General features: G+C 37.4%; 7 protein-coding genes across 7 annotated transcripts; 5 read left to right on the top strand and 2 right to left on the bottom strand.

Annotated features, from left to right (window-relative positions):
* Positions 1-3,629: 3,629 nt before the first annotated feature.
* Positions 3,630-9,236, top strand: LOC145738223 (uncharacterized). Its single transcript, XM_081993069.1, is given in 10 exon segments — positions 3,630-4,262; positions 4,374-4,580; positions 6,191-6,488; positions 6,650-6,765; positions 6,767-6,842; positions 7,291-7,431; positions 7,490-7,676; positions 8,076-8,241; positions 8,313-8,825; positions 8,886-9,236. Coding segments are annotated over 9 exon segments (1,752 nt in total). The 5' UTR covers positions 3,630-4,194; the 3' UTR covers positions 8,806-8,825; positions 8,886-9,236.
* An 8,058-nt stretch (positions 9,237-17,294) lies between these two features.
* Positions 17,295-29,575, top strand: LOC145738405 (uncharacterized). The gene is made up of 2 exons (XM_081993222.1): positions 17,295-18,456; positions 28,306-29,575. The coding sequence occupies exon 2, from the start codon at positions 28,619-28,621 to the stop codon at positions 29,573-29,575; it is 957 nt and encodes a 318-aa protein (XP_081849348.1). The 5' UTR covers positions 17,295-18,456; positions 28,306-28,618.
* An 8,165-nt stretch (positions 29,576-37,740) lies between these two features.
* LOC145738183 (uncharacterized) lies at positions 37,741-45,367 on the bottom strand. Its single transcript, XM_081993042.1, has 3 exons — positions 44,931-45,367; positions 38,447-39,700; positions 37,741-38,005 (listed from the first exon to the last, which is right to left on the bottom strand). The coding sequence occupies exons 1-3, from the start codon at positions 44,942-44,944 to the stop codon at positions 37,828-37,830; spliced, it is 1,446 nt and encodes a 481-aa protein (XP_081849168.1). The 5' UTR covers positions 44,945-45,367; the 3' UTR covers positions 37,741-37,827.
* A 77-nt stretch (positions 45,368-45,444) lies between these two features.
* Positions 45,445-46,858, bottom strand: LOC145738186 (uncharacterized). The gene is made up of 3 exons (XM_081993046.1): positions 46,142-46,858; positions 45,885-46,082; positions 45,445-45,783 (listed from the first exon to the last, which is right to left on the bottom strand). The coding sequence occupies exons 2-3, from the start codon at positions 46,080-46,082 to the stop codon at positions 45,577-45,579; spliced, it is 405 nt and encodes a 134-aa protein (XP_081849172.1). The 5' UTR covers positions 46,142-46,858; the 3' UTR covers positions 45,445-45,576.
* A 67-nt stretch (positions 46,859-46,925) lies between these two features.
* On the top strand, positions 46,926-50,110 carry LOC145738184 (uncharacterized). Its single transcript, XM_081993044.1, has one exon. It carries the CDS (start codon positions 48,942-48,944, stop codon positions 49,755-49,757), a length of 816 nt encoding a protein of 271 aa, XP_081849170.1. The 5' UTR covers positions 46,926-48,941; the 3' UTR covers positions 49,758-50,110.
* A 1,239-nt stretch (positions 50,111-51,349) lies between these two features.
* Positions 51,350-52,676, top strand: LOC145738185 (uncharacterized). The gene is made up of 2 exons (XM_081993045.1): positions 51,350-52,095; positions 52,189-52,676. Exons 1-2 carry the CDS (start codon positions 51,718-51,720, stop codon positions 52,567-52,569), a joined length of 759 nt encoding a protein of 252 aa, XP_081849171.1. The 5' UTR covers positions 51,350-51,717; the 3' UTR covers positions 52,570-52,676.
* Positions 52,677-59,523: 6,847 nt separating this feature from the next.
* Positions 59,524-60,396, top strand: LOC145738406 (uncharacterized). The gene has a single exon (XM_081993224.1). It carries the CDS (start codon positions 59,524-59,526, stop codon positions 60,394-60,396), a length of 873 nt encoding a protein of 290 aa, XP_081849350.1.
* The last annotated feature ends 10,914 nt before the right edge of the window (positions 60,397-71,310 follow it).

Below are 71,310 nucleotides of genomic sequence, written 5' to 3' on the forward strand. Positions count from 1 at the left end.
CCTAGGGAACGCTAGGTATTTCACAACACTAGACATGTTTTCGGGGTATTGGCAGATCCCAATAGAAGAGTCATCAAAGCATTACACGGCTTTCACCGCACAAGGCCATGGCTCATACGAATTCAATGTGCTGAGCTTCGGACTCTGCAATGCCCCGGCCACCTTCCAGCAGCTGGCAGACAAAGTCTTTAGAGATCTGAAATGGAGGGACATATTGATATATCTAGACGACATAATAATATTCTCCGAAAACCTGGAAGATCATGTCAGAAAATTAGAAAAAGTATTCGCGAGAATGAGGGAAGCAAATCTATCACTTAAACCTAGCAAATGCGAGTACCTACAGGAAAAAGTGCGAATACTCGGCTACACAGTAAGTAAAGACGGAATATGCCCAGAGGATGGCAACCTGGTCGGTATTGAGCAATTCCCGACGCCAAGAAAAACAAAAGAACTGCAAAGCTTCCTGGGCTTATGTAATTTCTACAGGAAATTTATTCAAAATTACTCGATAGTAGCCCGGCCATTACATGAGGCCACAAAGAAGAATAAATTTCAGTGGGGTAAAGAACAAGAGGACGCCTTCCAGGCGCTTAAAGACAGACTAACGTCGGCCCCCGTGTTAAGACACTATAATCCCAACATAGGGTGCATACTACACAGAGGGCATCGGGGCGATACTGCTTCAAGTGGGGGTAAAAGTAGTAACGGACCATCATGCGCTATGCTGGATCCACAATATAAAAGACCATTCAAGACGACTTGCACGTTGGGCACTAAAACTAGCGGAGTTCGATTACACAGTGGAGTACAAAAAGGGCAGTAAACACCAGGACGCCGACTGCCTGTCACGAAACCCAGCAGTGACTGCAAATGAGGAAGAAATAGAAGAACTGGACGATATACCCACCTTCGCCATATCGGCGGTAGAGATAGGCAAACTGCAGGACGAGGACATCGACCTGGTAAAGTTAAAAAAGACAGTACAAGACCCAAATACAAAGGAATGCGACGCCATAACCCGGCGAAAAGCAAAGAACTTCAGACTCAAGGATGAGGTATTATACAAAGCCACGGCAACGAAAGACGGCTTAGAGTACGCTCTAGTGATTCCACGAGCGCTAAGGGAGGAGATACTGTGGGAAGCCCACAATGCACCGACCAGCGGGCACATGGGGATGACAAAAACCCTGAGCAGGCTAAGTCACAAATATTACTGGGATACTATGACGAAAGACGTACATAGGTACATCCGGGGATGCAGGGACTGCCAAGCCAGAAAAGGGCCGTCAAATAGAAAGCCGTTGGGGCTGCTACAACCAATCCCAGTAGGAAGAGTGTTCGACAAGTTGGGAATAGATTTGCTAGGTCCATTTCGCAGGAGCAACCAAGGAAAAACAAACATCATAGTAGTGACAGTCTACGCTACAAGATATGCCATTACAGCGCCTCTACCCAGTGGTAAGGCAGGACCAGTAGCAAAATTTCTGTTGGAAAAGGTGCTGCTAATACATGGGATGCCCCGCACAATTTTGAGCGACAGAGGAAAGGTGTTCCAATCGGAAATTGTGCAGAAACTTCAACAAATCATGGGGGTGAGGAGTACCTTCACGACGGCGTATCATCCATCATGTAACGGCCTGACAGAAAGGTTAAACAAAACCCGGGCAGACATGTTATCTCTCTACTGCAATACCGAACAAACGGATTGGTGCTCATATCTACCGTTCGTCACTTTTGCCTATAACACGGCAAAACAGGAGACGACGCAATTTAGCCCATTCGAGTTAACATTCGCAAGAAGCCCCACGCTACCACTGGACGCCACCCTTCTGGTGAATGAATCAAATCCAAACTCTAAAGAACTAAAGGAAAAGGCACTGCTTATAAGGGCACAAGCAGTAGAAAACATTCAGAACAACCAAAGGAAAGATAAAGAAATCTACGACAACAAACACAGAGAAGGGGAATATGAAGTTGGGGACAGGGTGAAAATTTTCATTCCAGTGAGAAAAGTGGGAAAAAGCGAAAAACTAATGTTAAGGTGGTTCGGACCATATAGAATAACTAAAAAACTCAGCGAACTGAACTACGAGGTGAAACAAGAGGGGGGAAGGAAAACAGACGTGGTGCATATAGGCAGAATACTGCCATTCCACGACGAATGGACGTTGGGGGAAATAGCAGAAGAAACAGAAGAGGAGGAAAAAGGGAACCCGGCCACTCACCAGTAAATGCCATCCTAGCACACTGTTTTGGGGCTTCGGAGACCAAATTGGTTAACAGTATAGGTAGTAATAAGAATAAGTGACAAAGCATCGTGAGTAAAAAATTAGTAGGGTACTAGATTAAGTTTATTTTATTATTGTTTATCCTTTTTTTATATTTTTTTTACATGTCGCCCGGGTCAAGCCGGTCAGAGCAATCCACAAGTACCCCCATCTATCGCTGAACACATCAAGCAGGAGCAGCGAACCCACAACCACGTGTGGCGGACTTTACCCGTGAACTGAGTAACGGGGGAGGGCGCGCAGAAGTTACAACACCGTAGGGTTAAGAACGAATAAAATATGATGTTCCACTAAAGAAATTAAAGGACTCGTTCCACCAGATGGTAGTTAAGGGTTGAATTGTGAACGTTAGGGATATGTCACGCTTTTAGTGTTCGGGTCGAACACTTTTGGGGGAGGGGCATGTAACATAGTAATTACACTATGTTCCGTACCTACATTTGCTTCGGTCTCCCCCAATACCAGACTTATGTAAACAAGATCGGCGAATTGGGGTCATGATGTAGGTATAAATACAGCTTCAAAGCACGTACTAATTACTGATCTCTGGGTTAGTCTGGGTTCACCTTCTGTGTAGCTTTTAGTGGAGCAGGTGGTGACCAAGTGCAAGCACCCGGGAATCAGCCTGTTAAAGGAAATAGCACGGGCGAGCAGCATTAGTTGCCGTACCGGCTTATCTCCCTTTAACAGTACCATATCGTCTTATGCGGCGTGGTGAATGCCCTGGGACACTAGTCTAGGGTTCTATTCACCCCCGGTAAGCGTGCGCCCTCCGCGAACCTCTACAAACATTCCCACAGACACACCCACCGCACATCATGATCCTGGCCATCTTGGTAATCTGGGAGTAAGACCATTGTATCAATCATCATGAATAAAAGTGGATTACCGATACACCTGTGGTTTCCTTCCTCTGAGCTACCCCTTAACGGGACAATATCATAATTTCTAACGAGTTAGCAAATTAGGAACTCTCTTAAATACAGTTTAATCCTTTTGGATTATAATTTTTAATTTAAAGCTACACAAAGTGTAAATGCTTTGGCAAATAACAAAATGATACTCTGTTGAATTTCAGGTCGTAATACGACTTGCCTTGTCAAATAACAATTATACTTACTTACCTAACTCTAAACTAGGCATGCATTAAGTTATTGTTAAATAATTTAAATAATGGCAGGTATGGGCAAATAGTAAATACCTATAGATAAATAGCAATAATTAATCTTGAATTGTTTTGCTATTTGCCATGGCACTTAGTAAAAATGATCAAAAACTTCTATGATCAATGTTTTTTGTTTATACCTTGAGTATTTTGGTATTTGCAAGTTTATGGAGCTACTGCAAATCATGTAAAGGACATTTTTGTCAATAATTGTAAGTGTCGTAATTTAAAAACTAAAATTTTCTAATTTCTTCTATTTCATTTTGAAGCTCCCGCTTTCTATATTCCTATGAAATTTAATTTGTCAACTGTCAATCAACACATCCACCGGTAAATACAAATCTACCATTCGCCACCCCCAAAACCTTTGTTTTTTTTTTGTGCAGTGTTCTGTTCATCCTTTTCTTATCTTAACATTGTTATGGAAAAAATATGCACTCTTCTATAAGAGAACATTACAAAATGAAACCATTTCTTAGAAAACCGTTAAAAATTTTCATATAAATTGGGCGTTTTTGATACATTCTTTCTTTCTGGTCTTGAGCGTTTAACGATTGAGCCAGAATTTTTACATGCGACTTTTCATTTTGTGATTGCAATTTGATCCTACATTGACCATTCGAGCGATATTCCTAAATAGATTTCCAAAGCGATATTACTGTTTACTAATCCTGTTGTTGTTTTAGTGTTTTGATTTTTTTAAATAGGTATATAGCAGCGAACATCAGGACGCTCATCATGGATGAGGGAGTAGTATTCCACGACGGATTTTCCTACAAAACTCGTCGCAGAACAGTTACCACCAGGTAAAAATGTATTTATTTGCATAAAACAACTCGCCATATCATAACACTTAGCTCCTGGACGGCTGACCATATCACTATATCTTATTGAGTCTTATTATTGTCTATTTATAGGTATCTTGTTTGCACGAAGGACAGAAGGTTGGGGTGCAGGGCTTCTGGAAAAGTGTCAAATGGTGAGGTGACGGTTATGAATGCACACCACAATCATCCGAGGGAGGCAAGGTACCAAGAAGCTGAAGCATTCAGGGCACAGCTAAGGGAAGCTTCTGTCACCCAGCGAGGCACTCTCAAATTTATTTACGACCGTGTAGCCACAAGGTAAGATAATATCTTATTCTATATCTATAAAGAAAATAGCAAAGCCTGTATACAGGGTGTTTCACGTTTTAATATGCAAGCTTAAATCGCGTATTCTACGTCTAAAAATAACTATAGTTTGCTATATAAACCAAATTTCAAAAATGCTTTATTAAAGAAATACAGGGTGCTCTTTAAAGTTTTGTTTTTTTAAGTTTTACTTCTTCAAACTTTTTTCTGTATTGCGTCAGTAATCTTTTTTTTATAAATTTAAAATCTTTATTGAATGCTTTATTTTTGGAATATACTTTAGGTACATAGCAAACTAAAGTTATTTTTTAGACATAGTATTTAAGTTTGCCTACTATTCCTTTTTTGGGCTTCACTATTTGTAATTGAAAATACTTAAGTAGCCATTTGAGGTAATTTAAAAAGTTGAATCCAAAAATTATTACCAAAATATTCCTAACCTCAAAATAAAAGGGCTACAGCTAATAATTTCTTTTTTCTAATGGATCACTGGGTATATTGAAACATTTTCGGAATGTTCTCAAAATTCTGCTAATATTTTCTAGAAAAAAATTTGGTTTTTAAATAGTTTTTCGAAATATTGGTTATTAGAAAATTTTTATTTTGTCTTTTGACAAACTTTGTTTACCTATATACAGTGCCATCATTTCAAAACTTCCCACCCTCACTACTTTTTTCAGCAAACAAAATTAGTTGTGACCAAAAAATATGTCAACTTAGATATCGAGGGGGAAGTTTAAAACTATAGTGGGCTTTGTATTTTAGATTTCGCCCCCGTGCCCTTAGGTGCCCTCACTTAAAATTTTTAAATGGCATCCCTAGCTTGTAGCACATTATTTTAAAGGTCTTAAAAACCCGACACAATTTTTACTAAAACACAAAATCAACAAAGTTTTGTTAGTTTTTTTAATTTTGATTTTCAAATTTGTTTAACAGTCATGAATCGGGATTATGAAGACCTTTAAAATAATGTGCTACAAGCTATAGGTGCCATTTAAAAATTTCAAGTGGGGGCACCTGGGGGCAAGGGGACAAATCCTAAAAATACAATGCACACTGACTTTAACTATCCCCCTCGATATCTAAATTGAGGTCTTTTTGGTAAAAACTAATTTTCTTTGCTGAAAAACTTGGTGGGGGTGGGAAGTTTTAAAATGATGGCACTGTATGTAGTTAGAATGCAGGTAACAGTTAAAATCTACAGATAAGCTAATTGAGCTATAGTTGATGTTACTTGAGTGTCATTTAAAAAATGTTTTCTAAATGTCATTTTATTAAGGCCATGATTAGGAAACTGTCCTCCCATTTAACCAAATCTGTATCTCTAACCTTTTTCAAGATCTCCATAGGAGCCCTCCTTATCCTAGACACACTGCTAAAGTAAACTCCTGCTCACAAAAGGATAATTTTTCCTTGAGGTTTGGAAGCAAAAAATGCATAAATTATTTGATGTTTATAGATGATATGATTTTCTATTCTGTTTTTTTTCAAATGGATCAACATTTGAGCTCAATAATAGCAACAATATTATTGTTTATGTCCCAACTCAATTATTTCATACACCCAGAAGGTGCTTTACATTTACCTTACAATTCTGTAAGGTCATCCATGTGGCGGTGGAAGCGGGCAACAACTCCAAATGTGCCCACAACATTAGCAGAGCTGGCTGAAATACTGCAGACAGGTGAGTGGCCTAGATATAACAGCTGTACTAATGGCCCTTTCTTTTCAGGGACAACTGCGGCTGGTGCTCATAGGGCTGTCGTTTTTGCAAATGAAGATTTCATTCGCAACTTCTGCGACTCTATGTACACCTTCATGGAAGGGACGTTTAAAGCAGTACCACGACAACCTGCTTTTGCTCAAATATTCACCATTTTTGCAACATGTATGGACCACGTAAGTGTTTCCAAAAATGTATTTCCTAATTTTTTAACTCCCCCAATAATCATTTTATGCAGCTGTCACCCTTTATACTTTTGCTAATATGAAGTGCTTTTTAAAAGTGTGGAATCTCAGATGCTATACAAAATAATATACTATTATTTTTTTTAAAATAGGCATTTCCTGTCATACACATTTTCATGGAAAGGAGGACCAAAGCATTATACGACGTAGTTTTTTTGTGTATTCGCCAGGCATTTCCCTCTCTCCTCAACAGAACAATCATAACAGAGAGCTGCGCTTGTAGAATCCCTGCGAGAAAACTATCCACAAGCATCATTAAGAGGGTGCTTCTTCCATTATTGTCACGTTAGTTGGTGTAAAAAAATGATATTTTGCTTTGGATTATAAAGGGTTTTGCATTTTTTTCTTTTTAAAATATGATTTGGCTTATTTTGTCCTTAAAACAATAATCATCCATATTTAATTTTTAATTCTATTCATAGAACACATTAATGTAATATTTCCTACATGTGTAATATACAGGGTGATTCACGCTGATGGTAGATATATTAGAAGTATCTAGAGAACGACTAAATACCTATATTTTCCTTGAAATTTGAAGTCTAGCCTAGGTTGGGTCCAAACTCTCTATCTAAAATATTTTGGACTTTGCGGTGTTGCCGCAAAAATATTGAGCTGTTGTTCTCTAGACACTTCTAATATGCCATCACCGTGAATCACCCTGTATAAGTAGATAATCTAAATATGCAATCATTTGACTATCAAAAATCAGATGAGGTTATTTCTTAAACAGGCTGTGATGCGGAAAGCGAGGACCTTAGGAGTAATGAGAGCCGTCGAAGAAAATCCCCACGGAAAGGCTTTACTTCGAAAATACTACGCCTTAGCGCTTGTTTCTGCGGACAGGATGGAAGAAGCTTTTGAATTTTTACAGGTATGCATAAAAAATTGTACTTTTTTATTCAAGAAGACTCTATTTCTATTATTTTTAGGATGAACAACTGCGTGAGGCTTTTCAAGATCTACGAACTTATATAAGACGGCAATGGATGGACCGAGTTACACCACACCATTTCAGCGTGTTTCGGGAGCGCCACAGAACCAATAATGTCATGGAAGCCTACCACAGAAGACTGAATGGAAGACTAGTTAGACATCCGGGTATTTGGGATTTGATGGGTAAGACCATTTTGGTTTTAATTATTTTTTTAAGCAGGGTTCCAAAAAGTATGCTATATTTATTGGTTTGGTTTTAAGTTGAAACTGAACGAAAGGTATGTACTTAAAATTTTCTTGAAGCTAATATTAATTATCATGGTAGAATTTTTGCTGTTTTTTACCGTATCTCTGGAATAGAGATGCCCTGATTGTAGAACCGCGGAGATAAATATTGATGTGGGTTTGTGTTTCCTCTGGTTAAGCCATCGGTATGTCAAATTGCTAAGTAAAAATTTAAATTTACCCACTTACCTAACAAATTTGACCGTCTGTGCTTACTTACTACAATTATTCTGTAAATTTATCATTAGTCTTTAGAACCTCTGCTAGCACTTTTTTCAAATCTTAATTTTATTTTAGAAACGCTTATCAACATTCAAAATATTGCGATACTGGAACTGCAACAACTGGAACAGCAGGGAAGAGTCTTTCGGGTAGCTAAGCGAAACGAGGTATTTGACAGGCGATTGACACAGTCATGGGACAAGTTGGCCGCTGGTAGATTTAATTTACAAGACTTCTTCAGGTTTGTTGTGTGTGTTTATGTGTGCTGATCTTCCTGTGAACGATAACTTTAATCCCTTTTTGTTCTTGTAGGCAAGCTGTTCATTTCATGGAGAACTTCGATGTCCAACTACAAGAATGGAACCAAGACGTACCACCTGAAGAAGAAGAAGAATTTCCCATAAACTTCCCAAATCTTTTTGATCCTCCTGTTCCCCAACAACACATCCCAAACCCTCCTTTACCACCACTTCCATCTGGTTCACCCTCTCCTCTTCCTGACTTTAATATTTCCAATCCAGTTCGTCCAACCCTCCCTCTTAATCTCCCCAGTCCACCGCGTTCACCCTCTCCTCTTCCTGACTTTAACATTTCCAATCCAAGCCGTCCAACCCTCCCTCTTAATCTTCCCAATCCACCTCATTCACATTCTCCTTTCTTTCCACCCCGTTTGCCGTCACCCGAATTTAACTTTCCTATTTGGAACCTCCCAAGTCCTCCTCTCCCTCCCCGTACTCCACCATCTCCAGAGGTACCAGGACAAGGCCAAGGTTTGGACGAAGACGGGAGCGAAAATGAACCTTGAATAAAATATTGAAGAAAACCGTAAGTATAACTTGAAATTTATATATTATAATTGTAGAGTAAACAATAATATTTGTAAAGCATGGGAACCTGATCGTCCCACAACACAACACCAGGAAGAGACCAGTTCTCTCCTGTTATGCAAAGTCTGTTTGACAAACGTCGTGCAGTACGTGTTGCATTGTGGGCACGCTTCTTGTGGGAGCTGCACTTCAAGAGTTTTTAATGAAGCAGCTGCGCGATGTCCAGTGTGTCGGATAGTAATAAATAAATCACTAAGGCCACTAGCTCTTTTTTTGTAAATCACAATGTGTAACCACGAGCGCACAAGCCGCCTCTGTACCGATGCGCCTAACCTTGCGGAGCGGAGCCTGGATTTGCTGTTGCCGACTGTTGATGCAAATCACGTGGCGGGCGTGGGGGATTCAACAAAATATATAAGCGACGCTCCGCAGAGAAAACGGTGATTCGATCGCGGGCACTAGGTGGAAGTAGCACGCCGTCTTTCGTGTATTTAGTTTTTCTTATTTTATTATCTTTACGTAAACTTTGTTTGAGGGAGTTAATAAACCGATTAATTTATAAACGAGTCTTGTTAACTACGAACCCCACCAAGTTACATTTGGCGCTCAACGTGTGGCTCGATTAAGTGTAAACATTTGTAAAGCAATAGCTATCCAGTGGCGTTGTGATATTAATTTACAGTCTTAGATAAACAATAGCTACGTTTTGGCGTTGTTAGTCAAGTCTGTTTTCTATTTGTTTGTTCCGCTACGATTTTAAATAAGCAATAGCTATTTTTTGGCGTTGTTTGTTGGAATTATCAATACAGTGTGATTCATAGAAATTTTAAATAAGCAATAGCTATTTTTTTGACGTTATTTGTTGGAATTATCAATACAGTGTGAATAATACTAATTTTAGATAAGCAATAGCTACTTGTTGGCGTTGTTGGTCAAAATTATTTTCAAAATCCGTTTCATTTGATTCAATTTAAGCGGGTGATTTACGCTGTTGGTATTCGATTATCTTAGATAAACAATAGCTATTTATTGGCGTTGTTGGTCGAGATTAGTCAGAATCTTACATTTATTATAGTAAAGCTAAAATATTGTTACGGTTTTCCCGTGGGTTCACACAAAGTCAATTTAACTCAACAATTAATAAATTTATTTACACTTCAAAACACTCCGTACAATAATTAACACAGCTACTAAAAAAAACACTACTACAATTCCACAATTACTTCGCTATTTAAACTTTACCGCGTTCCCAAATACACTACTACTACGGTTGACACCGCGTCTTTTATATTCGCAAACCACGTTCTAGAATGACCGCGAAACGCTTCGCGGGTTGCCTTGACCATTCAAGAATTTTCCAGGTAACGCTTCCTAACTGTGGCCTACTTTAATACGCGCCCGGCCAGATATTGCGGCGCATCGGTTTCATCCCGAAGCGAGCGCCCGTTAAGAAGTATCGAGCATAGTAGGCCCAGACCGTAACACTGCCCCCCTCTTAAAGCTGATCGTCCCGATCCGCTTCATCTAATCCCTGGTATTTCTTGAGTCTGTCCAGATGGACAATTTTCATCTTGCCTTTGGGGCTGCGTTGGACTCTGTACACGACGTCGTTTAACCTTTTTACCACATTGTAAGGTCCCTCCCAAACAGGTGTTAATTTCGGTGATTTGCCTTTCTTCCTCTGAGGGTTAAACAACCAAACTTTATCATCCTTCTGGAACCCTCCCGAATTGGCCCTCAGATCATAACGAGCTTTCATCTTGTCGCTAGCTAGATTCAAACTTTCCCTGACCAGATCATGGATGTTCAGTAATCTGTCTTGCAACTCGTCAACGTAGTTCTCAATGTTCGTGCTTTGGCCTGTTGGAGATCCGAACACCACATCACATGGAAGTCGCAGTTCTCGACCAAACAGAACTTTAGATGGTGACTGTCCCGTTGAGTTGTGGACTGCTGCTCTATAAGCCATCAAAAAGAGCGGAATATGCTGGTCCCAATCTTTCTGATGCTGATCAACAACCTTTGAGAGATGTTGCTCTATGGTCTTATTAAATCTCTCGACCATGCCATCCGACTGAGGATGAAGCGGCGTTGTTCGGGTCTTCCTAATGCCTAGCAGGTCACAGAGCCTCTGAAAGAGCTTGGACTCAAAGTTTCGTCCCTGATCAGAGTGTAACTCCAACGGCACACCAAATCTACTGAAGACATTTTCGACGAGAATATCAGCGACTGTGCTGGCTTCTTGATTTGGAATCGCAAACACCTCAGGCCATTTGCTAAAGTAATCCATGGCAACAAGAATGTACTTGTTGCCTCTGTTGGTCTCAGGAAAAGGCCCAGCGACGTCTATGGCTAAACGTTCGAACGGCAATCCTACGTTGTACTGCTTCATAGGTCCCCGGGATCTCGTCTGTGGTCCGTGGCTAGCTGCACAAATGGAACATTGTCGACACCATGATTTCACGTCTTGGCAGTAGTTCACCCAGTAAAAGCGTTGCCGGATTTTGTCCAAAGTCTTATTTACTCCCAAATGAGCACCAGTCTTTTCATTGTGCATTTCCTCCAGTACGTGGTCGACCCTTCCTCTGGGAACTACCAGCTGCTTCCTTATCTCTTTTCCATCGGCACTCTCCCAAGCTCTTTTTAGCAAGCCGCCTTCAACCACAAGCGAGTCCCACTGAGCCCAAAGTGCTTTGAACGTCAGGCCTTTGGTCGAGATTTCTTGCCATGTTGGTCTTGGCTCGCTTTGTTCCTTTCTCAACAACAATGGGCCTATGTCACTGTCTTCTAGTTGATCCTTCCTAATCTCATCGGGACTCCATTCATCATCGGTCTTCAGCTGAACCATTCTGGTGGACACAACTCCTTCACGTTGTTCCGTTTTCTGGCAATGTTTGCAATCTTCGGCGCAAGGTCTTCTTGATAGAGCATCTGCGTTATTATGCAGCTTTCCGGGTCGATGCTTGATGTTGAAATTATACTGCTGGAGTTTTTCAAGCCATCTTGCTACTTGTCCTTCCGGTTGTTTCATTCCGAGGAGCCACTTGAGTGCCGCATGGTCAGTCCTTATCAAAAATTCCTGTCCGTACAAGTACTTGTGAAAGTGATCGACTGATTTTACTATTGCCAGTAGCTCTTTTCTCGTTACACAGTAGTTCCGTTCTGCTTTGGTAAGTTTCCTACTGAAGTATTCTATAACATGTTCTTCTCCGTTTTGGATTTGAGACAATACAGCTCCAATACCAGAATTACTGGCATCTGTGTCTAAAATAAACTTTCCTTTTGGTTGTGGATAACTGAGGATGGGACTGGAGCAAAGTGATGCCTTTAACCTTCTGAACGCCTGATCACATTGGGTATTCCAACAGTAGGGTGTTTTGTCCTCAGTAAGTTGATGTAGCGGAGCTGCGATGTTGGCAAATCCTTCCACAAACCGTCTGTAGTAGGTGGCAAGTCCTAGAAAACTTCTGAGTTCGTGTTTATCCTTTGGTACTGGCCATTCTCTAATTGCTTGGATCTTCTTGTCGTCCGTCTGGATTCCGTCGACCGTCACCACATGCCCAAGGAATTCGACTTGCTTTTGGAAGAACCAACACTTTTTGGCGTTCAATCGAAGATGGGCACCACCTATTCTAGCAAATACTTCTTGCAAGTTGTCCAGATGTTCTTCAAAAGTTTTTCCCATCACCATGATATCGTCCAGATAAACCAAGCAAGTCTTCCAGTTAAGGCCACGAAGCACAATTTCCATTAGTCTTTCAAACGTAGCAGGCGCATTACAAAGTCCGAAGGGCATCACATTGAATTGGTACAGCCCATTTCCAGCAGAAAAAGCAGTCTTCTCCTTATCTTGCTCCTCAATGCCAACTTGCCAGTACCCACTCTTCAAATCTAAAGTAGAAAACCAACAGGATCCTGCCAAAGTCGTCAGTGTGTCGTCAATACGGGGAAGTGGATAGCTGTCCTTTTTGGTCACGTCATTCAGTTTTCGGTAATCTACACAAAATCTGCTTGATCCATCTTTCTTAGTGACCAGAACAACAGGTGATGACCAAGGGCTGCAGGATTCTTCTATAACTCCGTCGTCAAGCATCCTGTCCACTAATACCTGCACTTCCTGTTGTTTGGCTATTGGTAGTCTCCTAGGTGGTTGTCGAATCGGTTGTGCATTGCCGGTGTTAATTCGGTGTTTTACAATGGTAGTTTTTCCCATATTATTCGGTGTTCCAAATATGCTACCATGGTCCAAAATCAGTTTCCGAGCCTTCTTCAGTTGTGGTGTTGACAGATGTTTCCAGGTCTTTTCAAGTTCATTTAAGAGCTTGTTTTCCCCCAACTGCTCCTCCTGTTCTGGTAACCCATCGCAATTGGTTATTTTGACTACAGGCTCGAATACCGCAATAATTTCGCCTTTGTTGATTTTTACGTCGTCTGAAAAAATGTTTGCAACTCTTATTGGGACTTCACTTCCTCCATTTACAAGTGATTTCCCAATGAGGCATCTTCCTGGTCGGTCCGGGTTTCGTACAAGTCCAACACAGCTCCCAGAATTCTGCTCCAATTGTCCAATAATTATTTGCTCGGAATTGCCGCTTATTTTTACTGTCTGAGATGCCAAAACATAAATGGGTGACTCACAGCGGTGACTGGTTGACAGGATGAACTCTTCACTTCCAAACCTTAGGATATTTTGCTCGGGATCAAAAGAAAATCCATGTTGACGAATCAGGTCCATTCCCAGAATAAATTCATCTTCAATATCCGCTACTAACACAGTGTGGTAAAACGTAATCCTTCCAAGGCAAATCTTGACTGTTATTTCTCCTAAAACTTTAGCCGATTCTCCAGTCACAGTGCGCAGGAGAATACTTCTTCGTAAAGGCTTAACTTGACTTTTATCCACAAGGTTTGACCGGATCAAAGATACTGCCGCACCGGTATCCAAAGTAAAAGTAACGTTCATCGCATCCACCTTTCCATCTACGTTCAGGCTTCCCATTGATCTACCCAGGCTTCTGATGGAGATAATTCTGGGGGCTTTGTCTTCGCTAGTCAACTAGCCCCGTAATGTTGACTAGTGGGAGTTTTCCTGGTCCCTTCTGGATGGTTGTACGTCCCTCGTTGGAGAGCGGGACGGTATCCTTACTCGACAATCTCGTTTAATGTGTCCCGTACGTCCGCATCGATAACACTCCACTCTAGTGATCGGGCGTGACCGTTCTACCTGTGTGGACTGGCCATTTGCTAATGCTGCCATTTGTTGCACTATTTGGCCGAACATTGATTTAATTTCATTCATTGGTGTAGCAGCATGATCGGCTGGCGGTTCTCTCTCCTCTTGAATAGTCACAGCCCTGATCCTTGGCTTTAAGTCATTGCACGCAGCTTCAACTTCCAGCGCTCGAACCAGTAATTCGCTGCTGTTGCTTCCTTTGAACATCTTCAGCATTTTCTTTACTTCCAGATCTCGAATCCCATCTACAAAATACTGTGCCACAAGTTCTTCTTCGATTTCATCCGGGACGGCTGGGTAAGCCAGATGCACAAGGCGACGAATTTCGGCCTCAAACTCTTGTAAATTTTCACCAGTTTTCTGCAGTCTTGCCTTTAATTGTGTTTGGTACATTCCTTTCCTATGCTGATCCCCATAACGTCGTTCTAATGCAGCTACTAATGCGTCATAGTTGCTTTGTTGGGCGATAGGCAGAGTCTGTAACAGCTCCAATGCAGGTCCTCGTAATGCCACCACCAGTGCTACAGCCTTTTCCTCGTTACTCCATCTATTTGCATTTGCAGCGGCCTCAAATTGGAGTTGGTACGTTGCCCATGAAGTTTGACCGTCGTATGTGGGAGGTTTGATCTTGTTGAGCCCGTTTCCGGTGATCACTGTAGAGTTGGGTCCTCTGCTGTCAATTTTCTGCTCTAAGTCGCGTAGCTTTATCTCAACATCGTTCTGAATTTTATTAATGTCGTCCCGAACATCATTAATGTCTTCCCGAACATCCTTTAATTTTTCCTCAACATCACTCTCCATCTTTTTAAGACTATGGGTTACATACTCTTGGATTTCTGTTTTGGTCCCCGCTAGAACGTTCAATACTTCTTCGTTACGTTTTTCTTGCCGCTCTCTATCTTCTTGACGCATTTCCATATCTTGTTGTCTCATTCTTTCTTTTTCTTCCTTCTCTTGTTGTCGAATCCTTTCTTGTTCTTCCTTCTCCTGTTGTCGAATCCTTTCTTGTTCTTCCTTCTCTTGTTGTCGAATCCTTTCTTGTTCTTCCTTCTCTTGTTGTCGAATCCTTTCTTGTTCTTCCTTCTCCTGTTGTCGAATCCTTTCTTGTTCTTCCTTCTCTTGTTGTCGAATCCTTTCTTGTTCTTCCTTCTCTTGTTGTCGAATCCTTTCTTGTTCTTCCTTGTCTTGTTGTCGAATTCTTTCTTGTTCTTCCTTGTCTTGTTGTCGATTTTGTTTAAGCATTTCCATCATAGCTGCAAGTTGGGCCTCCATGTTTGCACTTTGACGTCTTGTTATTGGCATAAAATAAATTTAACACACCACTGTTTCGAAAATCTCTAGTCCGGTTCTGAACACTGTCTTTAACCCGAAGTTTAGTTCCAATTCACGTCGCACTAAAGTCTGATCGCACTTCTGACACCAATTGTTACGGTTTTCCCGTGGGTTCACACAAAGTCAATTTAACTCAACAATTAATAAATTTATTTACACTTCAAAACACTCCGTACAATAATTAACACAGCTACTAAAAAAAACACTACTACAATTCCACAATTACTTCGCTATTTAAACTTTACCGCGTTCCCAAATACACTACTACTACGGTTGACACCGCGTCTTTTATATTCGCAAACCACGTTCTAGAATGACCGCGAAACGCTTCGCGGGTTGCCTTGACCATTCAAGAATTTTCCAGGTAACGCTTCCTAACTGTGGCCTACTTTAATACGCGCCCGGCCAGATATTGCGGCGCATCGGTTTCATCCCGAAGCGAGCGCCCGTTAAGAAGTATCGAGCATAGTAGGCCCAGACCGTAACAATATTAACACTGTTTGCTGTAATCAGATATTAAAACGGCTAATCAAACTCCATCTGAATATCGTCGTAGCAGTAGGCTCGCAAATAAGGCAGGAAAAATGACGCAAATGTCAGATGAACAGTTTCAACAACTATTACAAACTATTACGGAAGTAAGGGCCGTTCCCGAAGTTGGACAACATAAATAAAAGCGAATGTTAAGTTTAGTAAAGCAGTAGAGGCAGCGCGTATTGAAGAGGCTACTCAGATTGGAATTAAAGAAGCGGCAGCCTGTCCTGCGGGGATCAAAACAGAGCTGGAGTCAGAGGTTTTCAAGATGTCTGTAGGGCGGCGGGAATCGTCTATTCAAGGAAATAGCAGCACTAGTCGCAACATCGCACAAGGCAGAGAAACTTATCTTCAACCCCAACGGTTGAGAAATGACAGAGAGGTGTCACGTGATCATGTTTTTGGCAGCGGCAACGGGGTTCCATGGCGAGGCGCACAAGGCGGCGACGGTGGTAAGCGTTGTTTTCGTTGTGGCAAATCATCACATTTTGCAAATCTATGCCCGTATAAAAATTATATTTGTAACAATTGCGGACGTCGCGGTCATATTAGAGCTGCGTGTGCGGCTCTCAAAGATATGAATACCAGTAGAGATATGCATTTTTTTGACGTAGATGATAAGGATGTAGAAACAGATAATATGCCGGTTTTTTTAATTTGTTCTGATATGGATAAACCTATTTTTGTGGAGATTGCCCTGAATGGAACAGTGGTAAAGTTTCAGTTAGATTCGGGAGCTGGTGTGTCCATATTGCCATATAATCTGTATCAACGTTATTTTTGCGAACAGAAATTAAGCGAAACGACCATAACCTTGCTAAATTTTTCGGGTCATAAAATAAAACCATTAGGAAAATTAAATTTAAATGTTATGTATAAAGACAGAAACGCTACTTTAGATTTTTATATACTGTCGGGGGACGGTCCTGCTTTGTTAGGAAGGGATTTTATACGCAAGTACAACTTAGGATTTCAAGAGATAGAAAAAGTCAATTATCTAGAGTCAAATGAAATTTGCAGGCTGAAACATGAATTTTCGACGGTATTTTCTGGCAATCTTGGTTTATTTAGGCATTTTCAGATCAAATTGATTTTTAAGCTCAGAGAGCCAATTAAGGGTTCAAAGTGACATACCGCGGAAGTCACGGAAGTTTGGATCCATACCAATTTCAAGACAAGATTTATTGGAATTTATTGATCCTCCAACAGTTACATTGAATTTGGTCAGGACTACACCAGATATTACCGTCAGAGAAATAGATCAAGATCATTTGGATGACATTGATGAAAGAATGTAAGCTCTTGTAGTATACATAGCAGGTTATGCTGCTCACGTTGCAATAAAAAAAAAAACATGTGAGTATTGCAAAGTCTATTTAATTCAAGAAGAGGACTGTTCCATTAATTTTATGTATAGTGGGCTTTGCTACCCCAACAAAGATGTAGTACTGTATACAGATTTTACATATTGTAACATAGAAATTACACTAGGTACCGTTACCTTAAGTTGCCCCAGTCTCCCCCAGTACAATGTTTGTGTCAGCAAGTTTGGCGAATTGGGGTCATGATGTGAGTATAAATACTGTACCAAAAGCACGTACAGATCACTGATCTCTGGGTTAGTCTGGGTACGCCTATTGTGCAACTTAACGTGGAGCAGTAGGTGACCAAGTGCCACACCCTAGATCAGCCCTAGCAAAGGAAATAGTGTGGGCGCGCAGCTTAAGTTGCCGTTCCAGCTTACCTCCCTTTGTTAGGTTCTTCACGTCTTTGCCGGCTCGGTGAATGCCCTCGGACCTAAGTCTAGGGTTCATTCACCACCGCTAAAGCGCTGCCCTCCGTGTATCTTCAGCCTAGCCAGTTCACATCATGCTCCCAGCCATCTTGGCCATCCGGGGGTAAAATTACCGACTAGTCATTAAGGCACTATTACTTAATAAAGTGGGTTACCTGTGGAATCCTGCGTATTCTTCCCCCTCAACCAACCCTTAACGTGACATGGTGGAGGCGCCTCGTTTCATCCCCGTCTGCTAATCCCCACATTAGTGGACACGCCCTCGCAGACGCAGTTAACGGCGCAGGAAAAAGGGAATGAATAAAGGGTACAATTTGAGATCCGCAAAGACTGACAGCCCATTTGCACCAAGGCACAGAAGCTCAAGTGTAGGGTACATACGGAATCAGGATACAGAAGGAACACCGAGATATATTGTCACGTTTAATTTATGAGCCCTTCTGGATTCATTAATTAAACTGACTTACGACGTTAAACGTCGCGCCGGGATCTCAGTCTTAAGGATGGAATTAAACACTGAGTTTTCTATTAAACACTAAAATCTATTAAATACGGTATACACAAATGGGTCTGCACAATACGGTCATAAACACACTAAAAGTAGACAAATTAACACTTATACTTACATAGACTCATAAGCTAAGGACTTAGCATTTTCTGGCGGCTGGCTTGGTCACTTTCGCGTTGTAACAACTTTGGAGAACGGACTACTTAACTTGATCTTTTTCGAGGAGAGTCGACATTTCGACTTTTTGGGTCAGCTGGTCGCACTACCGTCGATTGGTTCACACTGATCCCATACTGCTGAAATCGGCGTATTTTATACCCGATTGGCTGACGTAGTTTGTTATTGTTCGTCGCCTATTTTTCATATTCCTGCAAAGCAGGTGGTGGCGACTCATCGCTGGTATGGTGCACCCGGTGCATGACACATTCGGTGCATCGTGATGCGACCTTGCCTCGTGCGCTTAATATTTTGCAATCCTCGAATACTCTTATGTTTTTTAAGTTAATCAGTCCAACTTTCCAATTAACGGATTTTCCATTCGTGACATATGCCTCCGCCCCAGAAAAACTGGTCCCCAGTTTTATATGAACAATAATAAAAACTTTAAACAATAGAAAAAACATATCGTTAACATAAATTTAAAAATTACATGTGTACATACCAAGGTATTATGATTAATGGTTAGTAAGTTTACATATGCGAGTATTTCATAGTACTCAGTTAAGTTTACAATCATTTCTTAATAATAAGTTAGTACTTATTCTAACAAGAAACCTAATAAAATCTTTCCTCTAGTGAAATTATACATATACAATATCATGCACTTTTAATCTATTCGGTTCCGGCAATGGCAGAACAAAAAATATTGCAACACTGAGAAAAGTTCAATTGAGGCTTAGTCCTATGAGCCAAACTTCGCATTTCACATCACTGAACACCATTGTGATCACTGTTCCATAAATGTTTGTGGTGTGGGTCGATTATTGAATCGATGATTCGGCTCGCTTGAACCTCCGTGTCAACGTACAGGCCCATCGGGAGTTCCAACAACAATAATGGCTCATCATAGTTCGCCTCTTTCTTACATAGTCCTCAGTGTTACATGAAATATAAGACAAAAGGTTAGTATGTGTTACTTAAGGCTTAATATACAATATTATGTCTTATAACAAAATTAATTTTAGCATCATTTGTAACCGTTATTCATTTGTTAGTATGTACGATCCATTTTCCATTAAAAAAATAAAAAATGGAACGTGTGAAATTCATTTTCCAAATGCTGTAAAGCAAGGAATCCCGTGTATGCATCGCGCGATAAAAATTAGTTATGTAAACAACTTGAATTTTTATGTTAGTAGTTCGTCAACAACCAACAAGATTGTCGGAGCGTCGTCTCAGCAATATTCGCCTCTTCAGCGAAACATCTTTTATCGCATTTTATTAGTTCATGGCGCTAAAAAATAATTGGATTAATTTCATGACTAGATTATACTCGTTATTTGGGAATAATATGACATCATACATTCCAAACATAAATTAAATTGTAGACCTCATAGCTGCTGATAAGTAGCATATGGCCCCATGTCGTCAAACGGTTCTAATTGCGCGATAAACGGCTGTGTTACCGCGTGTCTAAGAACTTCTTCAGTTTGTTGCTGAATAATGGGCCCCCCTTCTTGCACCTGCGCCAGGTTTTCCGGATTCGGGCATAGTGCCGGATTGCGGTCGACCTGACTTGCGTGTGATTCAGGAGGTCCAAATGCACCTCCAGAAGATGTGCCAGCAGAACTGATTTCTGATGTCTCATCCTTTTCTTGTGTTTGGGGCACTACTGGTACCCGAAACTGATATGTCATATCATTTACATAAGCATGCGGATATGGCGGATGACCTGGTTGACTCAAAAATTGAGTTCTCCCGTACACACATGTAGCACAAGGACATCCTTGCACAAATACATTTTCCCATGCTCGCCAAAAATCCTCAGGTCGATATTGAGGTTGTTGGGGTGATATGCAAATTGCACAATCACATGTCGAAAACGGAGTACCCCCTTGACGTACTTTCTCGCTAAGTAGAAGTATGGTATACTCCGTGTGAATGATTTGAGTCCACAGGCCAAGTAGAGATTTTGTAATCCCTAATAATTGTATTGGTACCACTCGATCAAACTCTCCTTGTAGTTCCCACAAGTGGTACAGTGCCAATTTGTATAAATACAGTTTGGTGTTTATTTCGGTAACACACCTAATATAAAACAAGAAATTCACTATCCATTCCATTTTTGGCACTTTCGCGAAAATTATAGGTTAACTTCACCCAAGTGTTACTTCACGACCGATTTCTAAAATGACACTGTAAATTGTTGTCCCATTCGGGTTTATTTAAACCAATCTAGTAATTAGTCATTATTCATAACTGCGCGTAGCGATGAATCAAATTTGTCTTATCGCTCGCGAATTAGTTGCTTTCTTCACCAAATGCATAAACAACTATATGGTCAAGGTGATTATTACACCGCCAACATCATTATTTATCTTTATTCGTTTGTAGGTACCTACATTACAATAACAATATTCAATGTTTTTATTTCCATTACATGTAACCATTTTTTATCTTATAGGGAAAATTAAACTGATATCTGTTCTTGAATTTTAAGAATTTGCGCAATAAAAATTCAGACGCAGATAACAGAATAAAATCCTTGGGCCCTGTAAAAATAGGTACATAGCTCAATATGTGGAGCCGTACATTATAATTGTTACTTTGTTTTAAACATTATGCTTAATTGCATTTTTGCATTTTATGCATTAATCGGTCTGCACTGAACAATGTCTGGTCTCATTAAGATATTATTCCGAACTGGCCAAATCAGCGAATTCCATGGGTTTAAGCATGGTGCACCATTTAACTGTTGGGAAAACATTTCTCTGATAACCTTAACATTTGACAAGTTCATCGTCTGGAAGTAATTTGCTAATTTCAGCATCCTGGTTTTCCGGTGGAGAGGGTTCTGAATTGCATTTATACGGTTGCTATCACCACTTTCATTCAGTTTGTCCCTTGACTTGTGATTCTGTACGACGGTGCTCCTGTGGTTTTTTACAATTTGTCACTTTTTCCTTGTGTGGTTTTTCTTTTGAAAGTAAGTATAAATGTCATTTTTTCATATTAACCTACGTTTTTTTTTTTTTTTTGTTTTTTTTTTACCTGAGAAAATTCACTTCATTTTGCCATCTACTGGTTTTCTTTTTCCAAATAAAAATTTTAATAATTTTTCCCTCTAGATGGAGTCTGGTAATCGCCCAACAGGATTAGGCCGTGGACGCGCCCTCATGGCCTTACTGGCCGCCCAGCGGGCCCGGGAGGCAGCACAAGAGGCCACCATCCATCCAGAGGCTAGCCCCTCTGAGGCCAGCAAGATGGAGGCCCCCACTGAACCTCCTAATGCCCCGCAGGAGGCCCAAGAGAAAGAGGAGCAGAACGCTCCCCCCCAAATGGATGAAACCCGTTTGGCGATCGGGTCTCTAGTAGTGATGAGCGATACCGTGATATTTAAATCACAACGTTAATTGTTACCGTTATATTTTGATATCAGTGATTTAATAGTGTGACGTGATCACGACATTCAGGCATTCACGATTTCGGCTACAAGAAATAAAGATCATCTTCCAGCCATAGCTCGATACGTGCTGTTAATAAGGCGCGATGTCGCTTGCGGCTCGTGTTAAGTCTTACGATGGTATTCGATAATCGACTTTATAGCAAAAACCGCGTTTTAGTAAGTCGCAACTTTGAGATGGGAACTTGGAAAAATCAGAAAACTGTAATCGTAATCACGTTATTCACGTCACGCTTTTGCGATACTTTTGGTAGCAGTCGTGATCAGTGATTTCTAAATATCAGTGATTAAATCACAGTTCGTTATATTTCGCTCATCACTAGTCTCTAGGCGCCCACGCCAAGACTCTAAATTTTAATTGTTTTTTTACTATAAACAATCATTAAACTAAAATGCTTGTATTACTTCAGCTCAGGGGTTCCTTCTGGTGTCCATGGGTCATGGTAATGTAAAATTCTGCTTACATGGACTACTTCAGTTTTAGATTTTGGCGAAATGCCCTTTCGTATTTCATAGTCCACATCAGACATTTTTCGATTTATGTAGTAAGGACCAAACCATCTAAGCAGTAATTTTTCACTTTTTCCTGCTTTCCTAATAGGGGTGAAAACTTTTACTTGGTCCCCCACTTCAAATTCAACATGGCGGTGTTTGCAATCATAACGTAATTTATCTATGTCTTGACGCCGTTTTATATTTTCAACTGCCAAATTTCTGACTGCCAAACCAATGTCTCTAATTTGGTCGCTATTACTACTTTCCAAGGGTGGCAATAAGTTTGCTTCCGTTGGTAAAATAGGTTCACGACCGTACACCAGCATGAATGGTGAAAATTTAGTACTATCCTGTTTCGCAGAATTATACGCAAAAGTCACATGTGGAAAATATTCATCCCAATTTGATTGATTAGTATTAGTATACATAGATAACATATTGGCTAAAGTTTTATTAAATCTTTCTGTTAAGCCATTAGTTGCGGGATGATACGCAGTAGTAAACTGACTCGTTGTCCCCATCTTTTTTAGCAACTCCGTAACCAATTCTGATTGAAAAACTTTCCCTCTATCGCTTAACAATTCCTTGGGTGCACCGTGTTTTGTAATAATTCTCTCCAGTATAAATTTCGCTACAGGTCCGGCTTTGCTGCTCGGTAATGCGTCAGTCTCCGCCCACCTTGTGGCGTAATCTGTCGCTACCACTATCATGGTTTTGCCGCTGCTACTTCTGCGAAACAGACCTAACAAATCTATTCCAACCTTTTCAAATGGGGTGCCAACTGGGATAGGATGTAACAGTCCGATAGGCTTTTGATTTTGTTGGCCTTTCCTGGCCTGACAATCCGGGCATCCTTTTACAAAACGTTCCACGTCCTTTTGCAACCCTTGCCAATAGTATCTTTGTTTTATTTTCGCTAGGGTTTTTGACAATCCCAAATGGCCACACAGCGGTTCTGAGTGGTGGGAGTACAAAATTTCCCCTATTAACTGTTGCGGTATCACTAAAAGTTTAGTCCGGCCCACTCCATGCGGGTTTATACGGTACAAAACTTCTGACTCAAGTCTAAAATTTTTCGCTTGCTTGCGTATACCAATTGTAGATTCTTCAGGATGTTTTATAGCCTGAATTATTTCCAAAATGTTTTCATCTTTTGCTTGTAATTCTACAACGTTACGTATATCTAATAAAAAGGTTGGTATTTCGTCAATTTCTTGTACTTTCGTATTCGCTGGCAAAACAGGATATCTGCTTACGCAGTCTGCATCTCTGTGAGCAATTCCTGATTTATGATGTACTGTGTAGTCAAATTCTGATAACTTTAACGCCCAACGCGCTAAACGTCCAGTAGTCTGTTTCAAGGTATTTAGCCAACATAGTGCATGATGATCTGTCACTATTTTTATAGGTTTTCCATAAATAAAATGTCTAAAATAGGATAGCGCCCATATAGCTGCTAACCCTTCAAGTTCTGTTATAGAATAATTCTTTTCAGCTTTACTAAGGCTTCTACTTGCTTATGCTATTGGATGTAACGCATTTTCATGATCTTCCTGCAATAATATTGCTCCGATTCCATCTTTACATGCATCTACCCTTAATTCACATCCTTTATTTGGTTGAAAATGTGCCAAAACTGGTTCACTAATCAATTTTCGTTTTAGTGTTTCAAACGCTTTTTCATGTATGTCCTGCCAATCAAATTTATTTTGTTTCTTTGTTAGATCATGTAAGGGACGTGCAATTTTTGCAAAATTTTCTATAAACTTCCGGTAGTAGTTACAAAGTCCCAAAAAACTTTGTACACCCTTTACATTTTTTGGCCTTGGAAAATTTTCAATTGAAACTAATTTCGACTTATCCGGAAAAATTCCATCCTTCGAAATTGTATAACCAAGAATATTAATTTTTTCTTTTAAATATTCACATTTTTTAGGTTTTAGTGTTAAGCCTGCACTTCGAAGTCTATTGAAAACTTTACGTAATTTTTTCAAATGTTCATCTATCGTTTTAGAAAAAATTATAATGTCGTCCATGTAAATTAAAACTTCTTTCCATTTTAAATCTCTAAACACTACATCTCCTAACTGTTGAAATGTTGCCGGAGCATTGCACAACCCAAAAGGCATCACATTAAATTCCCATAATCCTGGCAGGCGGTGACCTGGCGCTGTAAAGGCAGTAAGTGGCTTACTTTCTTCTTTTACTTTGACTTGCCAATAACCTGAATACATGTCTAACAATGAGAAATATTTGGCGTTTCCTAAGTACGTCAAAATATCCTCAATATTAGATCCTGACCATGAATTTTTTACCGTCACATTGTTTAACTTGCGATAATCCACGCAAAATCGTGTCTCTCCAGACTTTTTCTTTACTAATACGACGGGACTTGCCCAGGGCGAGTTACTTTGCCTTATTATGTCGTATTGTTCCATTTCTCTTATCTGCTCATCTATTATCTCTCTTTCTTTTTGTGCCACTCTGTAAGGTTTCTGTTTTATCGGTTTAGCATTCCCTACATCGATTTCATGTTCAATGACATCGGTTTTTCCCATATATTTTGGTGTTTTAGAAAAAACGTCACTATATTCTGACAGTAATGTCTGCAATTCGTTACACAATTCTGGGTTCGTTATATTGCTTAGGTTATGGTCATTCATGGTAATCATTTCTTCATCATCTTCAGTTTCATCAATACAATGAACTGGAATTTTTGCTATATCCATTTCTATATTTTTCTCTAAATAACCAATTGTGGAATTTTTCAATATGAATACTTTTTCGAACCTCATATTATTAATTTTGATGTACCATTTGCCATTTCTTACAAAAATATTTGAACAAATCAACCCTTTTGGTCGTAGGTATTTATCGTTCTCGATAAAGCAGTACTTCGTGAACTCGTGCGGAGATAAGGCACAGTTCAGTCGTACCGTTATCTCGCGACCAACCTCGACCCTGTAGTCGGTTTCAAGTGCAACCTTCAAACTTCGCGCGGTTGACTCAATCTCGACGTTCGCAAATACCTTATTAGTATCTTCCATTTGTTCTATTTCCCCTATGTTGTTGTTGACATTGTTGCCAAAATGTAAAATCAATGGGTCAAGTTCATGGTATAATGTCACAGTATTGGTATTATAGTCAATCAATGATTTTTTACTAGCCAAAAAGTTATGTCCCAAAATTAAGGCTTTTGATAAATTTTGCACCACTAGTGCCTCAACGAAAATAATTGTGCCATTAACTTTTATAATTACCTCTGAATTGCCGAGAGGTTGAACTGGATAACCTCCTGCGGTTATCAGTTGTATATTGTCTTGTAATCGTCTCATGTTACTGATATAATCTATGTCGACTACATTTTTACAAGCTCCTGTATCAAGTAAAACAGGGACGTTATCTTTATCGTTAACCGTGATATGTACTATTAATGTCTTAGTGGTACCCGTAGATGATAATTGGACAATTTCGTTCGGGCTTCTTAATTTTGAAACTGTCCTCTGTCGTTTGGGTTTCTTCGGCCTTGAGGTGCATTCCTTTGGAAAGGCCTGTTATTGAAATTACAAGACACGTGACCGGGCCTACGGCAATCAATGCAAATAACCCGGCCGTGCGTCCTCGTACGAGGCAAATAATTATTGCTATTATTATTCCTCCAGTTCTGATTTCTGTTGGCGTTAAAAGTATCCTGGTTCCGGGGTTGTTGCGAATTGTTTCTTACAAATTGTCGCCCCCTATTGTATGAGTTGTTCCTCGGACTATTTTGATTCGGTCTAAAATTATTCACCCTTGGAACATAGGTATTTCGTGCTTGATTTTGAACCGTATTCGAAAAATTCCTATTAAAAAATGTCCGTGGCCTGGTGTCATTCCAGGTCCTTTGCCGGTTTGTTGGGTTATTACCACTGTTACTGTTACTGACTGCCGCAGATACTGACAATAAAGCTGTACTCTGTGTCATTTGGTTTACCAATGTCCTTTCTTTTATATCGCTTATTTTAATGACCAATTGCTTTAAATCGTTAAAATTTCTATTGCTAGAACTAAGCAAATAATACATCTCATAGTAAGACGGATGTAAACCATTTTCAAAATGATCCCTAAATGCGTCAAAAGTCATTTCTGGGTCAATCTCGTTTGCGATTGCCAATAGATCATAATAGTACTTTTTAATATCCTCGACGTCCTGCTGTTTGCGGGTGTTTAATCTAAATTTTAACTCTCGGAGTGGCTGTTCTCCTGAACACTCTTTCAAAAAATCTGATTTAATATTTAGCCATGTTTTCATCTGATTCTCTGGCTCACTAATATAATTACTAAACCACGTATGGGCTGGACCTTCCAAAAAATTAGCCAAATAAGATATTTTATGATTTTCTGACCAGCTATTCACAATCGCTGCTTTTTCGTATTTATTTATAAAAATACTGGGAGAGTCAATAGAAGGGTTAAATGTAGATGGGCATGTAAACTTTGGGGTGGCCGGAGTTTTTGGCTCAGCCAAAGCTGCCTGTAATGTCATGTTAGCCATTACTAAAATATCGTTAGGGCGTATGGCACGGTTTCTTTCCCGAATCACAGGGGGTGGGCAAGAATTATTAGAACTTTGTAATAATTCTGAGGGGCGGGATTTTGGTGGCACTACCACTTCTAAGGGACTTTCCTGTCAAGGATCCTTTGTTTCACGTGGTTTTGGCGGAGTTCTACTTAACGAAGCTCTTGGTTTGAAATAAACTTCCGTAGATTGGGGCTTAGAAGTCGAAGCCGAGGCTTGGGAAGTTTGAGCTTGAACGCCCACGACAGTATTGTCAAGAGTATTTTCTTCGTCCTCACTGCTTGTCAAACAAACTGAACTGGGTTTGTCAAGCTTCTGTTTGTGTGAAGAAGTTGCTGTTTGTGTCGGAGCAGGAAAACTCACAGTCGAACTGTGATGCTCGGGTTTAAAATCTTTTAACTCTTTTATCACCTTCTCTGGGTTTCGACCCCTAGCGATAGCTTCACGTAACACGAATTTTTCTTTTTCCGACAAACTTTGAGCCCTACTGCGAGTTTTTACTCGATCTTTGTCACTCGACTCACTCATGGACAATTTTTAAATTCATTTATGTGCTATATTTATTTTTTTTTCAAATTATTTTTCAAAAGATTAAATTAATTTTTTTTTTTTTTTTTTTTTTTAAGCAAGTTGATTATTCCTAGCAATTTCTTTACGATTTTGCTTGTTCATCAGACTAATAATCTTTTTGACGCTAAAATACACAAGCATTAATACCCCCATGCACAGAAAAATAATAATCAAAATTTCCTTTGCTGACCATGAATTATCTTTTCCTGAACTATTTGATACACCTCCACTGTTTCCCGCTTGGGAAATAATAATTTCCTCCTCTTTTGAAGATGTACCACCCATATTAAACCAAAATTTTATCAAATGAGCGCTTAAATAGCACAGGTAATCCCCAAAAAATCACTAAATAAATCAACGTTACTATCCCTAGCCAAAAGAAAATAATACTTAAAATTTCTTTTATAGCCCACCCATCATCCTGAATCTGTATCATACCCCAAAAAATAAAAATAAAAATAAAAAACTCAACTATTGTTTTTTATCCATCCCAAAACAGACCGGCGCCTCCACCAAATGTCACGTTTAATTTATGAGCCCTTCTGGGTTCACCAATTAAACTGACTCACGACGATAAACGTCGCGCCGGGATCTCAGTTTTAGGGATGGAATCAAACACTGAGCTTTTCTTGCATAACACTTAAATCTATTAAATACGGTATACACAAATGGATGCACAATACGGTTGTAAACATACAAAAAGTTGACAATTAACAATTGTACTTACATAGTCATAGCTAAGGACTTAGCTTTTCCTGGCAATGGCTTGGTCACTTCGCGTTTGAACAACTTTGGAGAACGGACTAATTAACTTGATCTTTTTCCGAGGAGAGTCGACATTTCGACTTCTCGGGTCAGCTGGTCGCACTACCGTTGATCGGTTCACACTTCTCCTATACTGCTAAAATCGGCGTATTTTATACCCGATTGATCGGCTGACGCAGTTTGTTATTGTCGCTTGTTTTTCACATTTCTGCAAAGCAGGTGGTGGTGACTCATCACCGATATGGTGCACTCGGTGGATGACACACTCGGTGCAACGTGATGCGACCTTGCCTCGTGCGCTTAATATTTCGCAATCCTCGATGTTTTTTAAGTTAATCAGTCCATCTTTCCAATTAACGGATTTTCCATTCGTGACAATATGCTAATTAAGTTCGACGGAACAAAGTCTAAATTATTCGAATTTGTTGACAATTGTGACAAAGCCTTTTCCATTATAAAAGAAGAACAAAAAGACTTACTATTCACCTTAATCGAAACAAAACTCACAGACAACGCTAGAAGTATCGTTCGAAACAGACATTTTGACAAATGGGAAGAATTAAGACAATTTCTCTTAGATGCATATTCAGATCAAAGAACTAGCAGCCAATGGCAGTTAGAACTCAATTCATGTCGTCAAAACCTATCTGAACCTGTACTTTCTTATTCTACAAGAGTTGAAAATTGCTATCTAAAACTCATTAATACTCTAAATCCATCTCTAGACCAAAGAAGTCGTGAAGCATGCGTAGAATTACTTAAAGAACAAGCCTTAAATGTGTTTATATCAGGTCTGCAAAGAGATTTATGCATATTAGTAAAAAGTCAAAAACCTAGTTCCTTAGAAGAAGCGATAGCGATTGCTCAAAATGAAGAACAAGAAATTAAATCTAAAAATGAGATGAATAAGCTACAAAACTTAAGTTTTCTTCCTAGATTTTGTACTTACTGTAATAAGCCTGGTCATATAATTAATAATTGTAGAAATCGAAATCACCTTCAACAAAAAAATCAAAATATCCGTCATGTGACACAAAATCATAGCTATCAAAATCCTAAACCACCTAACTTCAAATTCTGCAACTATTGCAAAAAACAAGGGCATGTCATCAATGAGTGTCGAAAACGACAATATAATAATGATCGAAATTCTCAAAACCAAAGCCGCTATCAAAATAAAAATCCTCAAAATGATAATCGAGATAATCAAACTAGAAATTTTCAAATCAGACAAAATAATCAAAGCACAACCAATTCTTTAAACGATCAGGGCACTCAGCAGGCAGCGACTCCGCCGAGAAACGCCCATCTTATCAAAGTCGCATATCGACAATAAATCACGCTGTCACCACCTATGTATCCCTTAAAATACCTAAATTATACCAAAACCCATCCTCATTTCTACTTGACACTGGTGCAGATATATCCCTCATAAAACTTAGCAATCTACGTGATGACATTCTTTGTTACGAAGACAACCTCATTACTCTAAAAGGGATTGACAACACAGCTAATCTTCAAAAAACTCTTTGCTATTGCTATCTTCCTGTTGATCTAGATAACACTGTTCTGAATCACTGCTTCCATGTGGTACCAGATAATTTTCCTATACCATTCGATGGATTATTAGGGAATGATTTCGTAAAGGCTAATCAATGTGAAATTAATTATAATACTAACACTCTCTTAATCGGAGCTCATACAATTGATTTACAGCACATAGTGCAACCTATTCAAAACAGTGATGTTTTTAATAATAATCCAAAACCTAAATCAGAACTGGTGCTTAAACCTCGCTCAGAGACCATGGTGCAAATTAAAATTATAAATTCTGACTTAAACGAAGGAATCTGTGAGCACATCCAGTTGTTAGAAGACGTTTTTGTCTGTCCGAGTATTGTCAAGGTCACTAATGGCCAAATAATCACTTCGATTCTAATCTGCTCTGATAAACCTGTAGTAATATCTCAACTTGAAATACAATTAGATCCTTTGCCTAATCCAAACGATGATAATAATCACCAAGCGCAAATTAATAACAATACAATACCCATTCAACCAGACTACAAAAAATCACCGAACTATTAAGAATCGATCACCTAAATAAAGAAGAAAAGGAATCTTTGATCGAAATTTGTCATGAATACAACAACATCTTTTATCTAGAGGGAGACAAACTATCATACACTAACGCGATAATGCATGAAATTCCAATGACGTCATGTTCACCAGTTAATACAAAGACTTACCGTTATCCTGAAGTGCACAAAAAAGAGGTCAATAAGCAAATTAACAAGATGCTAGAAGACGAAATTATTCAACCATCCACGTCACCTTGGAACTCACCTGTATGGGTAGTACCTAAAAAACCAGACGCATCAGGGAAAAAGAAGTGGAGAATAGTTATTGACTATAGGAAAGTTAATGAACTCAGCATAGGGGATTCATTTCCTCTCCCCAATATTACAGACATTCTAGACCAACTAGGTCATTCAAAATATTTTACTACAATAGATCTCACCTCGGGGTTCCACCAGATTCAAATGGCTCCTCAAGACGCAGAAAAAACCGCCTTCTCTACACCAATGGGACATTATCAATTTAACAGGATGCCATTCGGACTTCGAAACGCACCTGCAACATTTCAAAGGTTGATGAACACAGTACTAACTGGAATTCAAAACATTAAGTGCTTTGTATATCTCGATGATATAGTAGTATTTTCCGACAACCTTGAAAATCACAATAAAAGGTTAATTGAAGTATTTCAGAGACTATCTGAATATAACCTTAAGATCCAACCGGACAAATGTGAGTTTTTAAGGAAGGAAGTAATGTACTTAGGGCATTTAATTACAGACGAAGGTGTCAAACCTGACGCAAACAAGGTCAAAGCTGTAAGGGAATTTCCAGTTCCAAAAAGTCCAAAAGACATCAAATCATTCCTGGGTTTAGCCGGATACTACCGAAGGTTTATCCCGAATTTCAGTAACATTACAAAACCACTAACTAAGTTACTAAAAAAGGATATTTGTTTTGCCTGGACAAGCCTTCAGCAAGACGCTTTCGAGAAACTCTAGGATGTCCTATGTTCAGAACCACTTCTTCAATATCCAGACTTCTCCAGAACGTTCTACTTAACGACTGATGCAAGTCAATATGCGATAGGGTCAGTTTTATCGCAAGGCGACCCACCAAACGATCTGCCAGTTTCATATGCAAGTCGTACTCTCAATCGTGCAGAATCCAACTATTCTGCTACAGAAAGAGAACTTTTAGCAATCGTATGGAATGTTAAACACTTTCGTCCATATCTATATGGCCGTAAGTTTACTATCTTAACTGATAACAAACCTCTAATTTGGTTATTCAACGTGAAAGATCCCAGTTCAAGACTAGTACGCTGGAGATTACTGTTAGAAGAATATGACTACGAAATCCATTATAAACCTGGAAAAAGTAATTACGTAGCTGACGCACTACACACTTTCCTAGAAAAGATCAAACATTCCTTAATAACATGCGACAATCTTAATAAAACAACTAAAGACATCACTACAACAACAAATGATATTGTAACTTTTCTCTCAACAGACTTAGAATATGGAGGGAGTAAATTTTTACAAACAATAGATTCAAAATTTAATTATGTTCAACTATTAAAAACTGAAGAAAATACATTCAACGAAATTAAATTAATCAAGGTCAATTCAAAACAGATTATATGCGTGTTTTACAAAGAACACTATTGGGAAGATTGTAGTTACGAATCTATTTTTCACCTGATCTTAAAACTACTAGAATACTTAAAGACTAAAGGAATTAATAAAATTGCCTTACCTGAAATAGGAAATAACTTTGATAAATTTAAATCTCATAAGATTAGATCAATTCTAAGATTCATATTTCGCAGTACTAAAATTGAAGTAAACATTTATAATAGATTGATATCAATACCTGATCCTGATCAAATCCCTATTATACTCACTGAAAACCATTCAAATCCGACATCGGGGCATTCAGGATTCCATAAAACTTATAACAGAGTTAAACAAAACTATAAATGGAAAAACATGAAATCAGACATACAAAATTTCATTAAAAAATGTGAATCTTGTCAAAAAAATAAATTAGTCAGGAAAAAGAATCGAGCACCTATGGAAATAACAACTACCAGCTCCAAACCTTTTGAAAAGATTTTTATTGATGTCGTCGGACCTTTACCTTTAACGGAAAATGGGAATAAATTCATATTAACACTACAGGATGATTTGAGTAAATTCTCAAGAGCTTACGCGATACCTAATCATGAAACCGAAACCATTGCCAAAAAACTTGTCGAAAACTTTATATGTACATTCGGAATTCCAATAACCATAGTATCCGACCAAGGTAGAGTCTTTACATCCAACCTTCTGAAGAATATATCTAAACTTTTAAAAATCAAACATATCAATTGTACCGCATATCATCCACAATCTAATGGGGCTTTAGAAAGAAGCCATGCAACTCTTGCCGACTACTTGAAGCATTTTATCAACGAAAATCAGACCGACTGGGACAATTGGCTTGAATTTAGCATGTTTAGTTACAACACCAGTGTTCACACTTCAACAAAATTTTCACCATATGAATTATTGTTCGGACATCAAGCTACCTTACCTTCTTCACTTACGAAACCTACGGAATTCAAATACACGTATGACGACTATTTATCTGAAATAACCTTAAAAATGCAAAAATCGCAGGAATTAGCAAGAGAAAATTTAATAAAATCAAAGGAAGTGAATAAAAGATCTTATGATAAAAAAATAAATAGTCAAGATTTTAAAGTAGGAGATGCCGTATACCTAATAAACGAACAAACCAAACTACATAGTTCAAAGAAATTAACTTCAAATTATAAGGGTCCTTACAAGATAATAGAAAAAAACTCTCCAGTAAACTATACAATTAAAGTAAAATCTAAGAAACAAAAGGTGCATGCGAATAGGCTAAAATTAGCTTTTGTTACAGAATCCTAGTATGGGAACTTCGTCCTAGCAACCAAACGCTATACGAGACGACGGAATTACCATCATCAGGAATCTATTACGATCAAATAGCAAACATAAAATTTATAGAAAACTCATGGGAAATCATAACTTATCTAGACCTAGAAGTAATTAACAATAAACTAGACTTTATCGAAAGTACATACGGTAAAACTAGATTATTATGTCAACATGAAAAATTAAATATTCTAGCAATATGCAAAACAGGACTGAAAATTCTAGAGAAAATAATACCATCTTTGTACAATCAGGAACAAACCTTAAAATCACTTACGCGTACTGATAGAACAAAAAGGGCACTAATAGATATAGCTGGTACCGTTTTCAAAACATTATTTGGAACTCTAGACGCTAAAGATGGAGAATACTATGATACAGCTATTAATAAGGTAAATTCTAATGAAAAAGAGTTACTTAACCTCTTAAAATAACAATCGCATGTAGTACAAACAACTATTGCCAATTTTAACGCTACTGTATCAAGTCTAAATGATGATAGAACTATCCTTAATAAAAATCTAAAGAAAATAGAAATCGCTCTCGAAAAATCTAGCCATGGGGTTTCAACTTAGAACTAAAACAGTCAATAGAAGAGCAGCTTTCACTAATTGAAATAATGGTAAATCAGCTAGAAACCGAATTTTCTGCTATCATTAATGCAATCCTATTTGCTAAATCTAATATATTGCACCCTTTTGTCATGACACCTATACAATTGATTAAAGAATTAAGAACTACGATACCTCATCTCCGAGGAACATCTTTTGTACTACCTTTAGAGGATGACTTTGCGTATCAATTACTGGAACACATTTCAATTCATACCTACTACAAATCAAAACGTATCATATTTGTAATTTCCAACCCATTGGTTAATCTAAACGTTTTTCCTCTTTATCATTTGATTCCCCTACCTATACTAAAGGGTCATGGTAATATGATCTTCATACTACCTACAGTCGAATATCTAGCTATATCCGAGGATAAAAGCTCCTACGTTATCCTAAAATCAACAGATTTATGTAAACCTGCAAACAAATTTCTTATCTGTCCAAACCCAGATCCTTACTTTAGTTCTCACATAAGACCTATTTGCGAAACCAAAATTCTATTTCACCCAACATCAATTCCGTTAGAATGCGATACTCGAATCACTTCAACACCAGCCGAGATATGGCAAAAACTAAAATCTTCCATTAGTTGGATCTATGTTTTACCATCCCAAACCGATGTTACAGTCACTTGTAGCGGATCGCAATCTGCAAACTTTTTGCTTAATGGGACTGGATTAATCTCAACAAAGAATAACTGTAAATTATATACGAGTTCGACCAAATTAGTTTCAGAAACCACACATTTTGAAAGCCCATATAAGGCAATAGTTCCAGATTTTGAAATTGATATTGATAATTGTTGCGATCAATATCAAAAGAAATTAAATAAAACTTCAATTGAATTTTTGTCAATTCCGCCGGTTGCCTTAAATAAAGAATCACTAAACATCGCAAGTCAAAAGTTAAATCACATTGACAATACTATTGACCAACTCTCAAAGGAAAGCGTTTTTTCAAAAGTTGTCAACAATTCGTATTTTTCTTATATATTTCTTAGTATTGTTAAAATAATATTAGTTTACTTAGGCTATAGAATATGTAGAAGATGTTGTAAGAAACGGCGCAATAACAAGGAAAATGATAGTGAAAGTAATAAGTGTTGCGGTATGATAAGCAATTATTTAACTTTTAACATAAATAAAAGATCCAATAAAGTTAAGGATATAGCAATAGAACTAGACGATATTCGCAATGAATCATCTACAAGTGAAATTGAATCAACCAAAAAGGAGTCGACTCCTTTAAGACGTAGCCTTAGATTAAGTAAACTTAAGGATAAGATATAGACGATAATATTTACACCCAAAATATGTTATTGTAACAAATTTTATGCACATTAGTTTATAAAATTTATTCTAAGGGAGGAAGTGTAATGTACCAAATTGATCATATCTATAGAAATATTGACTAGGGTGATTCAACTCTAGATTAAGTTGTTATCGAGTTGTACTAAATTAGGTTGTTGTTATCATTACGTTCTAATCAGGGTCTCACGATTAATTTCGCATTAGTACTATTTATTGTAAAATCAAATAGTCATAAGAATCACAGATAAGATAGTTCTGTATTTCAACCCCCAATTATCATAACGATAGTAGTAACAAACAATCATCAAATAATTAGTACCCTAGTATAAATATGCTCGGAAATAACTATTAACGAGAATTATATCTTAAAACTTAACAGAGTCCACAACTACATCTCGTGAGAGACATTTTTGTAACTTAGCAATAAAGTATAGTGATTAAGTGACCCTACGACTACTTTCTTTCTTCCTGCATCAGGGCTCATTACAGTAGTAGTGTTTTTAGTAGCTGTGTTAATTATTGTACGGAGTGTTTTAAAGTGTTAATAAATTTATTAATTGTTCAGTTAAGTTGACTTTGTGTAAACCCACGGGAAAATCGTAACAATATCTATGTCAATCATAAAATGTATCATTCTATAAATGTTCAACTGGTGAGTTGTATTGGAAATATAAAATGAGCAATAAAAAGTTGGATTTTTTTTTTTAAAGTTATTAAATTTTTAGAGAAAGATGCCCAATATATTTGGTTTTTTATATTTTCTTTCATATTTTCAATTAAAAAATTCTCAACTTTTTGGTAATTGTTGTGTAAATCCTTTAATATTATATTACATTACAAGATAAGTATTAACCTTTTTGTGGTTTTTATGTGGCGTTAGATTTGTGATGACCAAGTAAGGATTCTGAATGTTATCTCCCGCAATCCAGGAAGTATTCATGATAGTAGAATTTGGCAGGAGTCTAATGTTTATCGCACAATACACGAATTGTATCAACACTTTCCAAATAGATTCTATCTACTCGGTGATTCCGGTTAGTGTTATAAAATAATGATTCATTAAGCACATTTTTTTTTCTCATTTGCTTCAGGTTATCCATTACGTCCTTGGCTTTTAACACCAGTGCTTAATCCAGGTTCACCACAGGAAAGATTTAATAATGCACATACAAGTATAAGGAGCCTAATTGAAAGATGTAATGGTGTATTGAAGAATCGATTTAGATGCCTTATTAAACATAGAATTCTGCATTACAGCCCACAAAAAGCATCTCAGATTATAAATGCTTGTGTTGTATTACACAATATTTGTATTCAGAACAACATACAATTAACACTAGATGATAATGAAGAAAATATAGATAATAATATAGAATTAGGTGTACTTAAATCAAGCAGTAGTCCAAGGTGATCAAGGAGTTCAAAATAGGGATTTAGCTGCAGGTGGCAGCCCTAAGGCAGCACATAATTGACAATTATTTCACGTAGTTTTGTAATAAAATGTTTACTTTTTTGTTATAAAATGTACTTCAATATATTGGTAATTCAAAGAAAACAACGTCGAATTCATTTATAACATAATATAGTATATTAAACAGCAGATTATTAAAAATATCAGTAAAAAACAACTTATAACCTATAACAACTCTACTATAACTAAATAATTACTACTACGTCATTTTGGCAATGACTTGATTGATGAATTAATTTCCTTCAATTCATCTCGAATGCTTTCTAATATCTCAAGCTTTTTTACCCTGTATTTCTTGGTTTCTCTTGCTTGTTCTTCAGCTCTTTGAAGTAATCTGGCTGACTGCTTCTGAGCTTCACTAAGTCTAGCAATTTTGGTGGAACCAGTGGTTCTTATTTTTCTCTTTTGTGGGTGATTTCTTATGGCAAATATATGATCTAAACATAATTTAATTATATATTAATTTCAATATCATTACTTTGTAAAGCTCACCATGATCTAGATACTGACTGCACCAATTACATAGATTTTTTTTCTATTAGAGTTATAACATGAGAAAGGTAACCGTTTAATTTTAAATTTGTAGAGTAATTTTATTATTACTTCTGAGTACCTATATGTAATTGATGCCTTCAAGAAAAATTTATTTATACATATTACTATATTTTCAATAAACCACTGCATGCTTTCAATGAGCTATTAGGAACTAGGAAGATTAATATTTTGAAAAAGTATAACATCAGTTGGCGATTTAGACAATGACTTTCATGATTTCATGAAGTACTAATTATGTATTATATATGTTGGGTTCTTCTTCTTATGAAGCACTTTTTAAAAAAAATTATTTATTTCAAGAAATCACTTAATTATATTGGAATAATAAAATAATGGTACTATTAACTACTTATGCAAAAGTTTAATATTAATAGACGCGATTTTTACACTACACCTCTAATTTATAATATTAGCCTATGCTGACACAGCTTGATTGCACAATTTTGCTATAGCTATGGTTTTGTAATTGGAACACGATTTCCGTTTAGCTGAGTTGGCAATCTTATGGGTCAGTGTCCGTCTCTGGTGGGTGACCATGATATAACAGCTCCCCTTTTTAGGAAAAAGTTGTAGCCATGCAACAACTTTTATGGATTAGCTTGAAGTTCCAAGGATTCATCAAAAGATGGTTCTGGGTGGATACTAGTCCTTCTTCTTGGTAATAGCTTCTTCCATTGGGTTTGTTTTAACTCGCTGCGTTCAGATCTTGGAGATGGCGGTGGTCCACTGTTTCCGGTTAGGCAAAGTTTAGGGTACTTCTTTTTCCTGCATTTGCATAAGATGAGTACAACAAGAATTAATACAATAATTACAATTGAAGCGGTGGTAAACCAATGATAATGTTTAGTGACAAAAGGTTCTTGAATGATTTTGTCCAATTCTTCCGAGTATTGGTTTAATCTGTGTTGAGCCACGCTTAAATCGTCGTAATTGATTTTGCTTAATTTTAAAGGCTTCAAATCAGGGACATTGTATCGTTCTGGTAAATGGTTACAGCATTCGTAGGGGATCTTAACAGGATGGCTTTGATATGTAATGTTTTTGAAGTTTTGAACGAGATATTTCGAATGGATTCTGGTACTTCCAATGAAGGCATTGCAATTAGGTTGGAGTTTGATGATTGAATTCGTCTTCAGTATCTGCGACTCTGGATTTCGGTTTCCGCATCTTATAGTGACAGGTAGTGGTTCGGAGATTGTTACTAACCATAAGTTGTAGTCAATTTCTTGAACGTTGTAGTCTGTAGCGGCTAGAATTGATGTTTGGCATGTCCTTGGAAGAATTTTCTGTTGCCGTAACAGTTGTGCTTCACATATAGCATCGCTGTCAATTGGATACTGGAGTATGTTTGAGCAAATTTTCAGTCTTGTCTGAAGGTTTTTACAGCTTTCTAAATTTTGAAGTGATACGTACAATAAAGAATCATCATCTCTCGCGATATATCTTTGCGTTGTTGGAAGAATGTGAAAGAAACCTGTACGATTATCCAAAATTGGGATGGGAAATGTTTTATAAAGTGTATAGGTTTCAGGTTCTACTAAGGGTATAAGAAGAACGAATACAACTTGATTTTCGGATTGATAGGCTTCTAACTCAATTATATCAAGATACTTAGCAACACTTGAAGTATAAGTTGGTAAGGGAAAATTATTTCTAGTTAAAGTTCTTGAAATTTCCTGGAGAGAAGTGATTAAATCGATAGGAGTGATTATTGAGCTGTGCAAGATTCTTAAACGAGCAAAAGTGATGGCATTTAAAATATCATCAAGATAGTTTTCCAAAAATACATAGCTTTCCATTAATGATTGGCAAAAATTCAATACTTTTACTTGTGCCTCATAAAAAGCTACATCATCGGAAATTCTGTTTAGTGCATTCTGAATTGTTACAATGTTTTCGTTGAAATTTTTCTCGTCTATCTGAAATTGCTGAATAGTAGAATTAAAGTTTCTTAGAACGGAACTTGTAACCGATATTTGGTTCTTAAGTAATTGTTCTATTTCACGTTCGTCGCGTGTAACTTTATTAATGCATTCATTAAAATATTCGCCATCAGCGTAATCCAAGTTTCCGGTAATAGATTTAAAAATACTACCTATGCCATTGACTAAACCTCGTTTACTACGAAAAGCGTAATTGTTTGTATCAGCTAGAATTTCTTTATATTTTTGTTCTACTGATGTTGCAGTTTGTCTGATAAGACTAACATGAGTTTGAATTTCAACTTTAAATGATGTCATACGAGGTGAAGGATCGTCAAACAATGTTATTAATTTATCGAGTATCTTATTATTGTCACGTATAGTATTTCGAATCTCGTGAAGGTCTTTGTATACAAGAAGCGTCCATTTGTCATTTGATATTTTGACTGTACCTGCTTCATGGTAAAATATTCCTATCGTATTATTAATTGGTGATATGTTGAATTGAGCGATGACTTGCGATGTAATTCCGAGGAATCTGGAAAGAAAAACTAATCATAGAATGGTTTCATTCTGTCAAAGTTTATTTTTGAAAGTGAATTAGTATCTAAATTTCTAACTTTAGCTGATGTTTCATAAACTTCAATAATTTCGAACGGACCATTAAATTTATTATGGGACTTGTCTTTAATTTGAGATTCTTTTACATACACTTTATCACCTACTTTATATTCAGGGACATTTCTGGTTATTAAATTATCGAATCTCACCTTAGCTTTTTCTTTTTGCGCGATTGATCTTGATCTTGCTATTTTGTAATAGTGTTCCATACGATTATTTAGGTCTCGAATGTATTTTGAGATTAGTTCTTTTTGATTGTAAAGTGTTTCAGGAGGTCTAATAGACGTATGTCCGAATAATAATTCGTAAGGACTGAAACCATGAGTTTTATTTTTTGTGTTGTTATAAGAAATTACAGCATATGGAAGAATATTAAAAGCATGTTCATCGGGATGTTCTGTTTTGTGGATATTTATCATTTCATTTAATGTAGCATGAAATCTTTCTAACGAACCGTTAGATTGAGGATGACTAACGCTTGAAAAAGTTAATTTTATTTCAAAAAGACGGCAAAGGTCTCTTAAGAGGACGTTATCAAATTCTCTGCCACGATCACAATGTATTCTTAAAGGAGTTCCATAGTGTTGGAAAAATACTAATAAAGTATTCGCAACATTTGAAGCTTTCTTATCAGATAGAGGATAAGCTTGAGTGAATTTTGTTAATTCATCACGAATGGTCAGTGCGTAATTGCGAGTAGGATATTCAAACAGATCGATGTTAATTCGTTCAAAAGGTGTTTTTTTTTGGTGTCTCTGTGACGACTAAAGGTGTACTAAGATTTTTCCTACAAATTTTCACTTTTTGACAAATTTCGCAACTTTTAATTAACTTTTCGACATCCTTGGTTAAACCTGGCCAATTATATTTTTCTTTAATTCGCTTAATAGTTTCATTTATACCTCGATGTAAGTTGTTTTTTCCACTATGGTATTGCTCCAAAATGATTGGAATTTGGTCATCGTCTGGGGTTCTGACAATATTTTGGCATATTTTCAAATGAACATCTTTGTCGGCCAAAATAAAACATAGAATTTCAGTTATAGGTAACTGTAAATTATTTTCTATACAATATGTTTTATTAGGTTCAAATTTTTCACGATCTTTATATAAAGTTAAAAAGAGAATTGGAACTACGGAGTCATTATCGTAAGGTAGTGGTATTATGAAATATTTACGATCTTTGACACTTTTACTAGAAACAATATTAATCGTTTTAGATTGAAAGTCGAAATCTTTTTCTAGTATATCGTCAATGATTTTCTCATGCAGTTCTTCGAGTTTATTTCGCCAAAAGAATGTAACGATGTTTTTGTGAGATTTATCTAAAAGTTGTAAATTAGATATTTCTATTTTTGAGTAGTCATTCATAGATGTGGTTTTATATAAATGCGTAAATGTATTGTATTCGTTAGTTATTTCTTCGACATTCATAAAACTGTTGTCTTCAAAAGGTGGATCTTCATTATTAATAGATGGTCCAGCTTCTTCGTTTAAAGCAAAATTTCGAACTTTTGAGTGAAATTTCACACATTCTTGAAAATGATTAACTCTTATTCTTGATAATGCATCAGCGTTGTTATTGATTCTTCCGGGTTTGTATTCGATTTTATAATCATATTCCTCTAACTTTAGACGCCAACGTGCTAAGCGACTTCCGGGGTCTTTAATGGAAAAGAGCCATGTTAAAGGACGATGATCGGTAATGAGAATGAATTTACGACCAAAAAGATATGGACGAAAATGTTTTACTGCCCATACAATTGCGAGGAGTTCTCTTTCAATTGTGGAATATTTTGTTTCAGCACTACATAGAGTTCTTGAGGCGTAAGCAATTGGTAAATCTTTTCCAACAGGACCTTGGGATAAAACGGCACCTATCGCAAAGGAGCTTGCGTCTGTTGTAAGCAAAAATGTTTCGTCAAAATTGGGATAAATCAAAATGGGATTTGAAGTTAAAGCTTTTCTCAATGTGTTAAAAGAGTTTACACATTCTTCATCAAAATGGAAAGTAACATCTTTTTGAAGTAATTTAGTTAATGGTTTAGAAATCTTTGCGAAATTAGGGATGAATCGTCGGTAGTAACCGGAAAGACCTAAGAATGATTTTATTTCTTTAGGTGAAGTAGGGACTGGGAATTTTTCAATGCATTTAATTTTGTCTGGATTGGGTTTTACACCATGTTGAGTAATAAGGTGTCCAAGATAAGCTACTTCTTTCCTTAAAAATTCACATTTGTCTGGTTGAATTTTTAAGTTTGCGTTACGTAGACGTTTAAAGACTTCCGTTAATCTGGTAATGTGTTCGTGAATAGTTGGTGAATAGACAATAATGTCATCCATGTAAACTAGACATCGTTCATTTTGAATGCCTAAAAGAATGTTGTCCATGACGCGTTGGAAAGTGGACGGTGCATTCTTGAGTCCGAATGGCATACGAACAAATTCGTAAAGACCATTTTCAACTGAAAAAGCTGTTTTTGAAATGTCTTTAGGATCTACTTCAATCTGGTGAAAACCAGAGGCAAGGTCGAGTGTTGTGAAATATTCACACTTACCTAATTGGTCTAGTAAATCAGAAATATTTGGCAGTGGGTATTTGTCGTCAACTGTCAGTTCGTTAAGTTTGCGGTAGTCTATTACAACTCGCCACTTTTGTTTTCCAGAAGCGTCTAGCTTCTTTGGGACAACCCATACAGGGGAAGACCATGGAGATGTAGAATGACGAATAATACCTTGATCAAGCATTTTATTAATTTGAGATTTTACTTCCTCTTTATGAATTTGCGGGTATCTATAAGATTTTGAAAATACAGGTCTGGCACCATTAGTTTCGATTGAGTGTTTTATCTCACTAGTGAAAGATAAGATGTCGCCATCTAAATAGAATATATCGGAAAATTCAAGACAAAGTTCAGTAATTGCACATTTTTCTTCGTCATTAAGATGATCTGTTCTAAGTTGCTTTTTTATTAGCGCGTGTCTGTCTTGTGGTTGGTCAGTATAATTATCGGGATTCAAAGAATAAGCAAGTTCGTTGTTCTTACATTCCGGGACAAATGGTTCTATAATTATGTCTGAAAACTCGACAGTTTTATTAATTACGTTAGCATTTATAACAGATGTAAGAAATTCACCTTGTTCATTGACTTTAACTAAGGCGTTAGGTAATCGGACCTTATCTTTTTCTTGGGCATAGAGAATTGCACTTGTATTAGCTAGATTGCATTTTAATTTGCATATTTTTTCGATTCGGCCTTCGATAGAAATTTTATTATTACATTTTTTATTGCAAAAATTGTTCTCTTGACTTTGATAAGGAGAGTTTGAAATTGAATTGTTACTTGAATCATTAGTTACTTTATGTAAAGGAATAGTTTTAAAATTTGTAATAAGTTGTTTTGATTTTAAATCGACAATACAATTATAGTGATCTAGAAAATCTAAACCTATTATACCATCAAAATCAATATCCAAATCGTAGATATAAACTTTATGATCACTTCCAGCTACAAAAGGTATACAAACAGATTCAGTAATTAAAATTTTTTGATCTGTTATTCCTTGAACTGTTATATGTTCGGGATTTCTACGAGAATAATTTTTCACTGTGTTTGCTTTAAATATTGAGATTCCTGCTCCGGTATCAATAAGTAATTTAAATGTTTGCGAAGCGTCGTAAATATAATAAAGATTTTTTGAGTTCACTGTTAGTAGTGGACTTAAAGAAACTGTTGTTCCGGGAAGTTCATGTTCGGGTTCATGTCGTCGAAATTCAATGTTTGAAGTTGAGATTGGATTTGTGAAACTGGGTTTGAGATTGTAGAATTTTCTGGGGGATGGTTGCTTGACGTAGCAATCTGAAAATCCTGACTGCTTTCAGTTTCATGGGAATATGATGTGTCAACAAGATTTTCATTTATTTGGTACAATTCATTATTTGGGAGTTGATGAAACGTTTCAGTTTCAATTTGTTCATTAAATGATTGATTAGGAAAATCTTCATATTGGACATGTAAAGTTCTTTGTGCCCCATTAGAATTAAAAGGACGTTGATACGAATTTGATCTAGGTTGAAAATTACTTTCATTAGGGGTAAAATTAGTTGGTCGATTTGAGTGTGCGTTATTATTATTATTATTAATAATAGGTCGCTGCATAGGAGAAGAGTTTGTTCTTTGATCAAAAACTGGTCTTTGAAAATTATGGTTAAATTGGTTAAATTGTGGAGGTCTTTGATTTGATGTTTGTCTACATTGACTTGAAATATGACCAGATCGGCCACAATTGTTACATCTGGGAATCGAATTGGGTTTGGTTTGTGGTTTAGGATTTTGAGTTAATCTACTTGATTTTTGTTGTTCAAAATAAGACAATTGAAGTTCTCTTCGAATTCTGCTTTGAGCTTCTAATAAAGTTTGTGGATTACTAGCACGAATTAATTGTCCTAAGCGAAAATCTAAACCAGTTAATAAAGCGTTCAATGCCATAGTTTCTATTAAACTAGTTTGAGCATCTTTTTGTTGTCTAGATAAGCCTGATTTTTGAATATTAGCAAGTAATTTTGAATTTAATACTTGAAGTCGATTATAAAATGTAAGGGGTGATTCGTTTGGCAATTGTTTTAATCTTTGTAAATCTTGAATTAGCGATGAGAGATCTCTTGAGTCTCCAAAATGTAAGTTTAGTAAATGTTTAAGTTCTGCATAAGTTCCTGGATTTCTAGAACTTATTAATTGAGCGGCTCTACCTCTCATTTTATTTTTTATGTGAATTAAAAGAAAAACTTTCTGTTGTGTTGTGGCCATATTAAAAGCACAATCACAAGCATCAATAAAATTTCCTAGAAAGATTTGATCACCATCAAATTCAGGAATAATTGAAAAAATTTCTGATAGTTTGTAAGGTTCTACTTCTACAACTGTTGCTGTTGTATCTGGCATTTTGATATGTTAAGATAATTTTTTTTTTTTTTTATAACTAGTATTAAAATTGTTTTTAGTTTAAGTTTACTTTCTTATAGCTTAAACCAAAGATAGGATAGGGTATTAATAGTTTGGTGTAAGGAAATGCGATATTTGGAAAATCGAACAGTTTCACACAAAAATGTAAAATTGTAAAGTAAATCGAGATGATTCCTTACTTACATAAAAATTAACATTCCGTCGTGTTCTCGCTGCTGCTACTGGACTTTCCGGACGTAGTTTTCACGAGTGATGATCGGATTGCTTCTGACTTCTGAGTCTGAGGTTCTTTTCTTCGTTAAGGGATTGGAATCCGCCGTTACTAGTTAGAATACTCGTGTTCTAGCAACGTTTACGAATCCTACTGCGACTGCGCCAATTTGTTGGGTTCTTCTTCTTATGAAGCACTTTTTAAAAAAAATTATTTATTTCAAGAAATCACTTAATTATATTGGAATAATAAAATAATGGTACTATTAACTACTTATGCAAAAGTTTAATATTAATAGACGCGATTTTTACACTACACCTCTAATTTATAATATTAGCCTATGCTGACACAGCTTGATTGCACAATTTTGCTATAGCTATGGTTTTGTAATTGGAACACGATTTCCGTTTAGCTGAGTTGGCAATCTTATGGGTCAGTGTCCGTCTCTGGTGGGTGACCATGATATAACATATATAATAGAAAAAAAATCATATGATCATATTCACAACCTATATGATAATATCATAATTATACCTGCAAACAACTAAATAACTTATCAATGTGATATATACCAGTTTTATCAGGAGCTTCAGGCAATGGTACAGTACAACTTTAGACTTACATTATCACACTCAAAGTTAAATTCTGCAGCAGATTCCGCCACACCACAAGTAGTCCCTCAACAGCCTCCACAGGAACCAAATTTAAAATTTGAACTTCCCAGTTCAAATTTTCAATTTTTGGAGGTCCACCACCAGTTGCCATCATGGCTCTTTTATTTCTATTTTGTTTAGAAATTGCATTTTTTTTCAGGTCAGCCCAAGTCTAAAATATTGTTTAAAATTTTGGTTTTTAAAAAAAAATTATTGAAATAATATCCTAAGTATAGTAATAAGTAATTAATTTTGCTGTTTTGCTCAAACCACCTTTCGCCACTTTTGCCAATCTTTCCTGGCACCACCTTGAACCATGTTCAAATTATGAGAAATTGGTTGCCATAAATTGTGGGCTGTTTGTCTACTGAAAGTGGCAGTAAGCAGTCCCGATCTTAATTCTTCATGCTGCGTCAAAAACTCCACTAACATTTTCTTTTGATCCTCGTTGACAAATGATCTTTCTGCCATCTTAAAGTAATGGAAATAATTTAAAAAGTACATATTCACAAAATATATTGGTTATTTACCTTTACACATACTTTTACTTAACTAAAAATAATTCGTAATATCGCCGGTATCACCTCAAAATCATTAACAAAACACCAAACTGAAACAATTTTAGAGGTTAGGTTAGGACTGTAGCAAAATCAAAGTATCGTCCATTTACGCATGTCCGCCAGATTCTCCTTCATTTATTTTCAGTTTCGCCCGGTCCAAACAAGGCGAATAAATTCTCACCCAGTTTTAGGCAACCCGCAACACAAAAATTCTCACTTTCACTTTCACGCCCCCCTATAAAATAGACGTCCAGAATGTTTAATTTGCTTACTGCTTATCGTTACCTGATACCTTATACCGGTACGGAACTCTGAATCGGGCTTTACTTTAATAAACTCTGTTTATGCATCATTACTAAACATTTTTATAGTCTGATATTTTTTAAGGGGGTTCAAGCAAGAAATTGGGCCTATTTCAAAGATCTGTATCCTGTATATGCTGAATACTTTACTACTTTTTCATGTGGATGAAAAAACACAACTTTTATGAAGAAATTGACCTAAGCGAGGAACAAATTGCCCACTAAGAAGATTGCAACATAGTTGAAGAGTGAATTGCTGTGCAATGGGTTCAACTACTTACATTAGAACAGTGGATAAAAAATCAAGTTTTAAGTTCAGTAGGTATACTGATTTTACTTAAATTAACATCCAAGCATTGCAGTTTTCATTATTATTGTTATGTTTAACACAATAATTATCATTATACTTTAGTAAACTGGGGGGGGGGTACATATCAACCTTGAGTTAATATGTATTATACAGTGTCTTTTTTAAGTACTGCATCAATTTGATAAAATGGAAGGGACTTACTTTTCACAAAAACATTCAGTACCTTATGTTTTTATTTCTAAGAGAGATTTTGTATTACTACAACAATTTACAATTCTGTTCAAATAAATGTCAAAAACACCCTTTTCAAAACTATAGGTCTCCCAACTTTTATTTAAAAAAATACCTAGTAAAAAATTAAAATCAGTTCGTCAAAATGAATTCTATCGATTGTTTGACAATAACAAAGACAAAGTTAATGTTTATTAACTTCTCTTAAATGTAATCATTACTTTGTGGTGATGTTAATTTGAGTTCTTGGAAAATTATTGGTTTCAAAATATTAATATTTGCAGAACAAAAATTGTGGTACAACTTGCATGGAATGATGAATGATGTTTAAAATTGTTGCTGGAGTCTAGAAACTTATACAATAATTAAGAGGTGTTGCCATTTAAAAGATCAAAAATATTTTAAATACTTAGTTTTTGGGACCTGTATAATTCCAAATCACATAACACAACACAGCGGTTAATAAAAATAAATTTTATTGAATTTAGGCAGTATGTACTGTACTTTATGAGAGCACTGTATGTAGTGTTATATAAAAGCATGTTTGCAGTAACCGTAATAATGAAATAGTTTGTAGTGAGATCAAAAGTCAAATTTCATGTGTATTTTCAAATTCATACAGTGTGACCCATTTAGAATGGAAACACCCCTATAAAATTTTAGGTTATTAACCGATTTCAATGATTTTTTTTTTGAAATAATTAGGAATGAAATGTCTATTACGGGAGAAAATTTTAAATATTTTTTTCAGTTTTCAGGTCATATTACGATACTTTTTCTTGATAGAAAATGGAGAATTTTTATTAGCGATTTTTTTATTGAAAAAATTACTACGCCACTGGATCTATAGTGCTTTCAAATAGCTGTGACCAAAATTTCATGAAAATCCATTCATTAATAACAAAGTTATGACAAATTAAAATTCAAAAATCCTCTAAGCTAACGGTCACAAAAGAACACCCTGCATCAACTGTTGCCATAGAAATGGTGTTACTATTTACTTGTTTATTATTACTTATTAATTGATTAATTTCTAAAAAAAAAATCAAAAAAAAAATAAAAAAAAAATAAAAAATAAAATAAAAAAAAAATATCAAAAAAAAAATCAAAAAAAAATTCAAAAAAAAAATTGGTAACAGCTATTTGAAAGCACTATAGATCCAGTGGCGTAGTAATTTTTTCAATAAAAAAATCGCTAATAAAAATTATCCATTTTCTATCAAGAAAAAGTCTCGTAATATGACCTGAAAACTGAAATAAATATTTAAAATTTTCTCCCGTAATAGACATTTCATTCCTAATTATTTCAAAAAAAAAATCATTGAAATCGGTTAATAACCTAAAATTTTATAGGGGTGTTTCCATTCTAAATGGGTCACACTGTATAAGTGGCAAATTTTTCAGATCAATTATACGACGCGCCTCGCCCTTCAGAGATCACTCAATTTACACTAGGTAGTACAGCATTTCTGTACCCAATGCCCACATAATTTAAAGAAGAAGAAGAGTTTTGTGTGTCACCTGTCCGTATGTCTGCCGTCGCTGTCATTCAGTTTTTTTTGTGCTTCATGCTCACACGCAAAAGAGAAATAAAATCCAATATACGGTAATAATATTCCTTAATTATCCTAATAATCTTTGCTTTCCACAGATTATGGGAAAACACACAAGAAAATCGCCATCCCCCGGTCCCAGCCATCGTCGTCGCTCGAAACATAGGGCTCGAAAGAAGGACTTGGAGGAACGTCTTCAAAGGGTGGAAGACCTGCTTTCGAGGGCCCACAGGCCAAGTCGAAACAACGTCACAGGTCGGACTGAAACCTGATCCGAATGGTCAACGACGAGCAGGTCCAGGTCAGGGTCCTCAGGACACTCTTCCCGTGTAAGGGAGAGATCACCTTTAGGACCAGCCCGTTCGAGCCCTACAATGAGTAATAGTTACTCTAGACAGGACACTCCTGTCACGGCCGCTGCTCCAAACATTGGAGATGATAACCTGGGGGATACTCCTCCATTACAAATTCAAGTAGACCCAGACTTGCTACAATATTTGGGGGAAGACCCTGAATCCTTAAAAACCAAAGGGATACTCCTGCATGAGGTGTTACTTTCTCGTTGGTCTTACATCCTGGAGGAGGGATTACCTGCTGATAAACGCGCAGAGTTATTGGGAAAATATCCACCCCCAAGCAATTTTGATAGGCTGACAGCACCTCAAATCAACCCGGAAGTGCTGCATTCGCTCCTTACACTGCCACAAAAACGAGATAAAGCCCTCTGTGGAATGCAGGATCAACTAGGGTCTGCCATTTCCCTAATTGGGGGAATTCTAAGCAGGTCTTTATCAGGGGAGGACACATCCCTAAAAGAAATTTTACCCCAACTGGGTAATGCAGGAAAAATGTTGTTAGATCTTTTTAGGTCTCTATCGTACCATCGGAGGGGAATCTTACTCCCTCTAATAAGACCTCAACCCAGGGAAGTAGCCCGCAACTCCGAAGTGGACTCTTTCCTTTTTGATAAAGGTCTCAGCGAGCAGCTCAAAGCTGGAAAGGACTTAGAAAGATCTTCAAAAGATCTAAAGGTTCAATCCTCAATCCCTGAGGTAACCCAAAAACTAGGCGAAGTTCCTCGGCCTGCCTACAGGAATTATGGCGGTAATTTAAACTCGTCACGCCCGCCCCGGAGACAAGGGAGATATCCGAGGCAACAAGGGAAATCTCAAACTGCCTTTCTTACGTAAACCACGCCAGTTTTCTAATATCCTAGCTAATCGAGACTTCTCGATTGAGATGGAGTCTGAAATTAAACTAATGTTACACAATAACATTATTGAGACCTGCGTTGACGAGCCAGGCCAATTTCTTTCTACCTATTTCTTAGCTAAAAAGGAATCGGGGAAAACAAGATTTATTCTAAATCTAAAGTCTTTAAATTCCTTTCTTAAAATTCCCCATTTTAAGATGGAAGATTATCGCACAGTTACAAAACTGCTCTATAGAGGCGCTTTCATGACTACACTGGACCTGAAAGACGCCTACTACGTAATTCCCATTCACCATAAGGACAGGAAATATCTGAGGTTCAGATACGCTGACAAACTATATCAGTTTTGCTGTGCCCCATTTGGTTTGGCGACAATTCCTTACGTCTTTACCAAACTAACAAAACCTATCGTTACATTGTTGAGGAAGAAAGGTGTGGTCTGCGTAGTATATCTGGACGACTGGATCTTTATAGGCAACTCTAAGGAGGAGTGCTCTACTTCTACTAACTCCGCAGTTGTCTTACTACAAAGTTTAGGGTTTGTCATCAACTTTAAAAAGAGTTGTCTCACACCTAGAAGGCAGTGCCTTTACTTGGGATTTGTCTTTAACTCTGAAAGCTTAACATTAGAGCTTCCTTTAAAAAAACGGGTAAAAGTTTATAACTTGATACAAAAGTTTTTGCGAGTAAAACGTTGTAAAATCAGATCTTTTGCCCAGTTTCTGGGAGTTCTGGTAGCATCATGCCCTGCCGTAAAGTATGGGAGGGCCCACCTGAAAGATCTGGAACGAGAAAAGCACCTGGCTCTTGAGAGAAACAATACAAATTACAACGCGGTAATGTACCTAAGGCTAACTCAGGTGGCCTCTGATTTGGCTTGGTGGTCCTTCCATATACGAGATTCAACTTGTAAAATTTTACAAGACAGGTATGATTTTGAGATAGTCACCGATAGCTCCCTGACTGGTTGGGGGGCCTACTGTCAAGGTGAACACACCAGTGGCTGGTGGAGTCCCATACAGAAGACTGAGCATATTAACTTTCTCGAGCTGAAAGCCATCTTTTACGGCCTTCAATGTTTTGCAAAAGAGAAAAAATCGTGCCAAATTCTCCTGAAAGTCGATAATTCGACAGCAATCTCATACATTAACCGAATGGGTAGCATTAAGCACGCGAAGTTAAATAGATTAGCCCGAAAAATATGGTACTGGTGCGAACTTCGAAACATTTGGATTCATGCGACATATATAGCATCAAAGTGCAATTTGGCCGACTCAGATTCCAGAGTTATCTCGTTAGAGACTGAGTGGCAGCTAGGTGACGGTTTTTTCCAAATTATTCTGCAACAATTTGGTCAGCCAGTCATAGACTTGTTTGCTTCAAACATTAACGCAAAATGTAGGTTATATATATCCTGGCACAGAGATCCAGGGTCTTTAGCAGTGGATGCATTTACTACTGACTGGTCAGAACACTACTTTTACGCCTTCCCACCCTTTTCACTGGTTCTTAGGGTGCTAAATAAAGTAATAGCTGACAAAGCTAACGGCATAGTGGTGGTTCCTTACTGGCCTTCCCAGGCATGGTATCCAATTTTTGAAAAGATTTCCTGTATGAAACCAATTCTCTTGGGTCCAGCAAAAAATCTTTTATCCTCTCCTTTTCAAGATTTGCATTCTCTGCATAAGCATTTGCAGCTGGCGGTTGCAAGAGTTTCTGGGTTATAGGAAACGAGTTTTTGTTTTTTTTTTTTTTAATCGCAGTGAATTTATGGTTTACAGTACCCCGAAGCGGAGCTGCTTATCAAGGGCGTCTTTCAAAGAAAAGGCCTACCAGACGTTACTCTCAACACAATTTTGAATTCTCTAGCAGCCTCGACATTGAAACAATATGATTCATCCTACAAGGCTTGGTGGAGGTACTGCAATAACAGGAAGATGAATCCATTCACTGCTCAATTAACTGAAGCCTTGGAATTTTTGGAATATAAGAAGGGGAGAAAGAAAAGTTATAGCTCCATAAACCAGCACCGCTCAGCCTTAGCTCTGATCTTGCCAGAGGACTTCGGAAATAATCCTATCGTAAAAAGGTTTATGAGAGGGATATTTCGGCATAACCCCCCAGCTGCGCGTTATAAAGTGACGTGGGACCCAAAGGTCGTTCTAAATTACTTGGAAACCCTTGGGAATAATCAAGACCTAGGTTTGTTGGATCTTACTAAAAAGCTTGCTACCCTACTGGCACTAGCGTCGGGTCAAAGACTGCAAACCTTACACTCGATACGCGTAGATGGGATAACCTTTGGTCGAGAATCGGTAAGAATCTACATATCAGACCTTATTAAGACATTCAATCCAAAAACCCGCCAACCTTGCATTGACCTTCAATATTTTACTAACAATATCAAGATCTGTGTTGCAACTACCCTAGCTGATTACGTCGAGAGAACTTCTCATTTACGAGGAGAGGACTCCACTTATTTGTTTATATCGACGATAGCTCCTCATCGTTGCGCTAGCAGAGATTCCATTGGCAGATGGATAAAAGGTACCTTGAAAGAAGCAGGAATTGATACCCACTGTTTCTCAGCCCATTCGACTCGACATGCTTCAACTTCGGCGGCTGCAAGGAAATGCTTATCTTGGGAGACTATCCGGAACACGGCGGGCTGGTCTTCTACATCTCAAATGTTTGCCAGATTCTATAATTTGCCTTTGTCGGAAAACGCATCCGAGTTCACTCAGGCAGTATTTTTTTTAAATAACCGAATTCGTTTTTCAAGACTGTAAACCTAACATAGAAGACTGATTTGTTACCCTCTTAGACATAGGACATTCGTTCCGTTCTTGTTTTTGTATTAGTAGGACTAAGGAAATATACAATACAATTTTCTTTATTATATGGAGAACACTCCATCGCATACTGATTGACCAAAAGCTAAATATATGAACTCCACTTGTTGCTTCCTAACAGGCAATATTCTGAAGATATCTTTAAAAATCTACCTAGTGTAAATTGAGTGATCTCTGAAGGGCGAGGCGCGTCGTATAATTATACGATCAAAGGAACTTACCTGTGAAGTTCGATCGTAATTATACTAGCGCCTCGCCCGAAGAGATCACTCCCTCCCTCTAAATTCCCTCTCAATATTCAAAATATTGCCATCTTTAAAACTGAATGGCAGCGACGGCACACATACGGACAGGTGACACACAAAACTCTTCTTCTTCTTTAAATTATGTGGGCATTGGGTACAGAAATGCTGTACTACCTAGTGTAAATTGAGTGATCTCTTCGGGCGAGGCGCTAGTATAATTACGATCGAACTTCACAGGTAAGTTCCTTTGATCGTATAAATGATAGTCCTGTATGCCATTATAAAATACAACGTTTGCCTATCTAGTACTATGAAGCAAACATCTTTGTGCTACTAAAACGTTTTTTTAAAACAATCCAATAGGTACTTAATGAAGCTGAATTTTTACATACCTTGATTATTCGAGCTTACCCTTCTCTATAAATATGGTCTCAGATGGAAGAAGAAGAATGCATCCATTCTGTGAAAAATAATTAATAATATAATATAAAAAAGTGCATATTGTGCAGTCCGAGCACCCACTGTGACGTCACGCGATTTATCACAAATTCAGCTGATTAAAGCTTAGTTCTCATAACCGCGTTTTGCGACTGACGTCACTTATTTCCTATTGGTCAACAGTAAATTTTCAGCTGACAGATCTGGCGAAATTTTTTCCCTGTTCACAGTAGTTGCCTCTAAACACGATATTTTTAATTGTCACTTGTCACAAATTGTTAATATTTTGTTTATTTTTTTAACTCAACTGTTACAGTTTTAAATAGGTATTCTATTCAGCATGTTTTGCAGAAGTGTATTCTTCATTCTTGTCGCTTTGGAAACAAGGATGAATGAAAATATCTTCTATTCTCAAAGTTCCATAGCAATTGCCACATAAAAACTAAAAATGAATTTGAGATTAACGTATATTTTATATGAATATAAACATAGGGAACCTACCTCATTTCTGCTGTGACTGCCGTGTTTATCAGTTTTGCCAAGTAAACTTAGGATGGAATCGATGCAGAGTTTTCATTGATTACGTGGTGATACGTTGTCTAAATTGTTGTAAGTACGGTCACTTGAGCAAAGACTGTAAAGATAAGCAAGCTTGTGGTAAATGCGGTAGTGATCATAACTCAAATGTGTGTGTAAATAACTTTAAAAAATGTAAAAACTGCGAAGACTCAAATCAAAGATATGGGTTAAGTTTAAGCACGGATCACACTGTGTGGGATGTGACTAAGTGCGAAGTTTATAGACAGAGTGAACAATTGCAACGTAGGAAGTTTATACAATAGCAATTAAATTCTTTGGAGAATTATGCAAATTCCGATATTGTATACCTAAATTGCCAAGGTTTCTTAAATAATAAGGACGAAATTCTATTGCTGATAAGGAATTGGAAACCGAAAGTTATTCTCATGTCAGAAACACACGTAACTGATGATATAAGTGAATCAGAACTGAAAATTGAAGGGTACCGAATCGAACTATGTAAATCAACAAACAAAAGAACGGGTGGTGTAATTGCGCTGATCAATAATGGCATTAAATACAAAATTCGCAATAATGAGTGCGTGCAAGATTCGGTGTGGCTGTTGTCCATTGAAGTTATTGCGGCTGAATCAAAGTATCTCCTCAGTGTGTTGTACCATTCACCACAAAAGGAAAACGCTCAGTTTGTGGAATATTTTTCAGACTACCTGGAAAGGGTAAGTGAATATGATGGAATAATTGTAATAATGGGAGATTTTAATTTCGATTTACTCAAGCCTAATTTCTATGGTACCAAACTTATGGAAAAGGTGTATTTAAAAAGTTTCACGCAGTTGGTCAGCTCACCTACCAGAATAACTATAAACAGCGCTACACTAATTGATTATATTATTACAAACAATAAATATCTACCGCATTCGGTGCATCTAACACCGAAAATCAGCGATCATAATATACTTACAACATCTTTAAAAGAGAAAATAAAAGATGATAATTATGTAACAATATACAAAAGAGTCATGAACAAATACAACCCAACTTTCTTACAAAACTTCATTATAGGCAATAACTGGAATAATGACATAACGGATGTCAAAGTGCTGGCTAACTCTTTTATTGACAATTTATCATGTTATGAATGAAATGTGTCCAATACAAAAAATTGTTACAAAAAGGCAGTACGAAGAAAAAAGTGGATGACTAATGATATTAAAAGTATGATGAGAGATAGAGACGTTTTGTATAAAAGAGCAATCTTAAGCAAAAGCAACAATACTTGGAATGAATATAAATTCATCAGAAATAAAATTATCAAACAAATTAATATTGAAAAAAACAAATTCTATATAAACAAGATAGATAACAATAAACATAATGCGTACGAACTTTGGAAACATTTGAAGACTCTACTTCCAGAAAAAAATCCGTCTTTGCCAGACTTAATAAAATTTGAGGGAGGTGCAATTGTAGATGAGTCATGTATAGCAAATCAATTTAACAAATACTTTGTGAACAGTGTTGCAGATATAATTAATGGAATCTCACCAAATGCACATTTAGAAGATGTAACCGAGATTGTTTCTGGCAACGTCGAAGGCGCGATTCAAGAAGAAGGCACCTGTCGCGTCGATCAATACTCGTACCAGCAAGAGGGCGCAGACTCCTCAGAAAGCGGGCAGTACGTTAGCCCAATCCGGCGTAGGTACTACCGTATGTGACCGAAACTGTAATGCGATGTTGTCACGTAGACCTGGTAATACTACGTTCTCCCAGACAAATCTATTCTTGCCAAATCAAACCCGTAACAATATTCCTGTTTTAATACACTGTAGATGGCAACACACGTTTCAGGAATCATATTACTGAGGGCAGATTTGGAAATACATGTAGAAAACTTAAGATCTTCATAGTTTCTCCCTGTTGCCAAAAATCTCAAAGTTACGGAGAGTCGTTAATGTGGTGTAATAGAACGTTTCATTACAGTATCACCCCTTTTTATTAATGGTGAAACTAATCTAATAAATTTTTATAAGTTGCTTCGTCCATTCGCAAATAATTACGAAAATCATCTGGTTCATTAATTAATTCCTTAATTAAATTAGTATGAGAGTAAGTGGCCCTCTTTTCAATCCAAGATTTCTGCGGTCTTCTTGGATTTTTCTTTTTTGGTACCTTAAACTTTTTAATTAAACAAACTCCCGCTAGTGCTAACAACTCGTCTTCGTGGTCCATTTGTGTTTCAAACACGTTACACGCTTGTCGAAATCTGTAGTGGTGAACAAATTTGTGTCAATAGATTGACTTGTTTTTTTTTTATATCAATTTGTGCAAATTGCTTGAGCGTGAAAATGCACCCAACAATTCAGTTTTACTTGTGCCAATTGACTTGCACAAATCAACTTGCGCAAATTGCATGAGCGTGAAAACGGACCTTAACAGTCGATCGCGACCGAACAAAATGTCGATACCCCCTAATTACGGCCAATGATGAGCCGCGGTTCTCGTGGAGAACACATAAACCCTGACGGACCAACACATTTTCCGTAATTGTGACCAATCACGCACCGGATCAAACAGTGACTTCGGACATTCGCCAGCCAAACAGCTGATTATTGACTCAAGAGACAAATGTCAATAGAACCCATGACTTTAATGACTATAACCTATATTTGTCGGTTAGTACAAAACATAAACAACAGGTGCCCCAAAACTTGCCGAAAATCATGTTGCCTGTGGCAAACAGTGCCCCATGATAAACCCAAAACCCTCACTGGTAAGTTAATTCCGCTGATATAAATCTCGTTGCCAGAGCATAAATCATGAATAGGTCGAATTCATAAGACCCCAATGTTACCATACTAGAACCGAAAACAAACCGTAACACAGTTATTATACAGGGTGTCTCAAATTTGAGTAACTAAATTAACCCTTAATCACATAGTCGAGGAAACATTAAAGTAAGTAACAGATGCTGCTGCGGAAACAGTTGAATATCGATACAGACATTTTAGATCAATTAGGCCTAGAATTTCACGAAGAATTGAATCGGATAAAAAGTTGGTCATTGTATTTAAAAAATAACTTTGGTTCGTTACTCAAATTTGGGACACCCTGTGTAATAACTGTTTATCTAAAAATAAAGTAGACCCAAATATCTACTAGATTTGTATTTAACGTTTTTTGCTAAAATCATAATTAACACTTAGACTGCCACGCTGATTTTTAGATTTTATTGCCTCAGGCCAAGTGTGCGATTTCGAATAAACTGTTGTGTTAGTGGCTTTTGTGCACTTTTATGAACTTCTATGGCATATTTTTCCAAAAATTTGTATTTATTTTTAGTTTTTTTTTAGGTGTATCCCTGGCGATACACCATTTTAATTTTTTTTTTTATTACAGGTGTGAACATATTCAGTAATTTTGTGCAAGTGTTAAATAAAAACTATTATTTGAAAGTGTAAGTTTTTAAAAACATAAAAACAATGGCCAAAAAATATCTAACGGACGCTGAGTTAGCTGCGGCTCTTGAAGATGATGACTTGGACATGAGTGATGAAGACGCTGACTCCGGAGATGATCCCAACTTCAGCCCAGATGATAGTGAAATCAGCAGCGAAAACGAGAGCCAAACATCTACACCCCCACCCCGTCGGCGTCGTGTACCCTCCACCTTCTCCAGTAGCTGCTACTCTGCCAAGGGCGACGCCATCGCCAGTTCCCCTTATTACTGCGGGACCGGGGGCTACGGTCAATATCAACGATGCTTTCCAAAATATTGTTTGGACTGATCCTGTAGGAAGGCAGCAAAACTTTGCGTTTACTGGTACCACTGGTATGGATCCAACCATTGCAGTAGTATTGGAGCTTGCTGAACCAATAGATTATTTTTCGCTTTTTTTGACCAACGACATAATACAAATTATGGTCGATGAAACCAACTTATACGCAACCCAAACACTTGAGAAACAAAACGATATTACCCCTTTTTCTCGTTTACATCGCTGGACACCAACTGACCTAAATGAAATGAGACAGTTCATTGGATTGGTGGGATACATGGGCATAGTAAAAGTTCCAGAGCTTAACAACTATTGGTCTACAAGCAAACTATTTTCCTTTCAACTACCTAAAAACACCATGCCACGAAACCGCTTTGAGATGCTGCTGAGATTTTGGCATTTTGCGGATAACGACCATTACAGATACCGATAAGTTCCTGGAAATCGGACACATAAATTAGACAATGTTTTCGATAAACTTGTACAAAACTTTAAAAGTGCCTATGCAGCGGGACAAAAAGTTTGCATTGATGAAACTATGGTGCCCTTTCGAGGCCGCCTTAGTTTTCGTCAATATATTCCATCGAAGAGGCATCGGTACGGAATAAAGTTATATAAATTATGTACCGATAAGGGTTACACATGGAACGTATCAGTCTACGTTGGGAGGGACCTAACTGATGATAAGGCGCAGAGTGCATCTGAAAATGTAACCTGCTGATCGAGGACCTATTAGAGGAAGGTAGAACATTATATGTTGCCAACTTCTACACCAGCGTGCCTCTAGCTTACAAACTGCTTGAAAAACAAACGCACCTCGTGGGTACGCTACGCTCCAATCGGAAATTTATTCCTCAAGAGATAAAGAATGCCAAATTAGCAAGATGCGAAATCAGTGCCAAAGAATCTCCAGAGGGTGTAACCATTTTGAAGTGGCGCGACAAGAGGGATGTGCAAATGCTATCAACATGTCATTTGGGAACGGTCTCCAGTCGATGTTAGTGACCAGTTGGCGTCCTATAATACAGCCCTTAGAAGATGCAATAAGTGGTACCGGAAGTTGATGATCGAAATAATTTGGGGTACCGCACTGGTAAACGCACACTTTTTATACAATCTCAATTCGGTAAACCCAAATTCAGTAAACATAACAACCTTTCGACAAAGTGTGGTTTCGTCGCTACTGGATGTGCCAACTCTCCCTGATGGTCAAACTGCTCCAACTACCAGTAGGAGAACCAAGGCAAATGTCACGCATCACTTGATTACCCATGAAGAGAAAAAAAGAGCTAGATGTTCTAGCTGCTACCAGTTGTACGGCAAAAAAGGAAAAATAGTCGATGGGGTAAAGAAGATGGCTTCTCAGGTTATCACTGTTTGTGATCAATGCGAAGAGTGCCCTCATTTTTGTAAGATATGTTTTAACAAAAATCACTAAGAATATTGAGCAGTTGTTTTATTTTATTTATAATTACTATCTTTTTTAGATAGGGATTTTTAGATTTTGAATAATAATAATAATGCTTTTCTAATGTTTTATTGATAATAAGTGTTTTTATGTAATAAATAACATAAAAGTACTTTGAACCTTAGCTTTTTTTAATTTTCGCCATAAACCCTTGGTACTCACCCATAATATTACCCTCAGCCCAAAACCCAATATGACAGTGAATTTGTACAGGCCAAGACTCTCAAACAACAATGATAAAGTATAAAATTGGTGCGCGCTAGAGATACACCACGAGAAAGATATTGCCAATGTACCGTGTATCGCTAGCGATACACCTGGCAGCCCGAGTGTTAATTTATAAAAGCATGTTAATTTAATATGGCTGTAAAGTACGATTTTAACATGTTATAGATATAAAACCCACATTTCAAAACCAATTATGGGCGAATTGCCGAGTGAGCGGTTAAATCCCAGGCAGCCTTTTGATGTGGTAGGCTTGGACTATGCAGGTCCCATATTAACGAAGGAAAAAATTGGTCGGTCGGGGCGCACAACCAAGTCCTACATATGCTTATTCGTGTTCTTCGTCACCAAAGCCATTCATTTGGAATTGATATCGGATTTATCCAAAGACGCATTCATAATGCCTTTACGTAGATTTTCAAGCCGCCGCGGTTGCCCCTCCAAAATATTCTCAGATAATGGCAAAAATTTCGTTGCAGCCAATTCTGAGTTGCAAGAGTTAGTTAAATTTATTACGAAAAATAAAAATTACATAGAGTATGCTGCTAGTGTCAATATTACTTGGAAGTTTATTCCACCATACTCACCTCACTTCGGGGGTTTGTGGGAGGGAGGGGTCCGTAGCACAAAGCATCACCTTAAAAGAGTTATAGGTGATACCCTACTTACCTTCGAGGGTTTGTATACATTACTGGTACAGGTGGAATCAGTACTCAATTCACGACCTCTCTCCCCTTTATCTTCTGATCCAGACGATCTTGTCCCTTTAACCCCAGCACATTTCCTCGTCGGTAAATCTCTCACCTCAGTGCCAGAATATGATGTCAGTACGATCCCACAAAACAGGTTATCATTGTATCAGCACATCCAGTACATGAAGCTCCATTTTTGGAAAAGGTGGAGTAAGGAGTTTGTTTCGGAGCTTCAAACCCGGACAAAATGGAAAACCAACCAAAGCAACCTAAAGGAGAATACCCTAGTGGTTATAAAAGAAGATAACCTGTCACCAGCACACAAATTATCCAGACTCACCCCGGAAAAGACGGCGTTCCAAGAGTTGCTACCATAAAGACCGCCAGCGGTGAAATTAAACGCGGTTTTCAAAAAATATGTCCTCTTCCAGAAGGATAAACTTTGTGTCAATCCTTGTGTGTAAACTTTATGTGTTTGAAGCCTAGTGACTTCAAGTTGGGGAGCATGTTTAATAGCACTTATTTATGTTGAAAATACTTTTGACTATTGTTTTCTTGTGCGAGACCACTGTGAACCCACCATAACGTTTCCAGTGCTTGCCCCGGACGATGAGAGAGATTACTAACAGACTGTGTAGAGAGCGTTTCGTTCATCGTTTTTTCCACAATTTCTTTGTTATATCAGTGAAATAAAACCAGTCTATTATACACAAGTTAAAGTCGTTATTTTGCTATTAATCCTAACATAAGTAATAACAAAGGCCTTTAAAAAAATGCAACTTTACCACATCTTAAATTTCTGCGGCACTCTGTAAAGTTGACCATGAATTTCACGGATTATAGTTATATGATGGTGTTTTTAGGCATAATGCCTGATATTAGACAGTTATTGGTAAGGTTACGTTTTTAAACTTTTTCTTTATATTGGCACACGAATATATGTATTAGACTCAGCAAATAGTTTTTGTCTACAAGCATCAAATAATAATGCATTTTTTTACTTTGGTATTATGAAAATTACATTTGTGGCAAGTTGATTTTTTTGTAACAAATCAGTTGACAGACTGAAAATACGAAAATTTTAGTTTATAGACTGAACAAATTATTGAAAAAATTATAAGCAAGGCTTTTTTACGCTAAAATTTAAGTTAATTCATCAAACAAAAATGATGAAACAAAAATGACAGGCCTTTTTAATATAGGGTGAGTCTGGGAAGCGACACCCCCTTGTTATTTTTTAAACAAGAAAGAATTTAAAAAAAAGGCTTTATATAAAAAATTGTAAGTGTGCATATGTACTATATGTTGCAATCACAATCTATTATACAGGGTGACTCATAATTAAGATATAAAGTAAAACAATATTTTTTTAAATGGAACCCTTTATATTTTATTACATATTTAAAATGAACATAAAATTTACAACATGTTTTGTTTAACATTGAATTGACATATATTAATAATTGATCGGAAACTTTTTGAAACTTTGAAACGTCAAACAGTAACTGTTACTCTAAATGCTATCAAGTTCAGTTCCAGTTGCTTTGTGAGTCACAATAAAACTATAACCCACTAACCAGGCAAAATGCTCCCCAAAACAGTCACCACACTCTGGGTGGTTTAGCACGTGGCTATCCACTGGCCAGTTATTCAGCAGGAAAACAAAATGGTGCCTGAATCTTTTTCCCTTCCAATCCACCAATCCACGAACTCTTAGCTCCCCGTAGCTACCGCGTGGTTCCGTCCACGGCAAATCAACCAACTACCACTCCCTGCTTGTTTCCTGCTTTGACCACAACCAGGAGGGGCCCTTCAGATAAATCTAACCTTAAATACCCAGGTTAACACATGTCAAGAAAATTACCTTTTTATTTCCAAAAAAGGACAAAAAAGCAAAACGGCCCGCTTCCAACCACTGGAATACGGCCACCCTTAAATAAAACCAACATTAAAACCTGGGTTGCTTCTAGCAAATTAAGGCAACTTACCAAAATGGCGGAAACAAACTCACACACACGCGTGTCACAAAATCGAACACCAAATTCGTGGATCTCGCTCGATAGTCAGCGTGAAAAAGAACTGGCCAGATGACAAATTGGCCTTTTATAGACTTGCACAATTCTAGAATCTCAGCGAACAAACTTTTCAAGTTGGCTATGCATCATTTTCCCTGAACTCTATCGACACTATTGACATAGACTGACCGGCACGACAAGAATGACAACCAACTGTCACGACCATGGAAGTATACAGATATTAAAGACGATTCAGCTGATGTTAACTCTGAATCACGGACAAACAAGTTACGGGCAAGGTTAAAACTTACCGTAACAGAGTCACCCTGTATAATAGTTTCTGGTTGCAAAATATCATACATATGCACACACAATTTTTGTATAAAATATTCTTCAAAATTCTTTCTTGTTTAAAAAATAACAAGGGGGTGTCGCGTCCCAGACTCACCCTGTATATAAGCGTTCTTTAAAGATTCACGTGAAAATTGTGCGTAATTCAGTTTGACGTATTTTTTACGACGCGCGCTTATTAATGTAAGTAATGACTTAGCTGCAGTAGTATTGTTAATTATCGATTTGATAATGTTACAGAAAGGTAGTTTGCGATGCCTAATAGACCTTTGACAGAAGTAGAGTTACAAGAATTAGCTGAACACTTGTTTGATGCACCGGACAATTTGGATGAGGATTATATTCCTTCAAGTGATGACGAATTTTCTGAATAAGAAATTGAACATAACGATGACGACAGCTCTTCAGAACAAGATTTTACATCGGACGAGTCTGATGAAGTGCCAATGTGGCCAAAGGAGTATTTGATTGGAAAGGACAAAATTACAAAATGGCGGAAAACAAAATACAGTTTGTCATCAAAAACTAAAAATAAAAATATAGTCAAAACACCAGCAGGTATTACCAGAAATGCCAGGGTAATTGAAACAGAGCAAGATGCCTTTTTCAAAATTATTGATATGGGCATGCTAAACAATGTTTTGAAATACACAAACATGTACATTGATCTGCTCAGAACTCGGACTATGTTCTCCAGAGAAAGAGACTGCAAAAATATTGAATTACCAGAATTTATGGCCTACTTAGGTTTACTGTACATGATAGGACTAAAAAATGGTCACCACGCAAATGTAAAGGAGATTTTTGCCTCTGACGGTACAGGAATTCAGCTTGCCAGGGCGGCGATGAGTTACAAGAGGTTTCTGTTTATAACTCGCTGTTGGAGGTTTGACGATAAAACCACCAAGGCCTCAAAGACAAAAAGTCGACAAACTCGCCGCAGTTCGTGACTTTTTTGACGGTTTCGTTACCAACTGTCAAAAAAACTTCAATTTGAGCGAATATACGACTATCGACGAAATGCTACACCCATTTAGAGGTCGCTGTAGTTGTCATACAATACATACCTAGTAAACCCGCCAAATATGGCATAAAAATGTATGCTTTGTGTGATGCTAAAACGCTTTACACGTCTAATATTGAAATATATTGTGGAAAACAGCCCGAAGGCCCTTACGCTCTCTCGAATGCACCAACTGAGATAGTAAAACGTTTGATACCGCCTATCGAAAATTCAAACCGTAATTTGACAACAGACAATTACTATACTAGTATGCCTCTTGCCGAGGAATTATTGAGAAAAAACATAACCCTACTGGGAACTCTGAAAAAAAATAAAGCTGCTATTCCCAAGGAATTTTTACCTAACAAAGAAAGGGTCACTCAAAGCTCATTATTTGGCTTTCAAGAAGATAAAACGCTTGTATCATATGTATCTCGAAAAAATAAAGCTGTTATTCTTCTATCTACTTTACATAACGATGAAATTGATCTGGATACCCAAAAACCGCAAATAATTATGGATAATAATGCAACCAAAGGTGGAGTAGACACATTGACAAAATGTGCGCGGCTTATTCTGTTTCCAGGATAACCAAGAGATGGCCTTGCGTCATATTCTATAGCCTATTGAACATCGGAGGAATCAATGCTCAAATTTTATATAAATATAGCTGCCCGACCAAAGCTCCTAAAGCCCGCACATTTTTTTTGCAAAATTTGTCATTGAGTCTGATGAATACCTCATTTGATAGAGAGATCAAAAATGAGCTCGCTCCCACAAGATGTAAGTAGCTTTTTAAAAGTTAGATACGATGAAGCTATAGACAATACAGAACTAGCTGAAAGTGCACCAAAACGGGGAACATGTCGTTTATGCGTCTTAGAAAAGAAAAGGACTTCGGCATCAATGAAATGTCACAGATGTGGAGCGTTTACATGTAAAAAACATTCCAAAATCGAAATTTCTTGTAACAACTGCGTGTATGAGTTAGAAGATTCCTAAACTTCTATTCTATAACTTTTTTTTTTGGTAATTTTGGCACTTAAATAAGAATTTCAATCCTGTTTTTTAATTTTGTTAGGTGTAGAAATATTTCATTATTTTTGTGGTGTTATAATTATTTACAATATACGAGTATTTGTATTAAACGTTTTTTAATTAAGTGTTTCTTTAATTTTCCACCCTAAAAACTATAATTTGTTTCCCCAAAAAACTAGAATTTAAAGTTTTAAACTAACAATAGGAAAAATTCCTTTTTAACGACCTATTGAAAAATTGAGGGCACTGAAAAATGACCCCACTCAATAAACATTGTTAATCTAAGGAATAAATCACGTATAGAAAATAAAAAACAATAGTGATTTTAAATACTCAACGACTGGTATTATAATTAAAATGAGTCTAGAAATGCAAGTCAAAGTGAACATAACAAATTTATAAACGATTTATAATTATATTGCAATGTTTGACAAAACTTGTTCAGCCATTTAAGCTGGGTTTATACAGCGCACAATGCATAACTTAATGCATAACATTGCACAAGAAATCACAAGTGTTTCTTTGTGGCGTTTATACAGTCGCACAACATATAATTTTTAACCAATGAAAAGAGTTTATGACAACACGTGATAAATGTCATTGCAATGTCAAATGTTATTTTTCTGTCACTTGCCATTTGTCAATCATGTTGTCGTTGTAGACCAGTAAAATTTGCTGGCTTTAGGTTTTATCGAAAAATAATATAATTAAAATTCGAAAACGGCGCACCACCTTTCTGAACGGGACTCACCTGTCTAAAACTTCCTGGCTTGAAGGAGAGCGCTCTCGTTAAGAAATGTGGATTCGTCGGCTTGGATGGACTGGAGTGAGTAACACTCGCGAGTCGCGGTAATAAGAAAAAAGTCAAACAATGACGTGACAAGTTGAGTACGCTTTTAGCTTGACGCTGCTAGGTCGACACTTTGTAATGGTACTATCGCTATTGCGCACGCAATTCTAGGTGTCCCTTATGATAGACAGTGTGCCGTATTGTCGCGGAAAAAAAAGGTAATAAAATACGAAATTTATAGGTCCTTAAGCGCATAAAAAGAGACAAGTTTTAGAGTTTATGAAACACAAGATCAAGTCAATAAATAAACTAGACAGTAATCAACACATGTCAAGCACAGATAAGGACGATAAGGCACAAAGAGAAATCATTTCATTCTTGGCTTGGCGGAATAAACACGTGTATTTTTTTGTATATTATTTGTTTTTTCTTTTGAATTTAACTATGGATGACGGGTTGCTCATAGAGCAAGTGTCGCTTTTTCCCGCGCTTTATAATAAAAAGGATGTGCGTTTTAAAAACAAACTGGCCAAAGAAGCGGCTTGGAAGACAATTGCCTCTAATGTGAAATGTTCCAGTAAGTACAGATATTAAATTAATATTAGTGAAAGCTTACATTGTGAATTTTTTAGCGGATGAGTGTGAAACCCGGTGGAAATCACTGAGACAGGTACACTCACCTCAAGAAGGAATTGAGGGAACTGCCATCTGGTTCAGGGGCCCACAATATCAACTGGCCATACTTTGAGGCTATGGGCTTTTTGGACCCATAAGCATCCAGAAAGTAATAAAAAAATTTAAATGATTTGGTTACTAGATTTTACATTTTTAAACTTTGATTCTGCAGAACTATATCAAATGTACGGAGGGTGTCGAGTGTTTCTGTGGGTAGTAGCAGCCTCGCAGGAGGGTCCAGTGACACCCAGAGCCCTTGGGATACAATCAACACAATCCTAGAGGAAGGAGATATGGTGGTATCTGACAATGAAGAACCCTTAGAATGCATAGTGACAGTGACAGACAGCTCCCACTCCAAAAAGACTATTGGAATCTGACTCCTCCCTCCAGAGAAATAAGGTTCCAAAAAAAACACCCCGGGAGGAAATGTGCCAGACTCTAACAAGCACGGTACAGAAATTTGCAGAACAATGTACTGGCCAGGATGACCCAGATGTTCACTGGGCAAAGAGTCTTGCTGCAGACATGAAGGTGTTGTCTGCAGCCCAAAAAATTAGTTTTAAAACAAAAGTCTACCAATTACTGGGAGATACTTTGAATAACATGAATAACAACCCAATAAGTTTTGTATTAAAATATGTTAAATACTACATTTTAAGAGTTTTATTAGAAAATTAACCTTAAATATATTCATTCCCTAAAATGGTCAGGCACCCCATACTGGTATAGTTGGTTTAACTGGTGACTTAATGCACCAAAGGGTGACAGAAGCCAATCTGCTAAATGTTCACGCAGACTCTGAACTCTTCGACTGGCATTATTTGAACCCAGCTTTCCAACGGTTCTTAGGCCATGTCCTACTTCCCTCCAGTGACCTGGATGCATCACTCCATTGTTGTCATACCAGTCATTAAAGCCTGTTGGATAGTACCGTCTTTTCTCTATTGGTATATCTTGTTCCCCCTTCTGTATGTAATTGTGCAGTACAACTGTTGCCATAATTATATCTGGACACAGATCCTCACTTGCCAGAATTGGGTTTCTTAAACGTCTCCATCTTTGTGCAAGGATGCCAAAAGTATTTTCGATTGTACGTCTAACTCTAGAAAGCCTCATATTAAATATATTTTTCCTTTCATTCAAGAAGGCTCCTGGAAATGGCCTCATAATGTTTTGATGCAATGGAAAGGCAGCATCAGCAGCAAAAAAAATGTGGAAATGGAACATTAGTTCCAGGCAGAGCTTTTGGCTCTGCGATTGGCAATTTTCCATTTAGAAGTTCCATCCCATAATTTGACTCCTTAAAAATGGTTGAGTCATGGCAGGAACCAGCTGCTCCAATGTCGACATAAATACATTTGTAGTAGCTGTCACATGCAGCCATCAGAACCATGCTAAAAAGGAAACAAAATATACATTTTGATTTTATTTTGCTTTTTTTTTCATTATTTCTCAAAGTTAACATAGTTATGCTTTTACATGTATAGTAATTCACTACATACCTAAAAGACTTTTTATAAGAAAAATATGTGCTGCCTGAATGTTTTGGGCACTGTATTTGTACATGCTTTCCATTATGGAACCAATACAATTGGGCATGTTCCACCTTTGAAAGTTTTCTTTTGCGATGGCCTTTAGGGTTTCTTTAGTAGGTTCAGGAAGTACTAGTGGACTGAGAACTGTCCACAATACTTTACAAGTCTCCTTAATTATGCAATCTGCTGTAGTCTTCCCTATGTAATTATTCCATGCTATTTCCTGCATAGAACAACCTTCTGATAAATAACTGAAAAACAGAACTGGCAATACTACAGATTTTAATTTGGAATTGAGAATATACTTACTGCAGAGTGAGGGCAAGACGTTGTTTTGGGCTAATTGGATTTTTTGTCTTGTCTTTCTGCAAGAATGGCCCCACAAGAGCTAATAACTTAGGGAACAGTTCTGGAGACATACGCGTATATTTGAAAAACTGCTCTGTATCATGTTTTTCTGCAAACTGAACTATTTTTCAAAAACACTATGTTCATTGCGTTTTCTATTCATAGGTCGCGTTTTAAACCTCCGTATTCTCATTTTCTTGACATCTAAGCTTAATGCTGTAGCTGCAGCACCCATCAAAAGTAGAAGCCCCAATTGTTGCCAAGGTTCCATCTGCAATTGTTTAATAAATTCTTGATGTAAAGAGAAACTAATTAACTCTTTTTTTTATTGCACTAAATGACCAAAAAATCACAAATACGAAATCAACAAAAAACCACAATTCTTGAATAATCCAAATCCATAATTCATAAGCAAAACAATAACACAATACAATGACGGACGGCGGATGTCAAAATATGACATTACAAAATTTTGCGCACGCGTACAGATGTTTTCGCATAAGAAATGTAGCGTCAACCAGCGTTTTTACGTCGTTTTCGTACGACATCTGTCAGGCGGCCGGCAGAAGAAAAGGATGTCAGATTTCAGGCGCAAATATATGTTCACCTTAGCTTTACCACGTTCTTACCTTTCAACTAACTTTATGAGAAATTGTCTTAAAGTTTCCCCATTATGTTAATAAAGCATTGTTAGTGAAGTTGGAGCAGTTTAATTATACGTGGAGTGTTGTGATTAGTCGACAACAAGCATAACTGATGTTGGTGATCACAATTGGTGATCCTTCCGACCTTCGGACACTCTCCTTTCATTTTCAACCTTCTGGGACTCTTTGGGACGACTGGAACCATCTGGCACCATGTCTCATCCGTCGGCAAGCATTCAACATGACGGTCAACTACTATCGGCATCTGGAAGTGGGGACATCCAAAACCCCGAAATCAACCAACAATACGTGAGTAGAGTGGCGATCAAACCTCCTCCCCTTTGGAAATCCGATCCAAAACTTTGGTTTATCCAATTTGAGGCGCAATTTGAGCTCTCCCACATCGTACAGGACAGTACAAAATATAACCATGTTTTGAGTGCTATTGACACCGACATATTAACCCAAGTGACTGATTTTCTAATTAATCCTCCTCAGCTGGATAAATACGAGGAAATTAAAAACCGACTAATATCAATATATTCTGACTCCAGTGAAAAAAAACTGAGGAAATTGCTATCAGAAACTTCCTTAGGTGATCGTAAGCCATCACAACTTTTGAACGAAATGACTCGTTTAGGTGGCAGTTCCGTCTCCCAGGAAATTCTGAAGACTCTAAGGCTCCAACATTTGCCAACCCAGATTCAGTCTGTACTAGCTGCTAGTAGCGATTCTCTGGAAAAGTTATCTAAAATGGCAGACAAAATTGCGGAAATCGAACAGCCTCAATCTTTTGCTGTTGCTGCCGACAATAATAGCAACCTTGTTAACCTTGTACAAAAGTTAGCTCAACAGGTAGAGGAACTAAAACTTTGCCAGAACCAGAACACCTTCAGACGCAACAGGTCAAGGACGCCTCATCGCACTCGCCAGAACCAAGGAAATTCCACGTCGGCATCGAATCTCTGTTGGTACTGTGGCGACACTGTCAGCAGTGTCAGCCGGCAAGAAGCGAAAAGAAGAACAGGACGCAAAAACCTGACTTCAGGGCGATGACGAGACACTTTTACACACGAGGATTTCAACACAAGATGGACGGTTCTGGCTCACGTTTCTCATCTCAATCATTCTCTACATAGTTCCTACAAATCTGTTATTTTTAATTCTACATTGAATTGGAAGTGATTCAATAAAGTGGAGTGTTAAGTTGGTTAAGTCAGTTTGCTATTAGTGGTATTGTGAATGACAACACCAAATATAATATTGTTTTGGCTAACCTAGACTTTAACCAAGTTCAACTCGTGCGTGACTTAATAGCACAACCTCCTACTGCCAATCAATATGGAACTATTAAGCAGGAACTCATACAGAGACTATCCGCTTCTCAACACCAAAAAATCCACCAGCTTCTTCAACAGGAAGAAATGGGTGATCGAAAGCCATCCGAGTACCTCAGTAAGCTGCAGAGTTTAGCACCAACTTCCCTTCCAGAGGACTTTCTCAGAACATTATGGACTGAAAGACTTCCTCAGCAGATTCAGACAATTCTTACCACTCAGGAAGGTATGTCACTAGACAACTTAGTCAAATTAGCTGACAAAGTTCATGAGGTATGTACACCATCTTTAGCTTGTACAGTTTCTAGTGTAGATTCTGATATACACAAACAATTGGCTGAAATTGTTAAGCGTCTGGACAGATTGGAGACCAACAGTTGTTGTCATAGACGACCACACTCCAGATCAAGGACATCAGAGAGAACGACAACCAACAGGGCCTCGAACCAAAGTACTCTTTGCTATTATCATTCCAGATACGGTGATAAAGCAAAAAAATGTAATAGCCCATGTTCTTTCACTCTCTCGGAAAACTCAAGGGGGGAGAACCAGTAGCGGCGGGTTTTCTACCCTCCTCAAACCCGCGCCGCTTATTTGTGACTGACAATTCCTCAAAAATTCGTTTTTTAGTGGACACCGGCGCCGAGGTTTCCATTTTTCCATACACTTTGCTTAAAGAAAGGCGTCCTCGCTCCAATTACCAGCTTTTGGCAGCCAACAACTCAGAAATTTCGACCTACGGACAGCGTACTTTCACCTTGGACTTTGGACTTCGCAGAAGTTTTCGTTGGACATTTCTTGTGGCCGATGTTTCACATCCAATTTTGGGAATCGACTTTTTATCTTTTTACAACATTATTGTAGATAGCAGAAAGCTCGCAATCTTTGACAGGACAACTGGCCTATCAACCATTCGAAATAACGCCAATTCTTATGGTCCTTTCATTCAAACTATGATTGTCCTTACAGAGTACAACAAACTTCTCCAAAATTTTCCATCACTTACCCAGCCACGCAACCAACACTCCAAAGTCAAACACAACACTGTTCATACCATTATAACTACCCCTGGCCCACCTGTATCAGCTCGCCCTAGACGTTTGGCACCAGACAGACTTGTCATCGCCAAAGAGGAGTTTCAATCCATGTTGGAACAAGGAATCATCCGCCCATCAAAAAGTAGCTGGTCCTCACCTTTGCATCTTGTACCCAAAAAGGACTTTTCTTGGAGACCGTGTGGAGACTATCGAGTTCTTAATGCTCGTACCGTTCACGATTCTTATCCGATCCCCAACATCAAGGACTTTACTCACGGATTGGCCAACAAGAAACTATTTTCCACCCTGGATTTGGTTCGCGCTTACAATCAAATACCGATTGCTGCTGATGATATACATAAGACTGCAGTGACAACACCGTTTGGTCTGTACGAATTTGTGTACATGTCCTTCGGGCTCAGAAACGCTGCTCAAACATTTCAGAGGTTTACGGATGAAATTTTCCGCGACTTGACGACATTGACATTGACATTGACGACATCCTTGTTGCCTCT

Source organism: Ips typographus, linkage group LG15 (genome assembly GCF_016097725.1).
Source record: "Ips typographus isolate SLU linkage group LG15, UJ_Ityp_2.0, whole genome shotgun sequence".
NCBI classification, from domain to species: Eukaryota; Metazoa; Arthropoda; class Insecta; order Coleoptera; family Curculionidae; genus Ips; species Ips typographus.

Excerpts from the sequence above, each read along its gene's own strand:
- LOC145738405 (XM_081993222.1), top strand. The coding sequence starts at position 28,619 with ATGCTAATTAAGTTCGACGGAACAAAGTCTAAATTATTCGAATTTGTT.
- LOC145738183 (XM_081993042.1), bottom strand. Across the intron at positions 38,006-38,446 it reads GAAATTGACTACAACTTATG|GAAAAAGAAGTACCCTAAAC; the intron begins GTTAGTAACAAT and ends ATGCAAATGCAG.
- LOC145738186 (XM_081993046.1), bottom strand. The coding sequence starts at position 46,082 with ATGGCAGAAAGATCATTTGTCAACGAGGATCAAAAGAAAATGTTAGTG. Across the intron at positions 45,784-45,884 it reads ATTGGCAAAAGTGGCGAAAG|ACTTGGGCTGACCTGAAAAA; the intron begins GTGGTTTGAGCA and ends ACAATATTTTAG.
- LOC145738184 (XM_081993044.1), top strand. The coding sequence starts at position 48,942 with ATGAGTAATAGTTACTCTAGACAGGACACTCCTGTCACGGCCGCTGCT.
- LOC145738185 (XM_081993045.1), top strand. The coding sequence starts at position 51,718 with ATGAATCCATTCACTGCTCAATTAACTGAAGCCTTGGAATTTTTGGAA. Across the intron at positions 52,096-52,188 it reads TAACCTTTGGTCGAGAATCG|ATCTGTGTTGCAACTACCCT; the intron begins GTAAGAATCTAC and ends AACAATATCAAG.
- LOC145738406 (XM_081993224.1), top strand. The coding sequence starts at position 59,524 with ATGGGCGAATTGCCGAGTGAGCGGTTAAATCCCAGGCAGCCTTTTGAT.